Below are 72,089 nucleotides of genomic sequence, written 5' to 3' on the forward strand. Positions count from 1 at the left end.
TCTCTTATTTCATTCTGACACCTTGTTGTGCCTCTTGTGCACAGCCTTTGAGCTATAGCAAAGTCATTATAATAATGATTCCAAACAAGGCTTTTATCCACGGTTAAATTACAGTAAAAGTGCTGCAAGTAGGCTGTAAGTGTCCCTGTGTAAATGGAACTGGAGACAAGGGCTGCTTTCATTTAGTCAAAGCCCATTTCATTACCAAACTGTCAAAGTACAATTTTCACAGACAGATAATGGATCAAAACAAGCATAAATGTGTCATGGAGAAAAATGTTAAGGGGCACGAAAACAAGTTCTGACAAAACCAGGCAGTAAACAAGACACAATCAATGGCCTTGTATGTACTCAATAGCAAACCAACAACAAAGGCAACAGAATGAAAAGAGGGGGCAATGAGAAAGACAAATGCAGGAGCAGTAAGTGGGCAGCTGAGACAGCGTTGATCATGTTTTTCAGTAGGATGAGTGGGAGACAAATGGAGGCAGGTGGTCTATATTTAACAGCAGAGATAGATGTAGTTCCCCCTTGGAGGGGTCTTAACCCCCTGATTGGGAACCATTGCGCTAGAACACCAAATGTGTATCAATCTGCAGCTGAAGGTGGTCCATAACAAATGCATTGTTTGTTCCTTTTTGAGTGTGATAAAAAGCTACAGGGCCCTTGTTTATTAGGAAATCATTAAGCTTTTTTTTTAAAGATGAAGGGTGTTTTTCAAGATGTGAGTCTTCAGTAGGAACCAATGGGCTTGGGGTTTAGAGCCACAGACAGGACAGGGAGGTCAGAGATATCTTTCAAGTTGCACATTGTTATTTTCAGAAACCTCTTTACGAACATTGGGAAGACTTCAAACATGCTTAACTTTGAAAGAAAAATACTTACTTTGCTATTGAAAGTCTTGACCTTGACTGAACAATCTCACCACAGGGTTTAGCACTGAAGTTATTCTTATGATGTGCATATAACTATTTAACTCAATTGTCCTCAGGAAATGGAGTTTGCTTGGAAAAGGGCAGGAACTTTCAAAAAATATGTGGCAGGTGATTGGATTTGCATACTACAGATGAAAAATAGCCTCTTGGCTAACTCTGGCGCATTTACAGCAATGTTTTTATTAATGTGCACTGTCCCTTATCAAATAAACCAATAAAATAAAAATTGGAACCATCTGTCAATCAAACTCTTGCCAGAGCTAGTCAGGAGAAGAGCAAAAACATCTTGTTGATCGACAAAAGCCTTCAGTGCCGTTCTTTGCTCTTTTTTCAATGAAGAATTACTCTCCAGTTCTAATAAAACTGATGCCATTGCAACATATACTTCAATCTCTACAGGTAATGCTTGTCTCGCACTCACCTAAGCTACGACTGTAGCTGCCACTAGCTCCTCACAGGTTGCTCCATGTTCTGGCTTACCGGACACAAACCCATAACTTGAAGCCTTTCAGGATGGATTTTTTTTCTGCCGTACAACCAACTGTGTGTGAAAACAAAAGTAAACTTAAAGTACTACATTACGCAACAAACTAAAAGTAGACTTTTAGTTTGTTGCGTAATGTCGTTATGCTTGCCACGTAACGCTGTTGCGCTTCTTATGCAGTGCTGTGTAAGACAGTCCTCCAAGGCGCTACTTACGTTGTTTCAGTTGTCATGTTATTATTTTAACACAAACCACCTTTTTTCTAACCTTAACCGATTAGTTTTGTTGCCTATGTATATATACATATATATATATATATATATATATATATATATATATATATATATATATATATATATATGTGTATATATATATATATATATGTATATATGTATATATATATATATATATATATATACGTATATGTATGTATATATACATATATACATATATACGTATATATGTATATGTATGTGTGTATATATATATATATATATATATATATATATATATATATATATATATATATATATATATATATATGATTGGTCTTGATTTAAAAGATTTAGGCCTTAAATTAGAAGAAATGGGCAATTTTATTTTCGGAAACGTCATGTAGAAAATTGAGGAAATGCAAAGAAGACTTTAATCTATTATATAAGGTTACAATGCATAATTTGTTAATTTGTATGCTGCAACTGCATTCTAACATCTGCATTGATACTAGGCTTCATTGTTGGTACCAGTGTCAGCTTGGCAGTAAATTACTGAGTTAGATCATCTTCTTTACCACCTAAACATGATCTACTTAATTTAAAATGTTCTGCCACCTGTTCCTTGTACGTACAGTTCTGGTACACGCTGTGCAGGGATTTAAAGATTACAACCTTTCCCACACCCTTGAACTTTTGGGATTTTGTTCAGGATAGGAATAGCAAAGTGCCTGCATTGTAACCTTTTAATGGACCTTTTAAAACTCACTTTTATAGACTTCTTTTACAGCATGTAATTATTATTTAGTCACTGTCCTTTATCTCCCATTGATTTGAAATTACCTTTTTCTTATGGCCATTTGTGTTATAAATCAAAACTTAATAATAATCATAATATTGCAGATGATAAAGATCAAACAGAATCTTTAGTGGAAATGTAAAAAAAAGAGATTGTAGAAATGCTGTAAGCTCCCAAAAGCAGCAGCTTCTCTCTCTTTGGGAAAACATACAAGGTATCCTGTTTTTGTCAGTTGCCACAGTAGAGCGCAGCACACCTGATGATTTACATTTCAATTCCCACAGCTTGTTGGCGGAAAATAGGGAAGGATTTCCCAGTTTCACCACTTGACAGTTTTTGTCCTCCACGCTTTTACTGCAACCTGACAACGTTATTGTGAAGATGCATGGCCCTGATTCTCTCTGACTCCGTTGCAATCCATCAACGGTGAAGGTGATAGAGTTCAGTTTGTCATCCCGTTTCTATTGATCTGTCGTCTTCGGCGTGGAGTCGATTGGCTGTCGGGGTATCAGTGTCTGTGACCTGCTGACACACTGGCCTCTGTTGTGAAGATGTAACTGAATAAATTACTGAACAACACGCTTATAGAATGGACAAAGAAAAAAAAAATAATAAAAGACTAATTGTTTGGTCACCGTGGCTAATCTTGTTACTCCTACAATCTATCAGTTGACCTCTCACCAAGTGTGTGAAATGTCATGTCACGATTTAATGGCCATGAATGATGGGGAGATGATGTAATTATTATCTGTTTGCAATGATGTAGGAGGATTACAGTTTATAATTAATGCATTGGTTAGCTCAGGGGTCGGCAACCCACGGCTCCGGAGCCGCATGCAGCTCTTTAGCCCCTCTGTTGCGGCTCCCTGAGTCTACATCCACACTAATAAAAAAAAAGTCAGCATCGTTTTCGAGACGATCTCCGTCCAGACTACAACGCCTGAAAACGAATATCACGTGACTATTCACGTACACTGTGCATGCGGGTGGGGCCGGTGTAAACAGGAAGTAGATAGGTTAGCGGCTTTGAGCAACCAGACTTCAGACGTCCGCTGAACGTTGTTGGACACGCCGCTCACTAATCGCTCCATTAACAGCTGCTTCCTCCGCAGAAATGCATACTTTAACTGAACAAAAGCTGCTAGTAAAGACAACAAGGTCAGCAACGCCTATAATCAGTTGTCCATGTTAAATTAACCTGGTAGTCGATAGATAACCAAGGCTGTTGTTGAATTTCCGGGTACGGGTCACGTGATAGGGGTGTGACGAATCAGGGAAGGACACATTGTGACTGCTAAGAACCAATCAAGTAGCGAACGTGGGTGTCTCTACTGTGTCACTGAAAATAAAAAATGTTTTAATAGTTTGTCAACTAAAATGCAACATCCTATTACGTCGCTGTCAAGCGCCTTTCCCTGTAGGTGGCTAATCATGATTTGCAGACCCCCGCCCTCGGTAAACTATCAATGGATAAATCCAATAAAAGAAAAGTCATCGAGGAAAATAGAGAGTTTAATTCTGCGCGAACGTATTCATTTGCTTTCACTGCAAACGATGCCGGCTTACCTGTATGCTTGATATGTGCAAAAAATGTAATGTAGAAAGACACTTCCAGAACAAACACACCGCATTTGCTGAAAAGTATCATGCTGGAGATGAGCGAAAAAGAGCGATTTCTCAACTGCTGCAGCAAACTCTCCTCTTCATAAGAGTTTGATATTGTTATAACAGATAAAATAGCAATGACATGTCAATAATTGTCTTTTTTGTCTACTTTCATAAATACAACTAACTATAATTTTTGTATATATAATATACCTATATTTAAAACTTTATAAGTTGTAATATCAAATAGCTTTTGCAGCTCCAGGCAAAATTGATTTGGTGGAAAATAGGGCAAAATGGCTCTTTGGATAGTAAAGGTTGCTGACCCCTGGGTTAGCTTGTACTACACATTGACCTGCATATGGCTCATGTGGAGAACAAAGACATTTCCTTTGTTTGCTTTAATTTATTCACTAAACACTTTATTTTTTATTATGCTGTCCACCTGCATATACCTGTACACACCCTCTGTCTGAAATGCTACATTTCAGCGCCTGTCTCTTTAAGCTTCCCTCCCCAAAAAGCCCAGTTCAGTATTCATACAGCACCTAGACCTGAATTGTAATCATAAAGGACATAGAAATATCACTGAAGTGCTTTACTACAGTAAAAATAGAAGTCCTATATTCAAAGTTTTACTGAAGTAAATGCATACAAGTATTTGCAGCCAAATGCACTGAAAGCATCAAGAGTAAAAGCACTTATCGTGCAGAATTGCCCCATTCAGAGTGTTATGTTGGTAACACTCTGAATGTTACGTAGATATTATTGGAATATTTATTCTGATGCAGAAAGACGCATCTGTCCAATTTTTATTTTGACAAGGTGGAGTCATAGTAACAACTCTATACATGTTTCTATAATGCATTTTATTTTGCTGATAATAAAGTTAATATTGAGCATTATTGTCTGAAAGTAACTTTTTGCTCCCTCTGCAGTGTATAATGCAGTGTCTCAAAATTGTTAAACAGAGCAGCATGTTGCAATGTCATGAAAAAGTAATGATGAAGAGTCAGAGACTCGGCTACATGGATACACAACCTTCTGCAAGTAATACAAAAATATGTTGATAAATCATTACAGCTGTCAAAAAACTAACTCACTACATTCTTCAATTACATACCTGCTTCAAGGCATACACAACAGTTAGCAACTCTGTCACTTAAAAGATTACGTTCTCATACAAGTAAACTGCAACTGAAATACGATTCAATGGAAACATATTTTCAACATGATTCCGGTTGGAATTTTAAACATGAAATTGATGTTATAATTTAAAAAAAAAAAATGAAACAAAATGGCTTGGTCATGTTTAGGCAACACAACTACTTGGTTGGTAAAACATCACAGTTAAGTCATGGATGTAAATTAAATAAGTCAATATTGACTTTTGGTTTTCACAAAGGAACCAAACTGGTCTCCTGGGTTAAAGTCCTGTGCTTGTTTGTCCCCTACATCCAATGTGCTGATTGTTTTTTTAGGTCTTTTTACAATGCAACGCCCCTGACCTCCTCAATGACATTGCTAACATGCTGGTATTTGGCATTTATAATGTTAATAATTATCACCATTGCAATATCATTTTAACACAATAACAGTTGCTAATTTGCAAGAAACAAAAATACTGCTGAGGCTGATGGGAATGTCATTAGTTTTGATGGCATTTGATGATACACCAATGTATTGGGTAAGTTAAAACATGTAACTGTTGATGGTGCTGGATGAAGAGACAGACTATCACCAGTTCTTATAATTGTTTTCTAAAGGGAACATGAATCTCTGTGAAATAACAATCCATCGAACAGTTTTAGAAACATTTCATGTAAAAAACATAAATACATCTTCACTATTCCCTTTTACAGGTCAAGAGAAAGTCACCTTAACAGTTTTACTATCTTATGCCTATGATTAATCCCTCACACATGCTCTTTCATCCATACGAGTAATTACTGAAGCAAAGCGGCCAGTGTCATTGACACAAAATGATACATTTATAACGGACCAGATGACAGTCGATGGCTAAATCAGTCAATCAGTCAATATGCCACCCTGGGGAGACAGATAGGCATCAGTTTTCTCATGATGTACCGATCACTGACCACTTGATCCCCGGGGAAAATGTGTTCATTTGCTTTGTAGCAAGAGACAGAGACCCACTGTGGCATGCAAATGATAGATATTCTTCAGGGACCTCATTTGTCTCTTCACTATGTTTGTGTTGGTTATTCTGAAAGACTGTGAGAAGTGCATCCATTGGTATTATCCGTATCGCTCACTCTCTTTCACTCTAAATCCTCTCCTTTGTGATTGCTATAGATTTAATAAGGGAAATCAATACAGGATGGTAGCTTTTACCCAGAGTCACCTCTTCACTGAGCTTCATGAAAGGGAGAAAATGAAAAATACTCTCAGAACAAGGTCAGAAACATCATCCACTATGATAGAGTCCAGATTCAGTCAAGTTATTGGAGTTCTGGCAATAGGACCTGGACAATCACAGCAGAATGGGGACGTCACGAGAAATGATAGTGACCAAGTCAATGCCAGAATTCTGGATACCCGACGGTACTCTTTTTTTTGACAGCACTCGAGCACGGATTGAGATTAACAGCATGCTGTGATCCCCTGTGATCTTTTCCTAAATCTAACCAAGAAGTTTTGTTGCCGGAACTGGACAAAGTATTTCACAATCTTTTCCTAAACCTAACCCATTAGTTCTGTTGCCTTAACCTAACAAAGTTGTTTCCTGTGAGGTTTGTTTTCAAAAGACTGTATGCAAGTAACAAGCGAAAATTGACACGTGTTGCTGTCAATTATGGTGCACATCGTGTCACCTAGCTGTCATCAGACAAGTCCTCAATAGGAAACAACAAACTATATAATTTGTCATTGCCTTCAAAAATGACATATGAGCTCTGGCTTGGTGCCACTATATGAAGAGCAACATTATTTGTCAGTTCTTTTTAAAACTTTGTTATAACTGTGTTACAAAAATGATACTTTAGCAGTCACTAAAGGCGGGGAAGGTTAGTTTCTAAAAAGAACATTAACTGATGAGGAAAATGAGTAGTAACTTTTTTCGTAAAAAAAGTTTGTAAGTTGTGTGAGGATACGTTGCTCATGAAAAGAATCACAATGTGCATTTTCCCTCCAGAGCTGTTAAAACTAAACTAAATAAAACAAACTCTAAAGCCACACCAAAGAGATCAGCAAAGCATTGATCATAGAGCCTGACAAACTATTTTGCTATTCATTAAACATCCATAAACACACAGTAACAGTGTGAGCAGTCTAAACTTAAAAAAATGATGATTCTTTTCCGCAGATTCTGTCCACCACCTTATTAAAATCCAGGGCTCCGACCAGATCGCCATATGTTAATATCTACCGTTATCTGCACCCCCCTGAGCTAAACTATGGGCCAGCTAAGCTGTTTCCCACTCATTACTCTTGTAATTCATAGAGTTCAAAGCACAAATCGAACTCCTTATGTTGATTTCCTCATTAGCTCTCAGTCATCCTAGTTTGGTTTCTGTCCCCACATTTGCTTAGAAACAGGTATATGGGTATAGTTCATAAGCCTTAGGCTTTCGCTGACATTGTTACAGACCTACTTGTAAAATACTGTGCATTGGATCTTTAGAACCACTTTATAATTCCTACAAGTCCAGTTTCCAGTGTAATTATATTTTCTGCTGATTGCTCAATGTGCTATTTTAGGTGTGCACTTTTCCTGTGCTGTACTTGTCAGTGCAGCAGAAAAAAACTTGCCACAGTTTGAATTTAATTTCAACCATTCATAATTACTCTGAAAAAAAAATGTATATCATATTCCTGTATACATTTGAGGCAATTTCATTCCATACCAGTTTTTGTTTTGAAAGTGAGCATTGTATATAATGGTTTTGAATTGTGAGTTTTTTTCTCCAACCATACAGGCCAACTACAGAGTATGATGCATTGCTTGCGGATATTCAGTAAAACACCTTGAAAATCATTATGTGCTATAGTTGATCACTGAGAGTAAGAATACTGAGCAGAGCAACAGTTAACTGTACCCCTTAGGCCTAGCTTGGGGAGACTCTATGAAAGGAACATTTGGATAGTTTTCCTCTTTTTAATGCTGCCTCTATAAAAGCTACTTTTCAAACTGCTGTCAGATTATCACTCAGACATTTGTCCACGTAAACAGATTTGCCACAGCACTCCTAATTTGCATGGAAGTACAATGAAATGTTTTCAGCATCTTTTGGGCCAATTTCATTTGCCTTTTGCAGCTGGCAATTACCTCCCCAGGTCTGAGTGCTGACATGGCAGTGTGCGGTAGCTGCACTGTAAGTGGCAAACACTGTACATCCTTGCATATGAATTATGGTATTGATATGGAGAAAATGTAATAGCTGATGAACCGCTGTGGCGCAGGAACGGTACACCTCATTATTGAAACGCAGGTCTACTGTGGAAAACCAGCGAACCATTTCATCAACAGATAACACATGTGCTCCTCAGATAAGAAAGTAAAAGGTGCTGCATCATCATTTTTACATTTCAGCACCTCTGCAGGTGTAATTATTGTCTCTTTCCCTCCATACAGACACGTCATCATGAAAAAAACGACTGTTTTTATCAATTATGGTGCACATCGTGTCACCTAGCTGTCATCAGACAAGTCCTCAACAGGAAACAACAAACTATATAATTTGTCATTGCCTTCAAAAATGACATGAGCTCTGGCTTGGTGCCACTATATGAAGAGCAACATTATTTGTCAGTTCTTTTTAAAACTTTGTTATAACCGTGTTACAAAAATGATACTTTAGCAGTCACTAAAGGTGGGGAAGGTTAGTTTCTAAAAAGAACATTAACTGATTATGAAATAGTCTCAATTTCAGATGGATGCCTCTTTATGATCTACATAGGTAAATAAGACCATCAACTAGAATGTTGGCTATTTCTATTTACATTTTTATTGTATTTTACCTGGTGCCACCACATAGGATTCCGCCAAAATCACGCAGAGTTCACCAGAAATTCCTTCAGCTCAAACTCTAAAGAGGCCTCCGGAAAGCAACCATATCTGGCTTCGCTGGCGCCTTCGACCTGCAATCATAGCTTGCTCCGAGCCTGGCAGCAGCGGCTCCTCCTCTGGCCAGGAGCAGAGCTTTGTCTTGCTCCTCCGTGAGTCCTACAGTTGTTGTCCACACGGGCAGCCAAAATCAACACAAAAAGTAAGTTCCTTTACTTTAGTGTCAGGAAAAGATCATTGTTTGTGGGGAAAACTAACTGAATAGTGCTGCCTTTTAATGTTTTGGAATAAGCAGGAGTCCAGTTCTGAAAAGTGCAGCCAATGTGGATGTGCCTGGTTGTATAAAAGTCTATGAGAAAATGACCCTACTTCTGACTTGATTTATTACCTCAGTAAACATTGTAAACATGAGTTTATGGTCTCAATCTTTAGTTATAATTATTCTTCATTACAGCATGATATTCATTTATAACTTTTAGTAAATTATGGTTAATTTAGAGTAAAATAGACCAAGCAGGGTATGCTTTAGGGCATGGCTACATTGTGATCGAAAGGTCGCTACTACAGCGTTGTCCTGTCTGGGATTTGTCTGTTTTAATCTTAGAATTATAACCCTTTTACAGTGTGTTTCAGTGGTGGGCCGTCAGGGTCAGCAAAGCCTTCTCTGCTGACCTAGACAGAATCACAAAGTTATGGCTATTTTTAAACCCTGAGCCTATTTTTAGAAATCATGTAGATCCAAGCTTTCAAGCTCTCCCAGCTCAGCCCCCCTTTCTCCGATTTTCGCCATTGACCCTCCTTCGAACCGTAGAAGCCAATAGAATTGCAGGGAATTGAAAGTTAGATGATTGACAGCACTATTAGCCAATGAGAATAAAATGTCCCATCTGATGTCAGATCTGAAATCCAATTTGCTGAGACATACATCCCTCCCCAGAATGCGAGGAATGTCTGAGACTTTCGTAAACAATGGATTCTCACAGAGCGGATGCAGCTGGAACACAGAGACGTGGAAGTACGGAAATATTTCATTTTTTCGCTGAGATTCGACCAAAATTGAGTACAATATTCGATAAAGCTGTGTGATTTTTTTGTGTTTGATGCTGAACAGCTCTGCGATGGTTTACCGGGGAGAGAAATGGAATATATCGCCGTAATCTGTGTCAAGCGGACATGCTTTTTAATGCTGCTCTTTCATAGCTAGCACGTAGCTAACGATCAGTAGCAGCTGTTTTCTCTGGTCAGTTCCAGTCATATTGAGTTATGATTTATGATATTTTGTTATTTGGAAACCTGGCTTATGGGAGTTGTGTTTGTCTCATGTAGAAGTGGCTTGGTTCATGTTGTTCCCAGGTTTCTGAGGTTTTTCCAGAACTATAACATCATTGTAGTTGTTCTTCGTGGGTTCTTTGGCAGTCACTTTGTACACTAAACTGTGCAAAATTTTTGTACTTCTGCGTCCAAATGGGGGACCCTTGTGTTTAAAAGATTAAGGTGCGGCGTGATTGGTCAATGGGCTAGCGTGACTGTTGTGAAGCTAGCTAGAAGAACTTTGTAGTAGTAATATAAACAGATTTTGTGACGGAGTTACTGTCAACGCCTTTCTCGAGAAGGACATTTCAAGAGAAGATGGACATCATAAGAAAGGGTCGGCCAACCCCACAGCTAGCAGCCCTGACCCAGCCAGGAAAATGATTTGTGCGCCACTTTCAAACCAGCAACTACGAACGGTATTCCTGGCTAACGGCATCGGAGAAGCGTTGTAAATTTTATGGCTGGGAATGCATTTTTTTTGCGACTGAGCGTCTTGGTGTTTGGAGCTATGCTGGATTTGCTAAACTGAGTTGGCAAACCAAGGCAGCAACAAGACTTGCTTTTGAAAACTTTTGCTGAAACCCGAGTGGATCTACAACTCAACGAACACGTTCGCAGGAGGACCTCTGGCTGGAACTGAACCGCACCGATGTTCTGTACAACCGCGGTATTGATCTCTTTGTAATCAAAGAAAGGAGGATGGACTTTGTTTTGAAGTGAAAAGCAGCTTTGGTAAATGAACTGCTTTTGTGTTTTTACATCTGCAGTTCATCTGTCTATGGTGTCGTTCTTATGATATGGTTAATATTGTTAATACTGTTGTGTATCGCCCACCAGGGCCTCTTGGTGAGTTCCTGGAGGAGCTCGACACATTAGTCTCGCACCTCCATGACGATGGCTCGGCGCTCATCCTGCTCGGTGACTTCAACATCCAGACCGACAAGCTTGAACCTCTTCTTTCATTCCTCTCCTCCTTTGACCTTTACCACTCTTCTTCTCCTCCTACCCACAAGGCCGGCAACCAGCTGGATCTTATCTTCACTAGGCACTGTTCTACTGCTAACCTCTCTGTCACTCCCCTCCAGCTCTCTGACCACTATTTCATGTCCTACTCCCTCTCCCTATCCTCTGCTCCATCACTTCCTCCACCTACCCACATGGTTTCTACCCGGAGTCATCTCCGCTCCCTCTCCCCTGCTGATCTTTCCTCTTCTGTCACCTCTGCTCTCCCTGACCCTGACCCTATCCCCTGATACTGCTACTGATCTTCTCCTCTCCACCCTTACTTCTTCTTTGGACAAACTCTGTCCCTTCACCTCCAGGCCTGCACGCCCAACTCCACCTGCCCCGTGGCTGTTGGACTCAGTGCGTACTGATAGACGGAGCCTAAGAGAGGCTGAGCGTAAATGGAGAAAAGGCAAACTCCCGGAGGACCTTCTTAACTTCCAAGCTCTTCTTTCCACTTTTTCCTCCTCTCTATCTACTGCTAAAGCTGCGTTCTTCAGCTCTAAAATCCTAACCTCTTCTTCCAATCCTAAAAAACTCTTTGAAACTTTCACTTCCCACCCCCTCCTCCTACTTCCTCCCTTCTCCCTGATGATTTCGCCAACTTCTTTGACAAGAAGGTAAACGATATCAGATCCTCCTTCTCTCAGCCCCTCTCTCCCTGTCCAATCCTGCCCCCACAGCTCTCCCTCCCATCTCCACGCCCCATCTTACCCTTTCTGGCTCCTCTCTCCCCTAACGAGGTCCTCAACCTTGTTACGTCTAACCGCCCCACCACGTGCTCCCTTAACCCGATCCCTTCCCCTCTTCTTCAGTCTATTGCGACTGAACTCCTTCCTTTCCTCACTCACCTCATCAACACATCTCTTGTTTCAGGATGCTTTCCCACGGCCTTCAAGACCGCCAGAGTCACCCCCCTTCTGAAGAAACCATCACTTGACCCCTCTGATGTCAAGAACTTCAGACCGGTTTCTCTTCTACCCTTTCTATCCAAAACACTTGAACGTGCTGTCTTTAACCAACTGTCTTCCTATCTCCACCGAAACAGCCTTTTGGACCCCCACCAGTCCGGGTTCAAAGTGGGTCACTCAACAGAGACGGCCCTCCTTGCGGTGACAGAGTCGCTTCACGCCGCGAGAGCTAACTCTCTCTGCTCTGTCCTGATTCTCCTGGACTTGTCTGCGGCGTTTGACACTGTGAACCATCAAATCCTCCTCTCATCCCTCGAGGGGATGGGCGTCTCAGGCTCTGCACTCTCCCTGTTTGCATCCTACCTGACGGGTCGATCCTACCAGGTGACCTGGAGGGGGCCGTGTCGGAACCACGCATGCTGACTACGGAGGTTCCGCAAGGGTCAGTCCTGGTCCCCCTTCTCTTCTTGCTCTACACAACATCTCTGGGTTGTGTTATTCGCTCGCATGACTTCTCCTACCCTTGTTATGCCGATGACACCCACCTGGTCTTGTCATTTCCCCCCGGTGACACCCAAGTGGAGACGCACATCGCTGCGTGTTTGGCTGACATCTCGAAGTGGATGACGACACACCACCTCAAGCTCAACCTAGACAAAACTGAGCTACTGTTCCTCCCAGGGAAGGGTTGCCCGCACCGGGACCTGTCCATCACCATTGATGATACCGTGGTGACGCCAACTCGGACTGCGAGGAACCTGGGTGTGACCCTGGATGACCAACTGTCATTCTCAGCAAACAGGAGGATTCGTCCCTTCCTGACTGACGAGACGGCGCAGGTTCTCATCCAGGCTCTTGTCATCTCCCGCCTGGACTACTGCAACTCTCTACTTGCCGGAGCCCTGGCGTCGGCCATCAGACCTCTGGAGCTTGTCCAGAAAGCCGCAGCTCGCCTGGTGTTCAATCGCCCCAAGTTCTCCCACACAACTTCCTTTCTCCGTTCTCTACACTGGCTACCTGTAAGAGCTCGCATCCAGTTTAAGACTCTGGTGCTAGCCTACAGGGCAGTGAAAGGAACAGCTCCTTCCTATCTCCAGGCCATGGTCAAGCCTTACACCCCCGCCCGACCACTTCGCTCTGCTGCCTCGGGGCGATTGGTTGCCCCGTCGCTCAGAGGTCCTGGCGGCCGATCGACCCGGTCACGGCTGTTTTCTGTCCCTGCCCCACAGTGGTGGAATGAACTTCCCACTGACGTCAGGACAGCGGAGTCGCTGCCCACCTTTCGGCGCAGGCTGAAAACCCACCTCTTCAGGAAGTGCTACCCTGAGCCTTCCACTTAGCGCTTATTGTTTTCATACTAGCTTGTTGCACTTATTGTATTCGTATTACTTATAGCACTAACTGTTTTTCTTGTTTCTGTACTTTGGCTCTGAGTTATGCTCTGCTTCATGCTCTTAGATGCTTGTTTGGAAAAGGAAATGTACTTATGACTTCTGGTGACTAGTAGTTCTTTTGATTACCAATGTTGAATGCACTTATTGTAAGTCGCTTTGGATAAAAGCGTCTGCTAAATGACTGTAATGTAATGTAATGTTCCCTTTGATGTGAATATTTGAATGGCTCGTGCTCTTCTATGTGCGGCGGAATGCATGTTTCAGCACTGTAGTGTTGCTGGATTGATTTGTCATGCTTTGTATGTATTGTATTGTATCATATATGTGACTGGTTCTTGTGAGTTTGTTCTTGTCATTGTGTTAATTACATTGATTTTGACTATATGCATTGTCCGTTAATGATGAAGTATCCCGTCATGCGCATAGTCATGTATCTGCACTCTGCAGTTAATGTATTTGTAGGTGTTAAGCTTCATTTAACATTTTATTTCACTTGTTAAATGTTGCAGTGTTATGTGAATATGCGGCTTTTACACAAAAAAATTATATCCCGTAGCTGTGGCGTCATAATGAGGTTATTAGGAGGTGGTTCAACTGTAGTAAGACAGCACTGAAGGCCCAGGTATAAAAGACATCATAGCGCCCACTAGAGGTCCTTTATATAAGGAAGACAGTTTCCTGTTACTACATATTAATATACGGCATATACAGAAGTGAGGAGTCAGCAGTCAATGATAGTACAAAACAGTAGATAAAATAGGTTTTCCTAAAAAATAGTTTGTCATTGCAACGAGAGGAATTTGAGCATAGAGCCAAAAATTATGCCAAAAAACAACATTAGGCTGATGGGTCCAATAGTATGCGATATTAGCCATGTGCAGCCAGACAGACATTCAAACACATACACACAACCAAACACATGATCTCCCCCCCGGCTTACGCCAAACGGAGATAATTACTGTGAATTTAAAATCAATATATCATGAAAATACCCAAATATTAGCTCTTTGGGTGGCAATGTGTGAGACAGACTGACTCCATCAGTCCATTTTCCCTACCTGCTTATTCCTGTCCGGGGTCACTGAGAGGTCTAGAGTCCATCCCAGCATGCATTGGGGGAAAGGCAGAGAAAACTCCTTGGACAGAAAAACATCACGGACAGGTGGGCAGTCTTCCACTGTGTTAACAAACAGGCAAACAAATTCTGACCTGACCTGCATGTGTGAGGATCCGTTTGAGAAAAGTATGTAGAACCTCGGAATAACACAGTAGGATCGTCGTCCAGAATGAAACCAAAAACAACCCTGAAATAAAATGATGGCATTGTACCTTTCTACAAACCACAGACACACTTATACGCTGAACATGGATGTTTCTGAACCAAATATACTTTAATATCAGCCTCATAGCACGCTTGCTGAAACGCACAATGCCACGCTGTTAACACTGCGATATGATTCAGTTTCGGTTAGTTTTAGACAACAAAACTACTTGGTTAAGGTTTAAAAAAGATCACGGTCTGGTTTGAACTAATAACGTAAAGTAATGACCTCAAAAACTTAACCATCTTAAATAAATAATAATTGCTCTTAGCACTCTTACTCTTGCTTGATATACTAGTCATCACTTTCAATAATGTCCGCATGTTGAACTACATCACTTGCTCTGGCCGGATGCAATAAACATAGAAATATACAATCCCATCTATTGTTTCCTGGAGACCAAAAGGGATCAGAGGAAGAAAAAAAACACTAAAGATGATTAGAGCAATTACGATCATGCTGTCTCCTTCTCTGTTTTTATCTAACCTGTTTGCCTACAGCTCTCTCTCTCTCTCGCTCTGTGTGCGTTCCCTCGTGTTCTGCCTTTTCTCCTTCTCTTTTCCCCTCATAAACAGCGCGAGTGACTGACAGCTCCGGCCGATTAAACACCCAACCCTCGACAGCATTTAAGCTCAAGATCAATACATAATTACCAGCAATTTAATTACCCATTCACACTGCGGATAAGCTGTTCTTAAAAGAAAAAGAACAACAACCAATAAGCGAGTTTTATGTGTAGTGTAGAGGAGAGGAACATTCGGAGCCAATCGTGATTGCATTAGCCAAGTCATTTAGGTGGGGGCCATGATGACGGCTCAGTGGGTACTGCACTCAGTGCCAGCCTCTCGCTCTCTCGTACCGTTGCACTTTTACTTACAGCACACAATCGTTTGACTTCATTGAACAATTTCTTTCCTCACCTGAGTTCGCCAAAAATTTGTTGAACACGTGCCATTTTGCAGTACTCCCACAAATGGGATTCTAAGGCATAATCACACTGGTGTCTTTTATTTTGTTGCACCATTTCGTTATCATTTCTGATGTTTACAGGAATCCAGAATCCATTCAACTCCAACAGTCATGTAATATCAAAATAAAATACGTGTAACAAATCTAACCTGTCTGCCACGACGCCTATCCGTTTCCCTTCCTCCAACCTTCAGGTACTCTTGGGAATGAATTTGCTTGGGGCCCACAAATTGCTTTATGATGGTGTGATGATGAGAAGGGTCTGTGGGGATGGAGGATGTTGTGGCTTATAAGCTGAGTAGCAGTTTTACCTTGGTGCTACTTTTCTTTCCATTATTAACTTATTAACCCTTTAACTATATAGAAGAGAAAAAAATAATACTGCGAGCGCTCGAAAATTGTCTTCAGCAGAAGAACTGGTTCTAGGTCGAAGCAATCGTCCGCCCAGACTGTAGCTGTTGAATAATGAAACACTCACTGTCTGGCTTAAAAGATCAGCAGCTTGTAATCAAGCCGTTACAAAAGGATTCCAAAACAACTATTAAGAAAAGTCTTTCTTAATATTAAATTTTTTAAATTAAAGATAAAAGTCAAAATGAAAACAGGAAGGGCCAAAATCTCCTGTGGAATGGGTCATGGTCTGTAGACACTGAGGATCAGAATCAGCTAAATATGTCGCCAATACAGGGAATTTGACTCTTCCTTTTCACAACTCTTGAAAGGTACACAAATAGAAATAACTAACAAAAGAATATACAGGAACGTTATGTACACAGGTAATACAAAATAGGTGTAAATATGAAATTATTAGATATAAAAAGCACCAATGACCAACATTAATATATGAAATATATGTATATATATATATATATATATATATATATATATATATATATATATATATATATATATACATATATAGATGTATATAGATATATACAGCTAGCATGTATGATTTATATTGACAGTGACATATGATTAATATGTAATATGTACATATTAAAAAGAAATTGTGCATTCAAAACTGTTCCCTGTGTCTGGTTGTTTTAGTGTTCTGTAGAGCCTCCCAGAGTGGACAAGCTTAAACAGGTTGTGTCCACGGTGTGAATGGTCCCTAGTGATGTTTCCTGACTCTGGCGGTGTATAAGAGACCTGGGAGGAGGACAGACTGGCACCGACGATTTTTCTCTACAGTCCTGACTGTCTGTCTGTTCCTGGCCTGTTTGGTGGCTGATCCAAACCATACAGTGATGGATGCGCAGAGAATAGACTGGACTTTCGCGGTGTGGAATTGAAAAAACACCCGATCCAATACCTCCCATAAAACTGGATAGCATCCCTCCTTATATACCCTCACCTGCCTGGTATCTGGCCACACCTATGAAACGCTCAGACGTTTTGCTATACATTTGTATGCCACGTTTCAATTCCATTCTACACACTAAAGTACAAGATGTCAACATACTCACAGGACAACACATTCTCACTCCAAACTCCGTATGACGCTCTAGGTGCCTGTCGGACATGTCAGGCGTGTCAGTCTCCGCCAGTTAAATGCATAGTGTCTTTTCAAGACAAACTTTCAACGTAGGTTTCCTTTAGTTTTTAGGGTTACTTGGTTAGGTTTAGGCAACAAAACTACTGGAATAGAATCATTAAAGGTCGTGGTTTTGGTTAAGATAAGTAGCCTATGTTTGTTACATAATATAGGTCTGTTTGTTTCAAGTTAGTGAGGTCCGGAAGTTACGTAACAAAACAATGCTAAAATATGCCATTGTTGACCAAGAGTCAGTATTTGACGTGTTAGGAGTGAGAACTGGGTTCTCCGTCAACAGAAAATGACACAATAAGGAATTAGTGAAACTGCAACTTTGCTATGACACTGCTGATTAAACTTAAATTGGACAGCAACATGTTTATGTAGAGATTATAGAGATCATGCTGGAGATGTCGCAACACCAACATTATTTTATTTTCTATACAGCTTTAAGTAACACCTCCATTAATCTTTTTGTGCAGCGCTACCGTACCTACAACGTACTTTTCCTAGTAAACCTAATCAGGGTGACTTTCATTACATGAAAACTGTGAAAATCTATTTTTTTTATCTTATTTTCAGAATCACTAGTTCTCCCCAGGACAACTAAATTGAATTTGAAATGCAAAATTGCTGAAGTTCTCCTTTAACATTTTGACCCAAATATGGTTTAAATGTGCTACTTCTGTCTCATCCTTCATGCACTACCTTGTCTGGGCTCGTAAACAGGAGTCTGCATTTGTTTTCCTTGAAGCATCCACCGCCTTCTCTGCCACCGGTCACAACTGCTACGAAAGAGCCCAAGCGTAAAAAGCACCAGACGAACATCAGACAGACGCCCGAGGAAGGTGGCTCAAATGCACCCGGTGTGCAGAATGGAGAGAGTAAAACAGAAAACATGCAAAGAAAGGTTTTGTTGTGTCAAGGGCAGACTCAGACTTTGAATTGGTGTTGGCTGGGAACACTTAAAAGGCAACTTCCACTGCTGTTGCATTTGTTACAAATTGCCCTGGATCAAAAAGAGCCATTTTTGCCCCCCCCCCCCCCAAAATACATATTTGAGCCTCAAAAGGAGGGCATGGACTGTATATAACAAATGGACGCAGTTGTCGTGACGTCACCCACTGGTTTGTGGACTGCGGTTTTGAATCCTTGAGATCATCTTGTAACAATACTACCCTGATAGCTGCAGAGACCTGTCAATCACAAGGTAGCCCCGCCCTAAATCATACTCCACTTTATGGTCTATTTGAGCAGAGTCATTTTCTCAGACTTCTATACTATTCAATTTAGTTTTGCAACCAGAGGAGTCGCCCCTTGATGGCCATTAGATAGAATGGATGTTTTAGGCACCTCCGCATTGGCTTCACTTTTCAGAACCAGAGGTATAAAATTTAAATGTTTCTGTCAGACTGCAGTGAGGACACAAGTGCAGATGAGAGGCACGACACTGAAGACACAGGTCTCAAGATATTTGGCTGGAAGCTCCAGAGCAATCTGGACAGTTCCCTCACTGCAGCGGGATCAGCACCTTGGAGAGCGCCACTGTTCACATCCCACAGCTGTACAGTAATCACATGACAATGATACCATGTTTTGTTGCATTTATGAAAATATACAACTACAGTAAAAACAGTTGGCGCTTTTAATTTTGTAGTGTGCCATGCTGTTACAAACAACACTCAAAACTAAACAAACTTTTTCAAGAAACGCCCCCTTTTGCTGTGATCTGCGCTCAGCAAGGCCTGGACTTGAATATTATTTAAATTAGCTTTCACAATAATTGCAGTCATGGTTTTTTTTTTCACAAAGAAAAACATAACAGCTGTCATGTTTCAATTACTTGTAGTCACAGTTGTACTATAATGGCAATTACTGCTTGTGTTTAATGAGAAACCGTAAAAGAATGAAGAAAAAGAAGCCATTGCACAATGTACACATTGCCTTTTCATTAGCTGCACACATCATTGCATTGTCACCTGGGTATTTATAGCGTATCGGCTAAGTCAATTGAATAAGGTAGTTTCTTTCTTTAGCAGTACAATTAATCACATAATTAAGTCATTCCAGGAATCGATTTCTCACAGCCGTTGTCTTTGATGCTTTGAGATTTGTGCCTCGTCAAAACACTCCCGACAGAACAGCAGTGAATTAATGAGGAATCAAGGCCGATGGCTGCGCGGCTGAATCTTTTAATCACTGGAACCGGGAGAATAACCTATCAATAACATCATGCAACAAAGCCACTGCCGTGTGATCTTCACAGGCACGCGTTGGCTTTGGTCCCCCCCCGGGCAGGTTGCTGCCTTCCAAACTAAATAACACGGCTTCAAAAGAGAGAGGATGCACAATACATATTTACATCGTCCTGGTGAACATTATGTTAAAGGTGATGACATTTTATGAAGCATCGATAGAGCATGGGAACCATTACCAGTCGCTGCTTTATGAAGAAAAATAAATTGTTAAACTGGTGTAAGTGAACATCACAGTGTTAAAGAGCAAACCAATTCCATTCCATTTGGAATGAGCCTCAGCTGCACATGAGGAAGAAAAGCAATACAGACAGCAGTGACAATCAAACCTGGTTCATCCTGTTCTGCCCTCAAAGTCCTGCTTGTTCCGCTGAAGTGCAATGTTCTTTCTTTTCGGTTCAAAAACCCCTTTAAACTCTGTTGTTCAGATATTAGTGGAAAGACTTCCACATAGCTAATTTGAATAAATGTCATCCAGTCATTACAATCGCACCCCGTGACCATGGAAGCGACGCAGCCCACTGATTCTGTAGTGCCATTAAAATCAAACAAATCTGTGACTTCTTTTCCGACACGTACGGCTCTGACATGAGACATGTTTTTGCGCCTCAAAAATGTTGCTTTAAACTTCGTCTGCCTGTCACAATTCTCTCAAATGTCTCTATCCAATCTGCATCTTTTTCCTCTTTGTTTTGTTTAGTGTACCAACGTGTCCAACTCAAAAAAAAAGAAAAAACAATAATAATTCCATTGCAAAACTGTAAAAATAAAACAGGTTTTCTATCATGATTAAAGAGTGGTTGAGAGTACGTTGAGTGCAGAGCTTCTTAAACCTTTTGGACCCTAGACCGATTTTTAGGCCCTCAGCTCGAAAATAGTATACCCATACGATAATGAGTGTAGCGTTGCAACTGTAAGGGGTATTTTAATACTTTTGGTATTAAAATAACCCTAACACTTGTGAGATGTGTTAATATGTGTAAATATCAGTATATATGTTACTGGTTTAGAGTAAATTAAGATGGCACACAGCACAAATTGAAAATTCAAATTTTCGACTGGAAAAAAAAGCAATTTCAGGATATTTCTTTATTAGAAATCATGTAGCTACAAGCTTTCAAGCTTGAGGGTCTCTAAACAAATTTTTACTTTGATAAAGTGAAGCTTTATCTAGTACATCTTGATCTAGTACGGAGAGGTCAAACAAGGTCAACCAAAATGTAATCTTGTTCCAGCTGTTTCATTGTAATTTTATATACTATATAATTATATATTTCACTTCTTTTATCTCTAATAGTGTTCAATCTATCCATATGCAGCAGTTTGGCATCATTTTGAGAGCCTGGATCCTCTCAGACTGTTAATGTTTGTCATCCATGGGATTTTATCGTCTGAATTCCAGTTTTTTTTTTTTTTCCAGGGCCTTTCAGCCTGTGTGAAGGGCCGATTTGACCCAATGAGTGTCAAATTTCTCAAATCCGATTTGCTGAGACGTATAACCCTGCCCCTTCCTCTAGCAGGCACACGAGGCACACGACGGCAGCGCCAGCTTTGAATCCACACAGAGCGGCGTCCGATGAACAGATAGATAGTAAACATGAACAGATTCATTTTTTTTTTGCTGCAGAACATCTCAAAGTAAGGAGCTGGTTTATGATGTGATCGATTATGCGGATTATGATGATGACTTTGTTTTGTAAGTAAAACTGCGAGGCTGTGTCGTAGCGGAATGTGAAAAATGTCTGCGACCGTCTGGTCGCTAGCGATCTCCTGAGCTAACGGGTGTTAGCATTGAAATAATTTTTCAAAACGTTATTGGCATAAATGTGGCGAGTGGGACTGCCTAGGGGGCGCTATATGATTGTGTTACTTGGTATTATACGTAGCTTTGTCATATGTTGTGTTTGGAGTGTGTACAAACAGCTGAGATGACTTTGAAGCGCAGGAGCTGCAGTTTGAGCAGGTATACGGCATCATTATATTCATTACTGATGAGTGCACGTTATGAGTGGATTCATTTTTGGATGCATGCGTTACCCCCGCCGGTGGGGGCGCTTGGGTCAGATTGGTGTCCCCTGTTAGTTTTGCTAAAAAAATATATATATATTTAACATTCTTTAGCTGATCATTTGCTGCTTGAGAAGGACAAAAACGGCTGCATCAGCACTATTAAGGCTGTAGATAGACACACTAGTGGCCCGCCCCTCCACATCAAGCAGCTTTTTGGTCAAGATATCGGATGGATGAGGGCATGGATTGTGCTTCGACGTATCCTTTGAACGGTTGCAAACAGTAGACACATTATGGAAGAAATTTTTTTTTTTCCTTTTAATACTACATTGTTTCAGTTTTTATTTTCTTGTTTTCCTTGAAACTGTAAAGGTTTTACAACATGGTTTTGAACCTAGAATTCCGCAGAGGTTGACTAACATTCACTGACTTTAAGTTTTCAGTATTGTTGGTTATTGTTGTATTTCTGAATGTTGTGGTGTTGTGTTCTGGCTTGTAATATTTTGTTGTACAAGCCAGTGGCCTTGCCTTCTGTGTGAAGCAGTACACTATGATCCTTGCAGTACATTTTATTTTTTTGTTTATTATAATCTTATTTTCTATTTATTGATTCATTGATTCATTCGTCATGTCCCTTTTAGCGACTTTTGGAGCTAGTGCTGCTGGCTACTTTCATTGGAAAATAGTTGACAAATCTGGGCTTGGTTTTTCATTTGGTTTTTCAGTTGGATCATTAAAAAATGCAGCATAGATTTTCAAGATTACCAACCATGGCTTTAATGTACAATAAACAACTTTGTACCAAGCACTGATCCTTGTGCAACCCCACATGTGACCCACTGCAAGTCATTGTTCTTTTGCACAGGCTGATCTTTATTATCAAGGTAGTTACTAAGCCATGAGTATGGCACCCTTCTAACCAACATCTGTCAAGTGTCCTCATTATTAATCTAGGATCAATAGTGTCAGATGCTTTTTTGAAAAAATCTATTATTACCCCTACAGGGTATTCCTTATTTTTCTATGCTGTGGATATTTCTTCAGTTTCATCACCACCATTGTGACTGATTTGATTCTTTTTTAAATTGGATACCATGTCAATTAGTTTCCCTATAATTCTCATTAGAAAGATGGTATTGGAATTTATATCAATAATTTCATCATCTATATGCTCCTTCATTATAGGGTCCACAATATAATTTAAATTTAAATTATAGCCAACACTCACAAAGTAATCATTAAATGCATTGGCAATCTCTTTTGTTGTGGTTATGGCTGGTTGGTCATTTTAAATAAAGCAGTTATTCATTAATCTGATTCTTCTGTATCCTTTTAAATTACGCTGTTAAACACTTTCCATTTACCTTGTGTGTTGTATCTCTTTCACCATCCTATATTCATAATGAGTATGATACAAAAGACAGTTTGCAAAGTTTATTTTTTATAATTGTTTATTTCACATCTAAATTAACCTTTTCTTTGATGTAGTGACAGACTAAGGGTTCAATCAGGTTAGTCAGTACATGTTGAAATACTTCATATCCATATCACAATGTGCTATGCCACCTGCCTATCAGAACTAACTAACATCCATACACCGTATAGGGCACAGCTACGGCAGCAATTTTGGGGTTAAGTGTCTTTCACAAGGACACTTAAATGCACACAGTCTGTTATATCCAAAGGTTAGTTATTACATTTTAAATAGTTTATCTCGACCATAAAAAAGCCTAGGTATAGATGTGAGCTGCAAATTAGCCTCAGCTACAGGCCACATACACATTATGTCTGCTGCATTGCTTCTCCCTATGTAACCATGTTTATCAGTATTGTCCATGTTTAATAAACTAATGGATAAATACATGCATGATCCCCTGGATGATCCTAATGTTTTTGATGCACCCCTGACCTTTTCTCTAGTGTCTAGCCAAAAAATGTCCACTTGCTCTTGAGAAAATATTAAAATCTCAGGGATGAGGGAGCTGTCCAGGGTGCTAATCATTGTATGTATGCTGACAAGAGGGATTTTTGATTATACCAACCATAATAATGATTAATATTATTATTATTTACATACAACAATTTGATGTTAAGGATTTTAGACTTTTTATGTTTCACAGTTTGATCATGATTACCGCTTCTGAGGGGCTCTAGGTTTAAGTGAATACATTGTACGTGCCTTATAATGTGCATATTGTTAGTGAATACAATTAATTCTGTCACTAAAAGCTACACATACTAAATACATAGTATAAGAATGCAACATTAATTTATAAGTATGAATAACTGATTTAATTGTAATTTAAAACAAAACATGTTTTAAAAGTCTTGATGGTAACCTACAATTTGTAAAACACTCGTGAGATAGTTAATGACCTACAATGGTTAAGGTTAGTCACTGACCTCAAATGGTTAGGGTTAGTCACTGACCTCAAATGGTTAAGGTTAGTCACTGATCTCTAATGGTTAAGGTTCATTCTGTACATGCTCCCTCTTGGGCGTGTCATCAGCCGACATGGAATATCATTCCATTGTTACGCTGATGACACGCAACTCTATTTAAAAAATTATCAAATCCACTCTGCAGCATCGCCATCACCACCATCACTATCATCATCATCCACACTAACCACCTGCCTCGAGGAGATAAAGGCGTGGATGACACAACTTCCTGCAACTTAACAACTCCAAAACTGAAGCCATTTTAGTTGGCACCCCACACCGAGTCAAATCATCCCCCATAACCAGCATCACCTTTTCTGGCCAGGACATCCCCCTCTCTTCTTCAGTCACCAACCTGGGTATGAAAATCGACTCTCAACTCTCATTTGACACCCACATTAAACACCTGTGCAAGAACTCCTTCTACCACCTCAGGAAAATCGCCACACTCATTCTGCCAGATGCTGAAAAACTTGTCCATGCTTTTGTCTCCTCGAGGCTGGACTACTGTAATGCACTTCTCATTGGGATCCCTAGCAAGAGCCTCCAGAAACTGCAATACATCCAGAATAGTGCTGCTAGGATGAGAGTGCGAAAATATGAACACATCACACCCATCCTTCACATACTACACTGGCTTCCTGTTTCCTCCAGGATTGTGTACAAAATCTCCATTCTGACTCACCAGTGTATCCACGGCAACGCCCCCTCATACCTCAAAGAGCTGCTCACCCCTCAAACCTCCACACACAATCTACGCTCTGGAAAAGGTTACCTTCTCCTCTCACCCAGAACCAAGCTTCGCACCATGGGGGATCGGGCGTTCTGCTCAGCTGCTCCTTGTCTGTGGAATATTCTACCTGACCGCCTGAGGGCACCGCAGTCTGTGGACGCTTTTATAAAACACCTAAAGACCTTCCTCTTTAAGAAGGCCTTTTTTGTTTAGCAATGTGATTATTTTTTTCTGTGATTTTATTCTGCTCTGTTTTAGCCTATAGCATTTTGAGATTTAAAAAAAAAAAAAATGTAAAGTGCGATACAGATAAAATGTATTATTATTATTATTATTAAGGTTAGTCACTTATCTCTAATGGTTAAGGTTAGGCTGTGACCTCTAATGGTTAAGGTTAGTCACTGATCTCTAATGGTTAAGGTTAGTCACTGATCTCTAATGGTTAAAACCTTCTGGACCCGAGAGCCCCCACCGGCGGGGGCACACGCATTCATCCAAAAATTCACCCACTCATAATGCCAAACAAGTGCACTCATCAGTAATGAATATAATGTCACATACTGTACCTGCTCAAACTGCAGCTCCTGTGCTACAAAGTCATCTCAGCTGTTTGTACAAACTCCAAACACAACTCAGACAAAGCTACATATAATACCAAATATCAAAATCCATATAGCGCCCCCTAGGCAGACCCAATCGTCAATGTATGCCAATAACTTTTTTTAAATTCATTCAATGCTAACACCCGTTAGCTCAAGAGAACGCTAGCAACCTGACGGTTGCCGCCATATATACGACACAGCATCGCAGAGTTACTTACAAAACAAAGCCATCATAACAATCTGCATTATCGATCACATCATAAACCAGCTCCTTACTTTGAGATGTTCTGCAGCAAAACAAATATTAATCCGTTTAGTTTTACTGTCCATGTCCTCAGCGGACGCCCCTCTGTTTGGATGAGAGGTCCCGGGTCATTGTGTGTGTGCTAGCTGAAGGGGGAGGGTTATACGTCTCGGATTTTAGAAATATGACGCTCTGGTAGTTTTTTTATTCTGATTGGCTAACGATTGTGTCAATCAAAGTCACGTTGGGTTGTCTCAACAGAGGAGGCTCTGACGCGTCTATGGAAGGTTCATTGGGTCAAATCGACCCACCATACGCCCTGTAAGGCCCTAGAAGAGATACAAACTGGAATTCAGACGAGCAAATCCCACAAACAAGCTCAGAGAGGATCCAAGCTCTCAAAATGATGCCAAACTGCTGTATTTGGATAGATTGAACACAATTAGTGATAAAAGAAGCGAAGTATATAATTATATAGTATATAAAATTACAATGGAACAGCTGGAACAAAATTACATTTTGGCTGACCTCACTTGACCTCTCTGTACTAGATCCTCTCTAACTCTTGAATGCTTCACTTTATCAAAGTACTATTTTGCAGAGAGACTCTAAATATTGTGATATCTGGGAGAGGTGTAAAGCTTGCAGCTACATCATTGAAAAAAATATTTATTAAAATTGCATTTTTTATAGGCGAAAATTTTAATTTTAAATGTATGCTGTGTGCCATCTTAATTTACTCTTAACCAGTAACATATATACTGATAAATACACATCTGAACAAATCTCACAAGTGTTGCCTTTATTATAACACCAAAACTATTAAAATACACGTTGTAGTTAGAGAAATACACTCTTTTTAGTATGGGTAAGCAATTTTCGAGCAGAGGCCTAAAAATAGGGCTAGGGTGCAGAAGGTTGGTTAGTCACTGATCGCTAATGGTTAAGGTTAGTCAATGATCTCTAATGGTTAAGGTTAGTCACTGATCTCTAATGGTTAAGGTTAGGCATTAGCCTCCAATAATTGAGGTTAAGTATTGACAACCAATGGTAAAGGTAAGACATTGACCTTTAATGGTTTGATGGAAAATTCGCCAATTTTCAAACTTAACGCTACATTTACGGTGTTCTGGGTGGCTTAAATATTCAGCCATATTCAGCCGGAGAGAGGCCCCTCGAGGCTGCAGCAGGGAGGAAATGGCCGGCGGGGATCCTCCATAATCTGAGCTGCTGAGAGCAAACACCAAATGGTGGGGCCTTTTCTCAAATTGCCAACCGATAGCAACAGAAACAAAATCATTCTGCTGTAATGAATGTCAGCGTGGGCAGTGTTTGCTGGATGGCACCGACAACAACCCAGAGACAGTGAGCTGTGTGTGCATTACTATGCATGAGATTTTTACTCCTCGGACAGAGGTGTGCAGAAGACCTTCCTCTTCACAAAGACGGACTGGAAAAGACAGCCAAGACCAGCAGGGCGATATTGGAGTGATATTTGTCTTTGTACTTTTAGAATATAAAAGGTGTTCCTCTGAAGAACGAGCCGCTGCAGCGGGACAGCTGCCCATGGAAAGCCGACACATACTTTGTGAATTAAGGATTTATTTAAACCAAACCAGAGTTGCTGATTGTTGGCAGCGTGGAAAGACTAACCAAGAAGTGTTTGAGTTTCACTTTGTTTCCGTCCAGTTTGAATACAGTGTGTTTGATGATGATTTAACAAGGCAATTAAGAATTCTTGGTTCGGTGTGAAATAGAAACATGAATTCAGAAGGTCCAAGGTTGTATTTTGGGGTTCTGGTGTAATTATATATCCTTATATCCAGTTTATTATTTATTATTAATCGGCATAGCAAAATTGCAGCGAGCACAATGCATCTTGGTACATGCTGACAAAGCTTGTGAGAGGTCAGCTTTCTCTGACAATGTAGCACGCAGGTCGGCAGGCAGCAGGTCATCGGGCAGTGAGTCTCGCCAGAGTCTTTTGCAAGTTTTCACAAACTGTGGGTTACCATCTGGACTCGACTGAAGAACACAGCACAGAAAAACTTGACTGAGTTGTTTTGGGGGTTAACACAAAGTTAATCTGACACAAAGTCAGTCTGACACAATGTCAGACTGACACAAAGTCAGACTGTGACACATTTCTTGTGTGTATGGAAATTAATAATGATGACGTTCAAAGACAAAACAATGGGAAACTTGGGAATTAAAAAAGGATTAATATAAACCTAATTTCAACAATATGCACAATACACAGATTTATTTAAATTGTTATGACTTGTGGTAAGATGTTTAGTTGAAATGAAAAAACCAAGGACATCAAATCCTTATGAAAGCCTCCGTGATGAAACTCAGTATTGATAACAAGCTTTTTCTCAGGATGTGGAGTGCTGATGCTACAGTAAATGGGTTGAACCGAGGCAAACAGAGGAACTTGGGAGCTATTTTTTGATGAAAGAAATATAAACAAGGTCATTGAATCATTCCGAAAAACCTTCACAGCAACATTTTGTTTGTCTCCACAAAGTTTCAAGGATCCTCAATATCAGATTTTTTTTTTCTTTCAGAGTTAATTGAACACCAATGTTACAACTTTGTACTATGTGAATTGTTCAGTTTTGTTCCATTCTTTTTTAATAGCTGCGTTTGCAAAGATAACTCACTTTGATTGTTTTTTTCTCTAGGCTCTTTCAAGCTTTAAAAATGCTCTTCTTCTCAGGGGTAATAATCGCTGGAGCACCACCGAGAGCATAAGACTACAACAACTAATAAACAGTAAAATTGCTTAAAAGTCCCACTTTCTCAGTGAAATACAGTAAGATATGGCCTAGAGCTAAAAAAGACTACTATTGTGGCTAGTTGCATCAAACTACGTAATTCTAAATCCATGCATACACATGGTTCTCAATCATCGTGAAACAAGTCTGATTTCAGTCCCACTGAAGGATAAATTGAAAATCACACAAACAAATAAAATTAAATAATCCCTCTAATGTAAATAAAAATATTGAGCTGTATACTTTTATCTGTACAAGTGTAGTAGTAGTGTGTATGTTGTTGAGCTAAATTCTGTACAGCAGGGTAAGTTAACAAGTCTGATCTCATAGAAACATGAAGCGACCACAACTCTTAAAGGCGCAGTATGTTGGGGCAGACGAGTCAAACACAGGACTTTCACCTAGGAGACTGGAGTTTGTGTCTTCTGTGAAACCAAACCTAAATCTAATTAAGTAATTTAGCCTAATCTTGACGTTTTATTGTTGGCTAAACCTAATGTCATATTGTTTCTGTGGTGGTAGCACATCATTTTACACAATACATGCCACAACCTGGCAATGCACTGTTCAGATATCACGTTTATGTTAAAACTGTTGTTGCTATATTCCTTATTTTATCTTTGTTTCTTTTATTTGGTTTTATGGACCTAGATATTTGACATGAGACGCACCAAGAAATTGACTTAGAATAAAGAGCGAGAAAGTCCACTTCGGGAGGAGGTCCTGGTGGACGGTTGGGTCAAACTGTCACCCAGGAGACCATTGTGTGTGTGAGCCTAAGAGTACATCCACATTACTCCGTTTTCGTTTGGAAACGCATATGTTTTGCTACGTTTACACTGAGCGTCCACACTACGCCGGCGTTTTCGAGTACCGTAAACGGAGGAGTTTAGAAACGATCCCGAAGCCGGATAACTTTGAAAACTCCGGGTAGCGTATTCGTGTGGACGGACGGAAACGCATAAGTTTGGAAACAATGATGTAACACTCGCGATCGACTACCAGGTTAATTTAACGCGTACAACTGATTACAGGCATTGCTGACCTTGTTGTCTTTACTAGCAGCTGTTGTCCAGTTAAAGTCTGCATGTCTGCGGAGGAAACAGCTGTTATTGTAGCGATCAGTGAGCAGCGTGAGAGAGAGAGAGAGATCAGTGAGCGGAGAGAGAGAGAGAGAGAGAGAGAGAGAGAGAGAGAGAGAGAGACCCGCAGCGCTGTAACTAACGTTAAGTCTGAAAAATGTAACTTATTAAACTTTCCACGAACTGTATCTGTTTGAGTTTATAGAGGAAGATTTGAGAGAAGATCTTAAGTATCAAACACATACTTACGATCATTAAAGACTACTTTATTACTCTGGTTGCTTAGTTACAAAATACAACAATCTACTTCCTGTTTACATCGGCGCATGCCCAGTGTACATGAAGAGTCACGTGATATTCGTTTCCAGGCGTGTGGTGTGGACGGAAATTATTTCGGAAACGATGGCTGAAACGCTGTGTGGACGGAGATCGTTTTCGTTTGAAAACTCTGTTTCCAAACGAAAACGTAGTATGGATGTAGCCTAAGTCAACGTTCACTTTTTTTTTACCTTACTTTTGTTATGGTTCACTGCATACTGAGCATAACAGACTACTTTTGTTGCCTAAACCTAACTAAGTAAACCTAAAATTCAAATAAACACTATGCATTTAACAAGTATACAATGTACTTTTCCTGTGAACATGGAAGTTTATTTTGAAAGACATTATGCATGTAATGAGCAGACCAAAAGCTTACACTAGAAGGGATTGAATCATAGTTTGAAATTTAGGGTCAGCATCCAAGAGGCGGGAATGTGTTGGCAGAGGGGTACCATAGAAAGCTTTGATTCATTCCCTTTTAATGAATGTGTCACTATGCAAGCAGTACAACAGGTAATTTCTCACTATCACATTTGTGAGTATTCATATGTTGTGGCTATGATTCAAAAAAACAAATACATTTAAATGAAACACTTGGTAAACCAACTTGACCCCCACTTTGTCATATCAAAGATTTATTACCTGAGTCGTGATGTGTACTTAAAAGCTTTGGCTCTTCTCCACGATCTAAACCCGCCATTGTATTTGACCGCCGATCCTGAGTGCTTCATGATTAATGTTAACAATGTGGATGAATGCAAAGTAATTATAGTTTATCACAGAGGGGCTGTTGTTTTTCGCTGAACTGAGGAGGACCGTGACAGCAACCCAAGAAAATAATTGCACAAGCCCAACAGGAATTTCTCTGCCAACCGCTGTTAATGCTCCGGCTCACTTTGTTCCATTCCGTGTCCCAGAGGCCTTCACTTTCACTCAAGGTTGAGAGTGTTTATATCCACAGTAAACTACGGATTGCTCGTTATACAAACATATGCTGCATAAATGTTTTGAGAGCCCTTCCTTCCAATAGCAGAAAACAAGTCATTCTGTTATGTGGCTGCTCTTTGTGTGACCTTAGAAAAACAAGGAGATATGCCATGAGTGCACACACACTTTTTTTGTGTTTCTTGTTTTTATTTTTTTAAATAAGGTCTGCGGATTTTATAGAAGTGTCCAGTGTCATTTTTACTTTGATTGTAGGTTTCTGAGACTGGGATAAAATTTTACTGGCTTCTATTCGATAAGTCACCTCAGAGCACCAAAAACAAAATCAGGTCTGTGTCTCTGTTGGAAAGCCCGGTCTGTTGTGTATGCTCGTCAGTCGATGCCTGTCTTTCATTTAACTCTTTTAATTTTGAACGGTTTATTTTCTCATTCAATAATTGATGAAATTATAACACCATCACCCCAAAACACCTCCCAATGCGGTGAGTATTCACCAAGGGAATCAGTTTACTGTGGCTATCCGTCTCCTGCAGGTCTTCAGTTGATAACTGTGTAAATTGTACAGTCCGTCCATCCGTTTCCTGCCACTTCTATGGGTTGGAGCTGTGTTGGCAGCAGGTTAGCAAGAAAAAAGTCCTTCCCAACACTTAAATCCAAGGTTCACAGCACATTTTTTTTGTGTTATGCAACGTCTGCCTCATTATTAAATAGAATGGTTCAGTCTTGTAATTGCCTCATTGTTTGCATTTCGCACGAAAATGTATTGTTTATGAAGTATTTGAGGAACATAAATTCTACTCTTCCAATCTTTGCATACACAAATCTGACATTATCCAAAAACCTGCAGGTTTTACTTAAGTTTGAATCAAGAAATGAGGCTGTTACCCAAACTGACAATCTGCATTCAAATTTACTGTATAAGTAGTCCCACATTGTGCCGTACTAGCAGAACTCATTAATATGACCGCAAATTAAATAAAGGCTGCAGTGGGAGGAATGAAATGGTCAATTTGTATGCAAATCTCAACCTTTTACAGACAAGAGGCAAACTTAAAGCCCCTTTTTCTCACAAATATTTTCTGCATGGCATGTGATGATGTGCACGGCATAATTTGCTTGCCTGTTTGGTTTTTGTGTGTTCTCATTAGACCATCTCGAAAGCATCAACCTTTCCCATTTTCAACTTTGTGCTGATGTGAAAATCACTAAATAACCTTTCAACAATATTTAGGAGCTAACCAAAACATGCAAAGGCTCTCTCTCTCTCGCCCTCTTTCTCTCTCTGGGTGGATGATTTTTTTTGTATCGTAGTACAGAGTTACATAATAATAGTGCAGTGCAACAAAACCAAACCTGTATGTGCAAAGGGGTATGAAATGCGAGGTCAGTTTCACTGGATGCTAACAGCTAACTAGCTCTCCACGTGGACAGACAGACAGATACACTGACACAAGCTCACACAAAACCGAACGCATAAACTCCTCAGGCAGCGCCCGGCGGAGAAGAAAAACATCCAAACCTTGTCATCGCCATTCTGTTGCTAGGGCAACAGCTTTGGTCCAAGTTTACTAGCTGCCAGCTACTGAAGGATATACAGTATATGTATAAATACTGTACATATACAATGGAATACCGTGACACCATGATGAGTAGGCAAATTGAAAAGTCAAGCTGACCAGATACAGATCCCTGCCTATGATTCTCTCCAAGTTATCTCGAGAGCCAATCCAGGCCCCACCCACCACAGCTCCACCACCTCCTGCTGAGACAAGTAGTGGCAATTACTAGAAACAGTTAATGTTTCCAATATCAAAGAAATAGGCCAATTCTAGAGCGGATATGAATAAGTAAGTCTTCTTACAAAAATAACAACAGTACAGCTGGTTCAATTGAGTCAACATATTCTCACTCCCAACTCAATCTCAAATAAGGCAGCTTGCTCAATGTTGCAAAATGTGACTGTGGTTTCCCTCTAGCGTCAACTCTGGACATGTCAGGGATGGCGTGACAGTATTTTTTATTCTTTACATGCATCGTATCTTTTCAAAATGTCTGTGTTCACAAGACACACACAGTTTCTGCTCTCTCCATGCCTACAATCTCTTCAAAATAAACTTCCAACGAGGACTTAGTTGGTTTTACTAGGCTTACTCACAACAAAACTACTTTTTAAGCCCAGGAACAGATGGTGGTTTGGTAGTATGTTTTTTTAATGTTAAATAACTACACTTGTTAAGTAAAGTTACTTAAGAAAGCTACAGTGAAATTAATAAACATTAACTTTGTTTCACGCGGGACATGAACCGCGGACTCCTGAGAGAAAGTCCTGTGTTCGTTTGACAGGTCAAAAAGCTGCCCTGCATGGATTAACCCGCTCTCTATAATACGTCAATTGCTCGGGCCGTCTAATAACAACACCGAGGGGCACTGGCTGCACTTTTGACTAAGTTATGGTTGAGACCAGGTTCATCTCATTCATGCTTGTTGCCATTTGCTTGTCACTGTTTTTTGTAATGTTTTTTTTTTTATGGACGTATTTGAACATTTCGGGCACACAACCCCAAATACATGTTTAATCCCTCCGGATGCTTACCTGGAGATTTGAGTTAAGCCCTGGTCCCTGATAATCCTGTTTCCTTCTCCCACTTTTACACCCTCACCAAACGCCTTTCAAACCGATTTGTATTTTATTATGCTCCTGTCACGCTTAACATGCTTGACGGTCTGTAATGCAGTCATGGGCTGTAAAAGGTTTGTGTGTGTTTTTTTATTTTTACCTATTACCTTTATCGTACTTTTTAGTTTTTGTTATTGCGCTTTTTAGTAATGTTTGTTCTTTGGAATAAAAAATTGTCCTTAGTAGTTCTTTGTCATCCTTTGCCGGGTTTGGATAGCAGGTTTGTAGCGGATTGTGTAGAATATGATGTAATGAATCTCTCCTAACCAGAAAGAGTAAGGGAGTAAAGCAGATGTTTACAGTGATCACGCTGCATGAGAGAGTTTTCCTCACTCTCTAAAGACGGCAGTCACACACCCACGAGTTTTGGTGTGTACGGTGTTTACATTTGAAAAGATTGTAGAGGAATGGATCCAGTGTTATGTGAAAATAATTTAGAGATATAGAAAAAACTGGATGGGGTGAAACCTCAAGTGGTCAGAACAAAAAACAAATCAAAGATGACACACAGGGCTTTCGTATTCGCAGCAGAAAGGATGGTGTGAAATGCGTTTTGTCCATTATGCTTGTCTCCTTCCCTCTGAGCACAGCTGCCCCCTGTGACAAGCCCTCAAAGACGAAGCAGGGGACAGAGCCGCTCCTCCCTGAGCAGATATTTTTTGCTGGCGCGGACTTTGAATTCAGATCCAAAGCGTCGCTGCAGGTCTGCACACCCTAATGGATATCCCACAGTGTTTAACAAGCTCAGAAAGAAGCATGGAGGCAAAGTACGCTGGAGCGGAGAACCGTTCCTCCTTGAACAGCCACGGAAAGAGAAATCACAGGGACTCATTCAGATGCGTCGGGTGGTAGCCTCCATTGTTCTCGTCATTTGTACGGACCCCTTTTTCGGCAACTTTAAAAGCGCATCCGATACTTCCCCCAAAGAAAGACTTGCTTCGACTTTGACTGTCTTCAAATCAATTTTGAAAGTTTTCTATTCCCTACTTTTGCATGGAGGCCCCGAGTCTGAGCTGAAGGAGTTTCTGGTGAACCTGCATGACTTCATCTGATTTCATGCAGAATCTGACCCGGTGGCACCGATGACAAGCATTAAGAATAACTATATAGAAATAGACTCACTGATCTTCTCTGATCTTCTCACTGATGATCTTATTTACTGATGTTGGCCATATAGAGGATCAATATTAAACATTGGCTGAATGGGGCAGATACGCACAAACGGTCCAACAAGCTTTTATAATGTAGTATACAAAAATGAGGGCCATTTTCTACTACACTACTAGTACTTTTACTTGTTTCTTTCAGTACATTTTGCTTATAATTAGTGATTGGCAACTTAATACCTTATTATCGTGTTAATGCATTAATTAATTAACGCAGACAATTATTTTATCGCGCATTAACGCAGGTTTTTTTTTAATGCAATACACACCATTGATGCCAGCAAATCACCCAAACAAACGGTGGAGGGAGGCTTCAGCAGACTACGGTGGATGCAGCGTGTGGGAGAAGTATAGATAAACAAAAGCAAGACAAGCTAACAAATGCCACAGCGAAGTGGATATCAACAACAATTTTTTTGAAATGTGCGCACATTGTATTCATGTTGCACAGCAGTAGAACGTTTCAAATAAAGTCAGCACACTTAGCACAGATAGTGCAAGAAATATAACTGCTACTGTGTAAAGGGAATACTGCTGTTAAAAAGCACCTTATTTGTTTAAAGTGTTTGCAAACCAAATGTTATTGCACTTTTGTTCAAATAGTAGTAATATAAGTGCGCAATACACTACTTTTGAATTAATTATTGATCTTTGCGCATAACAATGCGATTAATTGCAGAAAATCATGCGATTAATCTCGATTAGAAATTGTAATTGTTGCCCAGCACTAGTTTCAATCCATGATGTGAAGAATGGATGGGCTATACCATTAATTCATATACCGATACTTTTTGAGCCAATTTTAACAATACCGACACTGATCATTTCTTAAATTGGTATGCGATATTAAAAAAAGTGGTAATTTTTTGAAGTGAAAAAAAGATAATTTCATCTAAACGTGTCATCTCATGACACGTACCAGCCAAAATGTAAGCCAAGTGTAAAATATATTTTTTCTTTTTGTTATAGTTTTCCAAATCAACTTAATTGCAATCATGATTATATGGCAATTATGTGTTCAGTGTTCACAGATTATTACACTACCTCCGAAGTGGCCAACAGATATCATTTAATAGAGCTTTAAATAAATATTTTATTATCTTTAGAAAAAGACAAAAACAGCCTACTGTCAGTCTATTTTAAGATCTTGGCTTATTTTTTTGTGGAATGTTATATCACTGTTAAGGTAATGAAATAAAGTGTTCATGGTCACGCTCTGATGTAATACAGGCACAATGTCCTGTTTGCATAGGCATTTATACACGCAGGGGTCATTTGCTGCAGCCTGGTGTCTCTTCCAGCTGACGCCATCGAAGTACTCCGAAAAAATAAAAAAGTTATGTATCCCCACAGCCACTTTTCCCCAATGCACCACAACACCGGCAGATCAATGAGACGTAATGGAGACGTGAACGGTGGCCACAAACCAGCTCACGGACAAGACCGGGAGCCTTCATCCGTCAATGTTCATGTGGTAAGAAATTCGAAACACAGATACAGTGGGACATGTGTGTGATTTAGACAGCTGTCTTTGCAGATTACGCCGCACTAAATGATTCATTTAATGTAATGGAAGCTTATCCGTTCTGAGAGATGCTGAGTGATGGACGTTAAAAATGCATTGTCACATATAATTGTTGTCAAGTGTTTTGTAATGTCATGACATGCACTTAGCAGGATCTAAAAAGCTACTAACTACATGGAAAACACTCATGTCTGTGATGCTGGAGCTCTGGTGCGGCATCTAGTGGGTTCCGGGTGTCATATATGGGATCCTTTAACCAGAAAGAGGGCAGACTAAAGTAGATGATTACAAAGACCACACTCTATGACAGTGGAGATAATTTTAGAAACTGTTCTCCTTTTTTTTCCTCCAACGCCCCAACAACACAGATGCCACACCTGCGTTCTTGTACTTCTGCAACACAGATGAAATGCAATCAGATCTAGTGAGTTTGTGTTTAGCGTCTTTACATGTGACAAGAATCTGACAAAAACATATGGTAGATGACGCACAAAGCCTGACAGGTCATGAAGCAAAATTAACAGTTAAATATCTGCCTGCCTCTTGCTACTAACCCTTCTTTTTTACTCTTTCCATGGCATCTTATGATAACCACCAGTCGGGAGACCTGACAGAAACCACACAGCCTTGACAACAACAGCGAAGGTGGGGTCCACCTCATTAGTGTGCATCTGGTGACACTCGGTAAGCTCAGTGCGGAGCACGGGATGACCCATATTCCCGGCCTGTTATCTCTGATTGCCGCACCGTGGCAGGGGCTTGATTAAGTGTTTCCAGCCGCCGTGACGCGCTTGAAGTGTGGTGGAAAAAGTGAAAGCGCACATTTGACTTTCAAATGAGCCTGGCAGAGTTAAACTTGGAAGCCACATATGGTATGGGGGGGGGGGGGGGATTGGGGGACTATTCTTGAACGCTGGAGACAGGAAACATGGGAGAGATTGAAAGGAGGCAACGGAGATGTGAAACAAAGAGCGAGCGAGAGCCATGCGCCATCTCCAGAAACTTTCACGTTGTGAGTAAACACACAAGGGGAAGTTTCGCTCTGTAAAATAAAGTCAGTGGAAAGGAGGTAGGGTGCAGGCGCTGGGTGCGTTTTTAAATCTAATGTGTGTCATTCAGCCTGCCAAGAAGTTGTGCTATTTGTGTTCACCTTTGGAGGGAGGGTGGGGAGTTAATTATTGTGCGCAAAAGTGTGTCAGCATTCAGCATGTCGCAGTCAAATTAGACAGTGCTTCTGCCGAAACACGTTTGGAGTCACTTTGACAAAAGTCAGACCGAATCTTCGTCAAGTGCTTTCCCAGTTTAGTTTAAGTAAGTGGCGAATTACCGTGAGTTTTAGAGCACCCCGAGAACCTGTAATGAGTGAGAGCTCAACAACAGGCAATCATCGCATCAAATTTTTAAACATTCAGGGAACATGCATATTCATACAGTGCGGTTGATTAATGTGTCATACTGTTGAATGAAAAGGTAGGTAGCTTTTGCAAAGGGTGTGTAAGTGCTGTGTGAATGAGGATATCATGCAGCTTAAAGCGGAGAGTAGCAAAATTGGTGTACAGGCAACAGTGACAACCAGATCAATGTATGCTGTATAGTTTATATCACCCCATCCATGTAACTACAATTAACGAGGTTGTATGCCTCCCCCAATTTTGCAAGTTTATGCCCCTGCCACGTCCAAATCTGACCACTAGAGGGGTACCTAGAGTGTTTCAAGCGTAGGGCCACTGACCAAGTGTAGGTATTTGACGGGTTGGAAGTGAGAACGTGTTGGTACATGCCGCCGTACGGTCAACTATCCATCCGTACATATATCCGTCCATCGTCTTCCTCTGCGGGGGCAGCAGATTCAGGAGGGTATTCCAGACGTCCCTCTCCCGGACGTGCCCGGAAAACTTCTAAGAGAACGGCATCTAGGAGGCATCCTGATCAGACGCCCGAACCACCTCAGTTGGCCCCTTTAGACGCAAAAGGAGCAGCTGCTCTATTCCGACCTCCCAACAGATATCTGAGCTCCTCACCCCTATCTGAGGCTGAGCCCAGGCACCCTACGAAGGAAGCTCATTTTGTGCGCTTTCATCCAAGATGTCATTCTTTCGGTCGCTATCCAAAACTCATGAGGGTCGGAATGTAAATGGACTGGTAGGACAGCTTTGCCTTCTTGCTCAGATGGCAGACTTGACCGGGAACTGGCAAAAGACAGCCAGGTAACAGGGAATCTGAGGCCTGGGAGCAATGACCAGAAACCACATGGCAACTTTGATGAATTGGCAGCATTAAAAGGATCTGGGCTGGTGTGCAGAGAGTGGTTGATGAGAGAATGAGATGCAGGTGAGGAGCTGGGTGGGGAAGGCCAGAGGGACCATATGATGTCGCATCTGGTCGCTCCTTGTGGGTTCTGATGTCCGCCATTACCTCGCTTCGCTGAACTTCTGAAGTGAAAACCGTCTGCTCTTCAAGGGAACTCATTTAAACAAGGTAATAATGGATAGTTGCATATTTATCGTTAGTGGGAGAATGTACAACTAATTTACACTCTGTAAACTGTAAGTCTGTTGAGTGCCTTTATATTTCACACATGTTAGCGAACGCTAGCTAACGTTAGCGAATGCTAGCTGCTTTTGTTTCCTCCTTCTGAAAGTTAATATTGTTGCTAATGTTATTTAGCTGTCGCTCGCTTTTCTTTAGCGGTAGAGTAAACTGAGAGAAAGCCGGTCCTGCTCTGGGTCTGGACTAGGGACATGTTTTAATGACGGTGAAGGCGGGCTTCCCGCACCACACACACACGCATAATACGGACATAATATGGCAGAGTGGCGAAAAGGGTGAGACGAAATGCACGTTACTGCCATATATCTTTGGAGTAAAAACGAAAAAAAGATTAAGTAAAACTGTTTGAAACAAAAAAAAAAAAAATCGGAGTTGACGTGCTGTTTGCCTGCTGCTTGGCATCCACAGCCCACATGGTTACAGAGCCACAGCGGTCTGTTTACTGTATGAACCACACTGCCGCCTCATAGGAACAACATATGACTTTGATTTCACCAACCAGCTAGTCATTTCATATTCTACACATTATAGAACAGCGATCGCTATGTTCTCCCGTTCTTCCGCCATGTCAGCCCAGGTCGGACACCGTCATTCTGCATAATAATTAGCCATGTGCTTTTCTGTTAAGTAGGTAACTTGTGTATTTTCTCAGCCTGGTGTGGCAACTTCATTTCTTTCAAATACCACAAATTACACATCAAAATGAAGCTTAGAACATGTAGTTTTTAGCTGTATGTGTGATTTCCTCAATTTAAAATAAAGCATTCTAATTAATAAAATATCAATGTTTTACCTTGTATTTAAGCCAGTATCCCTGTCTCTATCCATGGGGTGGTCAGATATATCAAGAAACTTAGTAAAACATAAAGTGAGAGAAAGATGAACAGTACACTATCTGGATATGAAAATATGTTCCATAAATTATTGTATGCCTATGTTAAATTAATTGGATACTTAAAAGCCACATATTCCACTGCCAATGAATATTGGGTAACAAAATACAACATTTGCCTGATTTAAGGCAATTACGGATATAAACCTTGCCCACTTCTGGTCTTCTATTCAAATACAGAGACAGAATTTTGTTTGATTAAACAGCTGCAGATAATGTCGCAGTACACCTCTATTAAGTACTAGATAATGAGGAACAGAATTAATATTCCATTATTTCAGCTGTCAGTATTTTGCAGTATAGTACAACACCTCCAGTATGTCTAAAGCCTAATTAATAAATGTGTCTGTTGTGACAATTATGGATAGTGCCAACTGTCACAAAAAAGTTATTTCTCTCTTTTTCCTTTGTGTTTACAGGTTTGCTGGTGTTTCCCGTAAAGGTCCGAAATTGTAGCTATATTGCTGAATTTGGTAAGTCCCAATATGAAAACTGAACATTATTTTTATGTATGTTTAAATGACAAACCCAAAATATAATTGCAGCACAAATAATTTGTGTTGAATTTGTATTGTAGTGGACATAACATGACAGTATACAATTTTAATGGCGGATTCACTTAGCTTAATTTCTAAAAAATATTATATTATTATTATTATTACATTAGCCGATTTAAATGAAGCCATAACAACATTTCCATTTAAGTGGACTGATGAGATAAATCGTCCTCATCTTGTGCCAATCACCTATGCTACAAAAAGAACAATTGGAGGAAATGCACACGAGAATTGGAGCCTATTGAGATTTCTTCCTCTCTTGATCGGAACAAGAGTTCCATCAAACGAACCAGCGTGGCAGGTCCTTTGTGAATTGAAGGACATTGTGGAACTTGTTGTTGCACGTTTTCACACTGAGAACTCTAGTTCTTATCTTGACTTCAAGATATCTGAACACAGGACAGTATTCAAAGAAGTTTTCCCCCATGAAAAAATTCGGCACAAACATCATTACTTGGAGCATTATCCACAGTTGATACGTCAGTTTGGCCCCCTTGTTGCACTATGGACTATGAGATTTGAATCAAAACATAGCTTCTTCAAAAGAGTAATTCGTCATACAAACTGTTACTAAAATGTACTGTACTCGTTAGCGCAAAGGCACCAATTTCAGACTGCATATAATCTGTACATGTGTAGATTTTCTAAGCCATCTTTGGAGGTTACTGATGTTTCAACACTTCCCCTTGATGTTATTAATGAAGATATTGCACTTGCAGTGAAACAGAAACAACCACATATGGACAATGTGAACCTGGCAAAAAATGTATCCTACAGCGGCTTTAACTATAGGATTGGAATGGTGGTAGCCCATAGGTTGCTGGCTGGACTTCCAGAGTTTTGGGAAATAGTTCATATGATCGTTCTACAAGAGAAACTCATTTTCATTGTCAAAAAAGTGGATACCTGGTATCTGGAACATTATCGAGCTTATGACTTGGTCATATCTACTCCTAAAGAACTACGGCTTGTTGGGGTGCATGAACTGACAGATCCCTATCCTTTGGCTCACTACATAGTTGGTGGACAGCACTTCATCTCTCTGAAGAGATACATTCATGCATAAGGTTGTATATCAATACATTTGTTAATATGAATTGGATGTTATGGCCAATGTTATGACACTAATATTACTGTTTTTATTTATGTTTTTAATAGATCTTTTTGGATGGGCTGACATGGCAGAGAAAAGGCCAGCCAAGTTGCGAGTTATTCTGATGACACCAGGAAGTTAATTCTGCCTGATGGAATTCCAGAGACAATAGAGCAGCTATTAGCATAGGTCAAACATGACAAGATTGTCAATGAGTTCAAAATTAAAGTCAGATATCCTGGATAAGGTAGCTGAAGAGATATTTAAGTACAAACCCTACCCAACAGATGCTGACTTCAGTGACGTGGCTGAAGCACTACTCAAGAAGCACCCATGCCTCTCTGAGCCTGGTTCGTACAACGGTTGCTATGGGTGGAAGCAGCGCCTGAAGACAAAAATGGGCAACTACCGTACTCAGCTGAAGGGCATCGGGTGTTCTGAACTGCTTGTAAATTCACTCAAGTCCAAAGCTCCAGAAGATGCATTGCCAGCAAAAAAAGTAAACAAACCTAAGAGAGGAGAGGCCAACCACATTCATGACATTCCTACTGGAGAGACCTCAGACAAATTGGAAAATGAGAGACTGTCACTTTTAAGTGAGGTGAAGAAGCGAAACAATCGTTCAGTGATAAAGTCCAAAATGGACAAGACGTTTTCAGTGTGAAGACGGGAAATTGTGGAAAAGGAATTGGGAGTGGAAGAGTTGAAAGAGAGATGGCCTGTATTGTTCTCAGTGGATGAGGTATGTGACTTTTTAAAGTCAATGGCAATAAGTCAGTGGTGGCTTGTAAAGTAAATTATATTTTCTCCTATCATAAGAAACCTACTAAAAAGCACATCTGCAATGTAACATGTATTGTTTTATTACATTTGCATGTGCTATTATGTTTTTCAAAGATCAATGCTGAATTTACAAGAATTACGACTGTGCCACTTCAACCACGGTTCCTCGCTTCCTTGGACAAGCACTACGACAGGCTGATGGAGATCATCAAAAAGAAGGGAGGAGTTATCGGAGAGAAAACCCGGAATATACTGAAAGTTCTTGATCACGTATGTACTTGCTTTGCTTACGACTTTGGAGTCAGAGATTACCTGTTGACAGATGTACTACATTAATCTTTTGAGTTTCAAAGGTCTTTAAAATGGTTTGCTCAAAGCGTGTGTACATTAGGGCCTTGCAAAAAGTGCTATTATTGCTATTGACCATCCAACCGAATTTCAAGTGAGTGCGGCACATTTTACTTTGTCATTAGCAAAAGTTGAAAAAATTAAAGTCTGCATCTCATTTCCCTTCTGTGTTCTGCATTTAATAATAATTAAGTATTTACTTAGTATTAGGAGTCATTTTTGTCATTTAAAAGGCAACAATATACCTAATTCTAGCCTTACAAAATAGCTTATTTACATAGCACTTGAAACAGGACAACCTGAGTAATTTGAAACAAAAAATTTCAGGGAAAATTTCTTAACCGCGACAGCCCTAGATCACTATTACTGTAACTCCAAGGGCCCATTTGTTCATTGTGTAGTGTTTGCATCTTCAGTCAATTGGCAAAATTGGACAGCATCATTTTGCATTTTATAATAATTTTGTGTGTTTGTGCTCTCACCTAGAGCCCTGAGGTGAATCTAAAAAGAGTGTCTGCTTAAGTGCCTGGTTGTGTACCTTGGGAAAGATGGGGACAACCTTCTCAAGGAGTATCTGGTAAGTAGTTTTGCATTAATCACATAAGCTTTAGACAAGATAAAACATTACATATTTAAACTTTCAAGGTCATACATGTTCTTTAGTCCTATACAAATACTCAGGCTTATTGTACATGCATGTTAGTATGCCTATGCATATAATTATTGTGGAGTTCTCTGTCCCCCAGTGGTTCTTAACAAACAGTTGTTTTTTACTAAGGTATCTGTTCTGGTTTATATTTGTAAAACCCTGTATAGTGTTGCTGGACCATATTAAAATATTTTAATTAAAGTGCAAAAATATTTAGCCCGGACATAAAATGTATATGATATCCAAATATTTCATTGAGGTAAAGTGTCACAGTGAAATTAATGAAAAACAGAAAACACTAAGCAGTTGTTTCAATCTTTTAACATTGTAGGAAATCTTAATTTAAGTATTAATACTACTGTATTGTCCTATTTGATATTTTTTTTGTCACAGCAGATGTTATAACTTTTTGGAGGAAATCTTTTATTTATAACTTCTGTGAATGCTGTACTTGTGATAATGTCAAATATTTGCTATGATAAAAATATTTGGCTGCCATTATCTGCTGGACTTTGCAAGTTGTTACATTTTTGCATTACTAGAGCTCCAATTGATTTGTTTGAGATTTGATTTAGAGAACGGTGTAGTTTTTTAAATTGGTACATCAGAAACTGGTTTCATCAGAATAACTTTTTTAATAAGTGTATTGTCTTTTATCAGGTTGTTCAGAAGGATGAAGATGGAACAGAGCTTGAGAGGTGCGAAATGGTGTTTTTTGTCATCAGGGAGGAGGATTGCCTCCAGCCACCACACGACATTGGAATTGTTATCAATGGTGTGGAAGTCCTTAATGATTTGCCATCAGTAGCACATGCATGTGCTATGTTATTTGGGCTCATTCATGCTCTAAACTTGAGCTATCCAAGTCAGCTAAAACACTTTTGATGCGCTGCAAAAACTAATCATGGAAATCGAACCACAGAAGATGACACGCAGAGTGTTCAGTCTGAGTGTCAAACTCTAAATATTGAATCAATGAAAAGACATTTGGATACAGCATGTGTTTTGTTGTTATGTAACTTGTATTCAAATTCAAATATTCTTCATGGGTATTACATTGTCTCACATTTTAAAGGAGAGATGTCCAAACCAGTTTTACAATGTTAGAAACAGTAATGGCTTTTACATTGTCTCATGTTTTTATGGAGAGATGTAACCATGTTGTTCATGTTAACATTTATGTGAATCTTTTGAAGTGAACTAAATTAGACACTGACTGTAACAAAATGTTTTATATTCTAGCAAATTTAGCTATTGTTTATAGTAAAAGCTTAGGTTGTAAAAAAGCAACAAAAAAATATATATTCATCTACATTAAGTAACCTTTTTACTTTGGACTAAATTAAATATATGATTATTGTGTAATTAAAATTATAGTTTGTACTAAAACATAAATATAACTTGAGAAAAATTAATAAAATTACCTGTAACAAATTAGAGTGTTTTGATTAGTTTAGTCTGAAGTAAAAACTTTGCTTGTATGTAATAGAAAATATAAGGTTTTTCCAATTTGAAAAATAAAGTTGTATCAATGTAAAAAAAAATGGTTTTTGGTCTTTATAATTAATTATTTTACTTTGTGTGAATGTAATTTTTTGTCTTGTTCAAAAGTAATATGTTGATTTGTATTGAAACAAAATTTCAGGTTTCAACCAAATCAAAAATATGATTTGAGAAAAACTAATACATTTACGTGTAACAAATTAAGAGTATTTTAATTACTTTAGTCTAAAGTAAAAATTTAGCTTTTATGTAATAGAAAATAAGGTTTTCCCAAAATAAAAAATTAAGTTGTATCAAAGTAAAAAAATGGTCTATGGTCTTTATAACAAATAATATTTTTTCTTTGTGTGAATGTATTTTTTTTTTACTTTTTCCAAAGTAATATTTTGATTTGTATTTAATAAAATTTTAGGTTACAACCAAATCATAAATATAATTTGAGAAAAACTAATACATTTACATGTAACAAGTGAGAGTATTTTGTTTAGGTTAGTCCAAAGTATTAAATTATTAGGTTAGTCCAAACTAATAAATTTACCTGTAACAAATTAGAGTATTTTTTTTTTAGGTTAGTCCAAAGTATCATTTTTTTCAGTGTGGTAGATGGATGGCGAATAGCAATAAAGGGACAGCCACAATCACATCAGGTGATGGATGACCTTACTGTATATCAGATTAGTCATGTGTTATTTAGATAAGTGAAATGGGAAAATGTGCTCCCATTCCATTTTACAGTGATTTTAGTTTTGTGAAATATATTACTATAGGATATAAATCATATTTCCTTCACATAACACATTCCAATATGTAAATGGTATTTCATAACATAAACACCAGTCATTTGACGAACACAGAGGATTCCACACTTTCGTACATCTACTAAAATTATCTTCCTCAAACTCCTGATTTCAACGTGTTTTTCCAAAGCCAGCAATTATGTTCACAAATCTGCAGAACGCAATTTCAGTACAATGCAAACTTTTTTTTTTAAATGGCTGCATTGGGCAACACCTTCAGAAAAGTGTGGTCAGTAAAGGGCCACAGAAACATGACACGGCCAACACAAAGGCACAATTTGACTCACAATAGTGGATCGGTTGAGCATACATAAAGAGCATGTATGCAAAATAACACAATCCATTATTATCATCATAATTTTAAAAGGAAAAGGATTATGTCTTTTATATATATCACATAAAGTGACATGTTCGGGATTCGATCTGCCGCTCTGGTAAACGTGTCTTACTCCTGAAATGCACAACAAATGGTTTATTTTTCTTTAACATAAATATTACAGTGGATAGAGACTTCAGAATTTCGCAGGAGTTAAAATATGCTCCATTTTCTTCTCTTTCTCTCTCCTTTTTCCCCTTTTCATTTTTTTTATTGTCTCCCAGCTTCAGCCCTAGAGCCATGCCGCTGGCATGACTAAAGATCCTACAGCATATGGAAAGCATATGTTAGCCCTCAGATTTCTGCCACGTATTGTAGGTGTGTCTATAGGAGTATTCTTTTCTTCTTGTTTGCCCAATTAAAATTTGATTAATGTTATCAATGTTACATTGGCATCAACAGGGAATACTTCTCAGAGGTCTTAGTTAAAATCAGGGCCATGGCTGCATCTGAAGGTTGAATGACGATATGCTGTACCAAGGGACCTGATTCAATGCTTTAACATCCCAAATGAAATGAGGCGCATAGCGAAAGCTCAGTTATGAAGACAGTCTTCACTGTATCTATTTGATTTTTTTGATTCAGTCAGATTTGCCGCAACATCGTTTGTGATCGTGATGTCAGATTGATACAACCCACGTCCAACTCCAGTTTCCTTAGAAGCAGCTGTCTAAAGGGTTGGGGCCCACTGTACTACTTCTGATGTGACTACCCCCCTAAAATGTAGATTGAGTTGAATTGCCCCAGACCTTTAATATCCCTTCAACTGTATCATGTATAATGAATTCCGTCCTACACCAAGCCCTCGCAAATAGGATTTCCAAAGACACTTATGGCTGTGTTTTGGGGATCATCCATAAATAACCATATGGACCATAATGACATTCATTTGCTATATATATGTATAAATAAATAACAGAAATTATGACTTTGATGAATGCCACTTAAAAGAATAGATGAAAACAAAGCGTATATATTGAGATAATATGAGGCAGCTATATTACAAACAACCCACGCTCTGTTGACGTACACTCTTTGCTGCTCGGCAGATTTAAAGGTTACCTGTGACTGGCTGATGTGCTAAAAATAACTATTTTCTACTGCCTGTGTAGTCTGCCATACCTGTCATCCATATATAAGAGGCATGGAGGCTGATAATGAACCTGAAAGTAAGAACAGTGGAATTCCATAGACAATTTGCAGTCAGAATCAATGATGCAAAGTGATTGCAGCTCAAAGCAGATACATGTACAGGCACCACCTGCTTGTCCCTGGATATGTTGCATATTATCAAACTATTAGGTGCGCTTGTAATTTGCCATTAGAAGTGATGTAGAAGTGTAGTTCAGACCAGGGTTCCTGCAGATGCTTAAAAAGTCTTAAAAGGCGTTCAATTAATTAATCTAAAATTAAAACCTTTTTTGGTATTAAAATGTCTCACTAGACTCTTTCAAAAGTCTTAAAAATGCTAAGACATGGGAAGTTGGAAAATAATTGGTAGCATCTATCTTTTAAATGATTTACTGAATGCTTCTCCCATTAACGTCATGCAGATCTGGATAAAAATAACGCACCGTAATTAGCTGTCCCATAATTTTTTTTGATAATGTTATTTGGATTATCATGAACGAGGAAGTATAAAGACCGCAAAGGAACAGCCAGAGGTGACGGTAGGGTATGTATGGATGGGTCCAACAAATCTTCAGCCAGGAGATTACTGTTCATTCCTCGTGTGAAACGAGAAGTCAATGTTCAGTTTTTTGTCACATAACTTGCTACACAGCCCCTCCGTAGTTATTTTAACCCAAATTACGATTTTTTTTTTTCCCAAAACAAACTAAGTGGTTTTGTTGCCTAAACCTAACAGAGTTCTTTCCTGTGACTGTGGAGTGTTTACTATGAAAAGACCGTATGCGTGTAACAAGCGCAAATTCACACTTGTTGCTGGACTTCTGCAGGAAAACGCACAAAAAATGAAGAGTAACTTTAGATGTCATACGAACCGTTGTGTGAGGATACATTGATACGAGACACACTGTATTTTGTGTAGGTAGTCTTTCAAACGATGGGAATCAAAGCAGTGGAATCATGCAAAGGGTGCGCCAGGTGTTACCCAGTTCTGTTCTACCCTCGTCTCCATCACGCCTCCACACCTATCTCCAATTCCAGCATCATGGGCAAGTAGCAACATCACCAGACAACATTCAGGTGTAGCCTAGAGATACTTACTGTGGTGTCCAACCAACCACAGAGACAAAACACCGGTCATAAAAGTCAATTCACAGAGATCATTTCAGCATATTGTTCTCTGACTCCAGAAATGTCCACAAGTTTGTATGTATGCAAGTTTGGATTAGCCCTGTACATCTCAGATCGGCTCATTGTGGATGCTAACAAGGGCCGTTGGTGTGACTTTTGTCATCCGTTCATGCCAGGACGCATTAACTGTCAAGTCTGTACGCGCTGTACAAGATCGGAAAAGCATGCAGGCACAGTTTGGATAATTTATCAATTGAGGTCCCCATCATCTTCCTCCCACACGGGAGTTCATGTCCCTTGTGGAGCAAAAGGGAGGAGAGGAGGTAAACTGGGGCTGGAGCTCAGCTGAGACCTGCTGTCTTGAGTCCCGTTAAGTTACTGCTGATTAACGCCTAAAATTTCCTGATTTTGGTGCTTAAAAATGAAATAATTTAGACTACCGTTGCTGTGCCCCCAAAATAATGTCTTCATGGATGTTAGACTCATGCATTGCAGACTGAAACGGTTCTGAAGTCCTTGAACAATAATACCATCACGGTCTTCCCATAATTTTGTTTTTGTGTGGAATATTGTCTTAAGTATTCCCTCCTCTTTATCATGCATTTATTGACAGATAAAGATTCATTCAACAAGCAGCATTTTGCCACCTATGCCTGACGAATGTTAATTATTCAGTCATTTGTGCCAGATGAGTTATTGCAGAACCCTGCAGAGATACTACTCACATCCTAAACACTTGTACAACTGTAGCACTAGTATATTTAATACCGTAACACCCAGCCCTATCAACCCGTTTGGCCTCATAAAAACCTTATCCCCCTTTTTTAAATTGCACCTGAGATATGAAACACTCTAAGATAAACATGTTCCACCACTCTTCAACAGAAAGAGAATATCAAACGCTGTATTCCAGACATACTTGAGTAAATGGGTCCCTCAAACGTGATATCTGAAGCACTGACCCTCATCCCTTCATCTTTTGGACGAGCTCTTAAACTTGAGTCATTACACCAGTTCAACGTGTCAGATGAACTCCACCGAAATGGCAATGTGGAGGTGATTTGGTGCTTGCATACAGGCCTAGACGTGAAATATCCGAGGCACTAGAGATGGAGAGCGAACTCAAATCACCAACCAGCATCCCAGTCGGAAAAAAGGGGCCAATTTTCTCAGAGAGTGCTTGGCTCTTGTGCCAAGTGTCATGCATGGAGATGAGACAATTCCAGGACTGCCTAAGATCTCTGATGAGCCAGGAAGTGAAAATGAGGAAACCAGCAAACAATGCTGGGGGGGGGGGGTTACAATTCCTTGGCACAGTAAGTGGTTGTCAAGGCAACCCCCAATGAAAATTCAAGAGGAAGCATGAGCAGCTCTGACACGGTCCGTTTTGCTTCAGCCCAGACTGATGTGTACAGCTAGCGTTCATGTGGTTTTTGTGTTTCTGAGAAACCATGAAAACAAATCGACTACATATGCGCATTCAATTAAAGAGCTATATCAACTTTAAATAGCAAGGTCATGGCAATAATGTGTACACAATATGATTGGTCATATATGTGAGAGATAGAGAAAAATAATAGGTGCATTAATAACCTGCTGTTTTACTGAATATTAAAAAAAAAAAAAAAGTGCTCAAACCCAGAAAATTTTAAAAATATCTTGCGCTAACAGGTTTTTATGCTTGGCTGAGTTGTAAAAGTATCGCTAGAAGCAAAATGTAAAAAAAGTGCATTGGGAACAGATTCAGTGTATATATCCGTGGTATTCAATTAAAATTCAACGAGGTCCATTTAGAGAGAATTTCCTTATGCAAAGGTCCGGAACATCACAATAATGTTTAACTTGCACTGTTATTTAGTCCCATATATATATTGAAGGAGCCTTACAGTTATATTAAAGACTGTATGTAGTAAAACACTGACTGTCAAATAAAATAAAGAAAGTTCAATTGAATAATATTTAATCAATATTCATTGTCAGATTTCAAATTGAACTGGATGAATTATAAATAATTCATGATCTAATAGTAAATAAATCTTCTGCTCTCATTTCAAGTAAAAGAAGGACTGGATTAAACAAATAAAATACATAATAGAAAGTTTAAAATAAAGTTAGTTAATTTAATTAATTCATTTTAGAAAAATGAACTGAACTGAATTGTCCTGCAGCTTTAAATTCAGTTCATTCAGGGTGAAAGGACATCACCCAAAAAAAGCCACGATATTATATTCTTCTCTCATCTTCTAAAAAGACAAAATTATGTGCAGGGACTTTATCTGTGGTTATTGAAACCACTTGTTTCAACCGCTTTTAATAATCGTCACGGTCTTTGAACATGAGACATACTGGTTTTGAATTTAAGAGTCTGTCCATTCTTGGTTAAAGTCTCTGGTCTCGTTGTCCACTTTTCTCTTTTTGGAACAAGTGATGTGAAATAACTTCTCTGACTCACGTTCTCTCCGACTGTTGGGTCTCTCTCCCCGTCTCTGCCATGTGTGTGTTTATCTCACTCGAGTCAAGGGCAATAATTATCGGAATACACCTACAGTTGTGGTCAAAAGTTTACATACACTTGTAAAGAACATAATGTCATGGCTCTCTTGAGTTTCCAGTTATTTCTACAACTCTGATTTTTCTCTGATAGAGTGATTGGAACAGATACTTCTTTGTCACAAAAAACATTCATGAAGTTTGGTTCTTTCATGACTTTATTATGGGTTAACAGAAAAAGTGACAAAATCTGCTGGGTCAAAAATATACATACAGCAACATGAATTAGCAATTTTGGTGACTTAGAAAGTTGTGTCAATGAAATGAGCTTCATAGCATGGCCTCTTAACTTCTTGTGAGTGATTATGAGTGACTACAACTGGTGACTTCTCTGAGGCCATTTAAATAGGGCTCATTGGATACAAACGCCCACAAACGCTACAATGGGAAAGTCAAAGGAGCTCAGCATGGATCTGAAAAAGCGAATCATTGACTTGAACAAGTCAGGAAAGTCACTTGGAGCCATTTCAAAGCAGCTGCAGGTCCCAAGAGGAACAGTGCAAACAATTGTTTGTAAGTATAAAGTGCATGGCACTGTTTTGTCACTGCCACGATCAGGAAGAAAACGCAAGCTATCACCTGCTGCTGAGAGAAAATTGGTCAGGAGGGTGAAGAGTCAACCGAGAACCACCAAAAAGCAGATCTGCCAAGAATTAGAAGCTGCTGGAACACAGGTGTCAGTGTCCACAGTCAAGCGTGTTTTGCATCTCCATGGACTGAGAGGCTGCCGTGCAAGAAGGAAGCCCTTGCTCCAAAAGCGGCACCTTAAGGCTCGACTGAAGTTTGCTGCTGATCACATGGACAAAGATAAGACCTTCTGGAGGAAAGTTCTGTGGTCAGACAAAACAAAAATCGAGCTGTTTGGCCACAATGCCCAGCAATATGTTTGGAGGAGAAAAGGTGAGGCCTTTAACCCCAAGAACACCATGCCTACCGTCAAGCACGGTGGTGGTAGTATTATGCTGTGGGGCTGTTTTGCTGCCAATGGAACTGGTGCTTTACAGAGAGTAAATGGGATAATGAAGAAGGAGGATTACCTTCAAATTCTTCAAGATAACCTAAAATCATCAGCCCGAAGGTTGGGTCTTGGGCGCAGTTGGGTGTTCCAACAGGACAATGACCCCAAACACACATCAAAAGTGGTAATGGAATGGCTAAATCAGGCTAGAATTAGGGTTTTAGAATGGCCTTCCCAAAGTCCTGACTTAAATCCCATTGAGAACATGTGGACAATGCTGAAGAAACAAGTCCATGTCAGAAAGCCATCAAATTTAACTGAACTGCACCAATTCTGTCAAGAGGAGTGGTCAAAGATTCAACGAGAAGCTTGCCAGAAGCTTGTGGATGGCTACCAAAAGCGCCTAATTGAAGTGAAAATGGCCAAGGGACATGTAACCAAATATTAGCACTGCTGTATGTATATTTTTGACCCAGCAGATTTGATCACTTTTTCTGTTAACCCATAATAAAGTCATGAAAGAACCAAACTTCATGAATGTTTTTTGTGACAAAGAAGTATCTGTTCCAATCACTCTATCAGAGAAAAATCAGAGTTGTAGAAATAACGGGGAAACTCAAGAGAGCCATGACATTATGTTCTTTACAAGTGTATGTAAACTTTTGACCACAACTGTATTTGATTGGCTGAGTAGCAATACATGAGATGATTTTAAACACATGTAATTGGTCGGTGTGTTTCCTGGACCGCTGAACGAGCCGTAAAGGCTAATAAAAGCTGTGATTGTTAAAATAGAGGCGCTACATCAAAATGTAATAATTCTCAAATATCTATCGGTTTTAGGTCTAGGGTTTAGATACAACAGTGCCTGTATATGATGACTCACATGACGCATGTGACTTCAATGTCCACTTGAGCTTCTGCTCCACTGAAGAGACAAAAAACTTGCGGCAGATCAACATTTTCTTCAAATCGCTCCACACAGATCTGATGTGACCTTCTTCACATACATATAAATACATGAAGCAAACAGAAATATATATCTGTCCAGCTTTCTACATTGTTTTTAATCTGACTGGTGCACTTTTAAACATCTTGTTGCGCCCTCTTCTTCTGCAACTGGGACTATCTTGATGACCCAACTCCTAATAATCACAAAATGTTAGTGGATGGAAACAAGCGTTCATTCGCATTTTCTTTTGCAGATTTTTTTTTTTTAATTCATTAAAATTGTGCTACATTTGGATGGAAACAAACCTAATGAGTCCTATGTCTGGATTTGAATGTCACAGTAGGGCCAGCATTATAAATCACAGAGCAGGTTTTATTCCACAGATAAGAAGCACTGCACGAACATGCTTTGCTGCTTTCTAATTGCTTCTTGAATCTTGAAAGAGTTAGATAAAAGCTTCACTGAGAGGGTAGGGAATGCTTCAGTCTACTAAACCTAGTTAATATTCTAGAACAAGCACTGCTTACAGTTCATGAGAAAAAAAAGAAGGATTTAATTTATGAAGGAATAAATGGACATAAGTTTTGTATTTAATATAACAATACATGTTTCATGCTTCATGTTGGGTTAGGGAAGAGGATAGGTCACTTCCTTTTAGTAATGATGCAAATACATTCACAGGGGTTTTGGCAAAATTATATTTTTACATGAAAAAGAAAAATGCAGTGTGTCCTGTGCATAGTCTGCATGTAAGAAGTTTTTGGACTGCCGTTTTGAAGTTTCGAGTTCGATGATTTTGCCGTCGCCATCTTGGAATACGACCATCGCCATCTAGTTTTTTTTGCAACCGATAAATGCAGGGGTCAGCAACCTTTACTATCCAAAGAGCCATTTTGCCCTATTTTCCACCAAATACATCTCGTCTGGAGCCACAAAAGCTATTTGATATTACAGCTTATAAAGTTTTAAATATAGTTATATTATATATACAAATATTATAGTTAGTTGTATTTATGAAAATAGACAATTCTTGACATTTTATTTACATTTTACCTGTTAAAACAATATCAAACTCATGAAGAGGAGAGTTTTTTCGCTCATCTCCAGCATGATAATTTTCAGCTGTGTGCTTGTTCTGGAAGTGTCTTTCTACATTACATTTTTTGCACATATCAAGCATACAGGTAAGCCAGCATTGTTTGCAGTGACAGCAAATGAATACGTCCACGCAGAATTAAGCTCTATTTTCCTCGATGACTTTTCTGTTTTTGGATTTATCCATTGATAGTTTACCGAGGGCGGGTGTCTGCAAATCATGATTAGCCACCTGCAGGGAAAGGCGCTTGACAGCGACGTAATAGGATGTGACGCACATTTTAGTTGACAAAATATTAAAACATTTTTTATTTTCAGCGACACAGTAGACGTAGACATCCGCGTTCACTACTTGATTGGTTCTTAGCAGTCACGACGTGTCCTTCCCTGATTCGTCACACCCCTATCACGTGACCCGTACCCGGAAATTCACCAACAACAGCCTTGATTACAGATCGACTACCAGGTTAATTTAACATGGACAACTGATTACAGGCGTTGCTGACCTTGTTGTCTTTACTAGCAGCTTTTGTTCAGTTAAAGTATGAATGTCTGCGAAGGAAGCAGCTGTTATTGTAACGATTAGCGAGCGGTGTGTCCAGCAGTCATTATCAGACCTACTGAGCGGCCGTCGGTTAGCGGCTTTGAGTAACCAATCTACTTCCTGTTTACACCGGCCCCACCCGCGTGCCCAGTGTACGTGAATAGTTACATGATATTTGTTTTCAGGCGTTATAGTCTGGACGGAGATCGTCTCGAAAACGATGCTGAAACGCCATGTGGACGGAGATCGGTTTTTTTTTGTTAATTTTTTTTTTTTTGTATTATTAGTGTGGATGTAGACTCAGGGAGCCGCAACAGAGGGGCTGAAGAGCCGCATGCGGCTCCGGAGCCGCAGGTTGCCGACTGTGAAGAATTTAAAGTTAAAAAGCAATGTTAGTGTTTAATAAGCACACCTAGTGGTGGATATAATGTTATAACATGTTTATTTGAAGAAGTGTTAAATCATAAAAGTATAATCATTCTATGTATCAAACTATAAAACACAGTTACTGAATGTTTTGAGGGAAAGAGAGAGACCTGGAGTGATGTAGAGATGCTGTATACGGCTCTGGTAGCAGCAGCAACCTGTTAATCACAGTAAGCCCGCCCTAAAGCATTTCCTTTCTTTATGGTCTATTTTACTCTAAATTGACCATAATTTACTAAATGAGCATCATGCTGTAAGAAGACTTGAAACCAGAGATTGAGACCATAAACTCATGTTTACAATGTTTACTGAGTTAATAAATCAAGAAAGAAGTAGAGTAATTTACTCATAGACTTCTATACAATTTAACTTATTTTTGCAACAAGAGGAGTCACCCCCTGATGGCCATTATAGAGAATACAGGTTTTAAGACACTTCTACTCAGGAGAATCGGAGGTTACCGCCTGATCCTGTGCAGTGTTCCCAACTCTTTTCCATTATTAGGAGCAAGCAGCACCAGCTCCAATAGTCAGTTTTAGAGGTGGCGAAATTACATTCAAAGTTAACAGAAAGACACAAGTAGACACAATTTCCCCTGGGTCAATGCACATCAAAACCAGGATATGTATACATTTTTCAACCAAGAAGCTATTTCATGCAGAGACAAAATTAGCTGGAAGATCCTGAGTTTCTGGTTGGTTTTGAGTTCAGTCAGAGACTGAGCTTAACACAGAGACAGAGAAACACACTCCCACACATGTGGCTGGTTCACCTATTGTTAGTTTACAGCTAACATCTGACCATACAGTTGGTACATTGGCTGTATGGGGCAGATACGCACAAACGGTCCAACAAGCTTTTATAATGTAGTATCCAAAAATGAGGGCCATTTTCCTACTACTAGTACTTTTACTTGTTTATTTCAGTACATTTTGCTTAGAATTAGTGATTGGTAACGTAATGCCTTATTATCGCGTTAATGCATTAATTAATTAACGCAGACAATTATTTTATCGTGCATTAACGCAGGTTTTTTTTTAATGCAATACACACCGTTGATGCCAGCAAATCACCCAAACAAACGGTGGAGGGAGGCTTCAGCAGACTACGGTGGATGCAGCGTGTGGGAGAAGCATATATAAACAAAAGCAAGACAAGCTATCAAATGCCACAGCGAAGTGGATAGCTACAAACTGCAGGCTGATTAGTATTGTGAAAAATGTCGGTCTGAGGAACGTTCTCAAGGTGCGTTCGTGTCGTGTTTGGCGTGAACGCACCTTTAGGATCGCAATGAATGACGGCACGTATGAGCCTCCCTCAAGATGTACCATCACAAGAAGAATACACGAGTTGTATGAAAAGGAGAGGACTACAAAAGTGACGGCGTTACAATGTGCACCAGCTGTTGCTCTCACTGGAGACTACTGGACATCGCTGGGTAACCATAATCACCTCGGAGTTACAGTGCATTATATTGATGAACAGTGGGAGCTGCATTCACATGCTCTGACTGAAATGAAAACAGAAGACAGATATTTTGCTGAAACGTGCGTGGAACATTTTATTCATGTTGCACAGCAGTATAACGTTTAAAATAAAGTCAGCACACAGATAGTGCAAGAAATATAACTGCTACTGTGTAAAGTAATACTGCTGTTAAAAAGCACCTTATTTGTTTTAAAATGTTTGCAAACCAAATGTTATTGCACTTTTGTTCATATAGTAGTACTAGTAAAATTGCACACTACACTACTTTTTAATTCATTATTGAACTTTGCACATAACAATGTGATTAATCGCAGAAAATCATGCGATTAAAATTTGTAATCGTTGCCCAGCACTACTTATAACACTTCTGTACTTTTACTTTAAGCTACTAGAAGGAATTTTGGAGTTCCCTATGGACAAGCTTTTATAAGTTTGTGTTTTCAAAGCAACAGAATCCCCTCAGAAAACCTCTCACTTTACTGCAGCAGAGTCTGCAAATTTTTCCCCGCTAAGTTCTGGTTCTGGTTCTCCCGTCCCTCCCTTCCCCGAGCTGAAAGAATTTCAGGTGAACCTGCATGATTTCATCAGATTTCGTGCAGTATCCGATCCGGTGGCACTGATGACAAGCGCTAAGAATAACTACATAGAAATAGCCAATCTTCTCTCTGATGGACTTGTTAACTTATGTAGGTCATATAGAGGCACCCGTATGAAATAACCAGTTCAAAGTTCCCCACAGTAACTTTAAGGAGCAGTTTAAATGCTTTTCTTTATACCGTGTAGTTGTGTGATTTCTTAAACGAGAACACACTTTATAATGTTGTATACAATTACAAGGGTCCTTTTTTCTGCAGAAGGAGCACTTTTACTTGTGTCACTTCAAGTACATTTTGCCGATAATACGTTGGTGCTTTTAATTAAGGAGTTTAAATGCAGGACTTTTACTTTTTTTATACTGTCCAGTATAGTTGCTTTAATTAAAAAATGACTGTCTTTTCCACAAATTTATTGTTGAAGAAACACATCACAATGAAGCAATAAAGTCACAATAATGCAAAAGTAATTAGAAAAATAAATAAAAAATTGTAGCATCTTACAGACTTTTACATGCAATAGGCCTTTTAGCCAGCAGACATTATGACTTATGGTAGAAAAAGCGCAGGTGTAATTAATGACATTAACGAGGGCTCAGCTCTATTCAATTGTTTCAGTAAGCCATGGCGGTGAGCCAGTATTCACAATAACAGCGACTTGGAAATGAAGCAGCTAAATGGAATTCATTATCATTAATTTTAACCTCCGCACCTGTGTACTGTAACTGTGACATGTCAAAATATCGTATGTGAAAAAAATCAAGTGTTAAAGGTCCTTAGGGCAGCATTTCCAAATCCTTTGGAATCCACACTACTGTTGGTTTTCTCTCCTACCAGCAACGTAATTGCTTTCACCTGGCTTCCCAGGTGTAAATCACACCCTGATTAGAAGCCTGGAATGAAAACCTGCCTTTCCAAACCCTGTGCATCCCACCTCCACCCCACCACACCATAACGTCCCCTACACACTTCCGCTTGACTGACATTTAATTAAACGTGTTGCGAGGAACCAGAACGGAATGCTCACAGATGAGGAATTACTTGAAGTATGAACTTCAACAGTTGTGCACACTTCACTCTGACATCACTTTGTGCCAACAACTACTATACGTCATATCATTAGACCAGTATATCAGATAAGGTTGTGCAGATTTTGCTCATACTTCTAATGTATATTGCATGCGTATTATATTATGTCTTATTCATCCATTACAGAGCAGATGTCAGCTGACAAAGGGCGAGAGGCTGGCAAAACCCCTGATGGGTCGTCAGTCAATCCCGAGGCTGACACATAGAGATGGACAACCCTTCATTCACGCTCACATTCACAACTCTGTGCAATTTTAGAGCCCCCCCATTTAACCTAACCTGTCTGTGGACTATGGGAAGAGACCAGAGCACCTGGAAAAAACTCCACACAGGAACAGGATGATTCGCAAACATCCAGAGCTGGCCGGTGTCTGCCTTTGGATGTTCGTATAAATTATATTGAATGGTTATGCTGAGGAATTTAATTTGACTTCTGCTGCGAGAGCAGGGTCGAGAGTAGCGTCCGCACCAACAGAATTGCTGCTGATGCAAACTTCTGCTGCCGGCCCTTCTCGCTAAGTATAGTTTGCCTTTCATAATGGCCATCATTTTTAATTTAATTTTAGTCTGAATAAAGGTTAAGAAGCGTGTGCTGTAAGTAAAAGTAACAATTATTTTTTTTAAAAGCAGTTGCTCATATTAGGCATGAGTTTATGGAGCGGTCAGTTTTCCGCAACACTGTCCTGCAGATGTTTCAGAATGAAAGCGTGCTGACAAATGAAGGAATTCTGTCCACAGAAAGACACTAGAGGGCTTTTATTTTGAAAATGAAACAAGAAGTGTTGAGTTAAAAGTAAATTTTCACTTTTCCACTTGTCTGTGACATGTTCTGCGGATATAGACATTGAAACCGGAGCAATGTTGCTGGTATGATGTTAATGTGAGTACAAAAGATCATTTTCACTGTCTATTTTTGCTGTGACCTGCCTGTGGCACGCTCATGCGGCTAGCTAGCTAACTGTTGTTGTTGGGCAGGCAAACAGGGGACTGTCCGTTGGTCCGACAGCTCATTATTACGACAGCCCAATAGTCCAAATAATGTCCCATTATACCAAAAGCTTATATGTTCGACAGCCTGTTAAGACAAACACAGATTGTTTCTAAGGGCCATTGCTTTGAAAACACACAGTCTAATGGCTAATCATACATGCCTAATTATTATGCTTTTTATTTTTTCCTATTAGAGAAGGCATGACCCACCATCCTACCTCTTATTACTACTTGTTCCTACTTGGGTTGGTTAGATTCAGGCATGGGTAGTAAAATTGATTAGGATTAGTCTAAGAGTATCAGGGTAAGCCAACCAGATGCCGGCTAGCCATGGCTGGAAAATGGACGTTCACCACAATGGCCGTTTGTTGTTGAGACAACAGGCGGTAGGACAAATGGGCTTTCAATCGTCATTTTTTTATTCGTTAGGTTTCGGAATTACGAGCCCTCGGAACACTCTCGTGGCATTGGCAAATGTTAGCAAACTAGCTAAACATTGTAATCTACAGCTGTTACCTGTACATAAAAAATAAGCAATATCTAAATCTGTTCACACACACAGAATGCTAATTCATTAGTGAGTGGAAGGCTCGACCGCACACTGGCTGATAGAAGCGAGTAAACACAGCCTGCACAAATGGTCCAGCAGTCAAATTCAGAATTAAGTATTTCTTCTATTAAGATTCATCACAAAAGGTGTAATTGTTAACAGTTGCTCCATATTTGGCAGCAAGAAAGAGAAAAAAACACTTCAGTTTATTTAAAATTATATACACATGCACACATTTTTCTTTCATTTTAACATGAAAGAAAGTGTTGGAACGTCACCATCTCTTTGAGAGAATTGTCTGGACACTTTACATTTTATATAAGGGATCTCAGTAATTAGAGCAGAATATGTTATTTCAATAATCCCAAGATCTTTTGAGCTACTCTGCAGATCACTGGTAAGGATGAAAGGCGTAAAAGCTAAGCCGTGTCAAATTCTTCAAAGGAGCAACTTGTTTTTGAAAGAAGCCATAACATGTCCGTCCATGACAGGGAGTTGTGAGAGAAGGATAATATGACGGAAGGGAGAGAGATGCAGCAGCATGAACTGAGCCTGAATGACCAGGTGAAGTCCTGATGAATGTTCCATTATGTGTCTGACATCTGGGTGAAAAACAAGGACATTGTGAAGCCCTTCATATCACAAGTTTATTTCTTTAGAGACATAACACATGTTTTACTATCCTTCAGAGGTGGATGGGAATGTTCACAAAAAAAGTGTCAAGTAGGAAGTGTGTGAATTAGTTTCTTCCCTTATCATGGAGCTATAGCTCTTCCTACTTAGCAGTATTTATCACATAATGCCAAAAGGCTTCTGCCAATGATTGGCAGAAGCCTTTTGGCATTATGTGATAAATACTGCATTATATGGTAAAATAACTGATTAATACGTGAACAACTGCATAATCTGTGTACTTCTCAGTTTTTTTTAATCCATTGCTGTTTAAGTTAAAATCAGTCTGTAGTGGCTGATATATATTATATATGTGTAAAACAGGAAAATACTGTTGACTAACACATTATTATGTCAATAAATGTTGAGTTCTTAATCAACTCTGCTCTCATGTCATGGAATGGAGTGTTAAAAATCCTATAAAGTGTGTGGATTTCTTGATCAATATCAATTAGAGTGGAGTTTATTTTTCCAATAACACAACGGATAGCTGACATTATTTGCATGTAATCAGATTTTCATGATCTCCACTGACAGAATAGATGACTTATATTAGTGTGATATGGGTATTTTGTCGGCATGGCCCTGTTTGTTCACTGTCAGATAAGATCACATTTTATTTGAAACAATAGCGTGAAGTACAGAGCAATATCAAATTATGTTCAACATTGTGCTGCAGAGATAAATATCCTGCAGTCAGCAGCTCTTTGCATGACATTAATTCTTTGGCAAAGATTAGCGTTATGTGGACAGGGAAGTAAAGTCTAGTCGTTTGTCTTCCAATTGGGCCTTTCACTAGGAATTAATTGTTCTCCATATGTGGAAGAATAGCAAAGAATCTGACACTGCCCGGACTTCATTTGTAATAATTACCATGTTAAAAAAAACAGAAGAGAACATATTCTGATGTGTGGGATAATTTCAACCATTTATCAGCTGCTGCTGCCGTCAAAATACTAGGGCTCAAATTCAGTTGTGGAAATGGTAGGAACTTTGTAAGTTTATTATTATCAGTTGTCGTGGTAGTAAATGAATGAATGGATGAATTTATTTTATTTTCCCCAATAGAATTATTTAGACGCATGAACTACAAACTAACATTCCAGCATATTAAGCCACCATCATCTAACAGTATGATGGAAAAATATTAACCTAACATAAAAATAAATAAAAAATAAAACCAGATAGAAAAAACTCAATTGTTTTGGACACAAAAACTTTCCGTTATGAAAGCAGTGACAGACCAAAAGCAGAAGGCTGAGAGGGCCCCAGGAGTATGCCGGTCCATTATAGCTGGCCTCGAAAGAGTGAGGTCAAAAAGAGGCAGCAAGAATTGGGACTACCAGAGCGTAGTCTCATAAAGGCAGACAATACTGAATCCAAAGTAAACACCTGTCCCTTGCTTAGGTTAATAAGGCCACACCTCTAATTATTAGTTAGTAGTTATAGCTTACATGATTGTTTTAGGAAATTAATTTCTTCATGTCTGTTATTCTTATAACATATGTTATCTTTTATTCTTCAAAATATTCTGCTTCAATCCACATTTATTGGCTTTTCAGCCTTTTAAAAACAACAAAAGCCTGCTTGGTGCACATAAAGGGAGGTTCCAGTGTTAATGGGGTAGTCTAGCAGCAACCTAACGGCGCCATAAATTCCAATTATATGACCATAATAATTAAATAATCCACCTTTTTTCTTCTTTTTATTTTGGGTGACGACGTCATAAAATATGACGACAGACTTCTTTCAAAAACCAGGAGAGAAGCTTTGAATGTAAAAAAGAAATGACATTCTGTACAGCCCTACGTAGCAGCACCTTCTTTAAATGCATGCAAATATATCCTTCGTGTTATGCTTTCACAGATTTGAAAATCTATTCAAGCAGTTGAGTCTTATTCCTTTGTGCTGTCACTTGATTTGCTGCAGGTTTTGTCCAACCGACAGATCAAGACTTTTACCTTCCTGGGACATTTCCTGCTTTTGTAGTATAATCCCCTCAGTGAAAGGAAGATGAAACATTAGCCGAAACAGCAGTGTAAGACCATGAGAACACGAGTTAGCTGTCATGAACACTTGAATGGATGTATCACTTTCGGTGTGTATTGAAATAGCATGGGCATTACATTCATCCTCAGGGTTGCAATTCAAAATTGTAGACTTCTTCCTCAATATTGCAATATTATTGCACCCGCAAGTCTATCGCAATCTACATATTGCAACTTCCCAATCATTTTTTTCTCTCTGACCCAAATTGTCGTAATCAGTCCTCCCCCAAAGCTGGTGGAATCTATTTATACCATTCTCTCTCTCTGTATGATGGAACATTTCCCAGGTCAGAGACTTGGGGGGAGGCCAGCATATCTATCCCATGCTCTCTTCCTCTGACACTAAGAGAAGCCGGTGACCCAACGCACGCCCGTACTTTGCCCGTGACAATGACAGAGCACTTCAGGCTCCAGACCACCTGAAATCAATGACCCTGTGTTTAAATTATGACCAGCGGCAGACTGCTAATCTATTCCTAAAGCATAGTTGGAAATCAATACAGAGATGACTCCTGTGGGACTGAAATGAGAAAAAAAAAATCCTGGTTATATTGGAGGGATTTAAATTGCATGCCTGAAATAGCAGATACCCTTCCCTTTCTGATGAACCTCAGGCAAAATCCACAAGGCTGAAGACACAGCCTGTGGGTGTTCGCATTCTCTTGATCATAACAAAACTACATGCAGGATGTGGTGTTGGCTTTTTCCAGAGGCACTGCAGAGTAAATCCTGTTACACGCGTGAAAGGTGGCAAGAGATTCACAGAAATAAAAATTAGAAGCCACTATCCTCAAGTTCGTCATATCCGGGTTATCAAAAAGGTTTACACACAGATCAGATGGGATATTCACTGCGGATATGATGCAGTTGTTCACTTCCCAATGGAATATTCTGTGCTGAAATGATTTCATCTCCGTTAGGATGTAGCACCTTTACCTGACTACTAGCAGTTTAATATCATTCACGTCATTGTAAATATGGTTTTATTTCCAACTCACTTCCCTTCACTTACCCCCCCTGATCTCTGAACACATATAAAAGGAAATAAAAGCACCACTGTCCATGTATGCTAGCAGGAGAAAATACATTTTCCTGTCTGGTATCACCAGACAAGAAGGTAAGCACACAGAGAATAAAAGAGACATTTTCTACCAGTTAATTGTCTTTTTTGGGGGGGGGGTTTCTCAAAAAGTTATCTGATCTATATGAATCACACAAATGACCTACTTTGGATAGTTGTTTGTGTGATCAGATTCAGCTCTTTAATGTATTTCAACAGATTCAAAATAAGAATCCCTTTCAAAAGCCTTGCTCTCATTGGAGTACGATTATGTGGATATTGGACAGTGGGAAGTCAGTCTTTCTTAGTTTTCTTGTTTTCAGTAGATTTGTGCGTGGATGGATTATTGAACAAGCCTTGTGGCTGCTCACGTTTTTTTTGTTGGAAAGTCAATTAAATGACTAGACACAAAACATCTACAGAGAGATGAAAAAGCAACCAGACAGAGATGGAAAACTACTCCAGAGAGAGACAAGCCACAAAGACAACCAAAACAACCACGATGAAATACAAAACAATACAGTGTGTTCCAAAATGGCCAGAAATAGATGCAAAACAACCACAGAGAGATATAAAACAGCCAAACGGAGATCCAAAACAATAACAGTGAGAAGCAAAGCTGCCAGAAATAGATCCAAAACAACTACAAAGAGATGCAACAAAATACAAATAGAGGAAAAACAACTACAAAAAAAGATGCAAAACAACAACACAGGGACACAAAACAACTACAGAGAAATGCAAATGAACTACAGACAGATGCTAAATGTCCACAAAAAGATACAAACTAAACGTCTACAAATGTCTGGGTCTTGTTCTGAGTCTATGTAGGAGGGGGAGAGGCCTTTTAAATATCTTTGTTAAGGGGCTCAAATATCACATAATCTGTCCATGCGAATGTGTATGTATGCGTGCATGGATTCAGGTATGTATGTACATGCAAGCTGTGTGTTTCTCATTAATTCACAATATTTCATACATACGTCCTTGGTTTATTTTTAATACCTACTAATCCTATCCGAGCATGCTCTAGGTCAGACATGTCAAACTCAAGGACAGTGTCTGTCCTCCTCAAAGCCGCTAATAGTGACTTCAGACATCTGCTCCGTAGGTCTGCTAATGCCGCTGGACACGTCGTTGGACACACCGCCAAAATAAAAAATGTTTTAATAGTTTGTCAACTGAAATGTGAGCCATATCCTATTACGTCGCTGTCAAGCGCCTTTCCCTGCAGGTGGCTAATTATGATTTGCAGACCTCCGCCGTCGGTAAACTATTGTAAGCTATTATGTTGAGCACGTTAAGAGCTATCTAGGAAGCAGTGTTCCTGTCTATGTGTTTGGTGCTTTTATTGTGGAGGATGAAACAGAAGGAGAAAAAGAGGTTCTGGTGAAGTGTGGGAGAAGTGAATAAAGTTGCTGCCGTCTTGGCGCAGGTTACGGAGCCCCGTGTTTAGTATTTTGTTATTATCATAAAGTATTGACGCAACATAAACCCTCGGCTACACTATCAATGGATAAATCCCCAAAAAAAAAAGTCATGGAGGAAAATAGAGTTTAATTCTGCGTGAACGTATTCATTTGCTTTCACTGCCAACGATACTGGCTTACCTGTATGCTTGATATGTGGTGAGAAATCAGCAACAACAAAAAATGTAATGTAGAAAGACACTTCCAGAACAATCACTCATTTGCTGAAAAGTATCACACTGGAGATAAACGAAAAAGAGCAATTTCTCAACTGCTGCAGCAAACTCTCCTCTTCATAAGAGTTTGATATTGTTATAACAGGTATTTGTTATTCTTGTTCTATAATTCCATAAATACAACAAACTATAGTTTTTGTATATATAATATAACTATATACAAAACTTTATAAGCTGTGATATCAAATAGCTTTTGCGGCTCCAGACATATGGCTGTTTGGATAGGATTTTCAGATTCAAATCTTTTTTTTCGGTTTCAAATCTTTTTTTCACTCAGATTTTTTTCAGTTCAGACTTTTGACCCTGATCTAGCGTTGGGGGCGTGGCATCACCTGAGAGGGGCGTGGCATCATGAGTGACAGCATAACAAAGAAGGCTGAGGACCGTCCTCAACCACAAAAAAAAAAAATTCAATCTGAAAATATAAAATCTGAAACTGAAAAATATAAGACCTTAAATATCAAAATATATATGAAAGTGAAAAATTTAAAAAAGAAATGTATTCAAAAAAATTCCAGAACTGAATCAAAATTATATTCAACCCAAAAAAACTTTTCATTCACTTATTTTTTATTTTGAATACATTGCTGTAGTTTTCAATGTTCAAGACCACAACTTGAACTTTCAGGTTAAAAATTTTTTTTCGAATGATGAAAACTTTTGACCTGGATTTTGCTCCATACCCACACTATTGGCTCATACCAGCCATACTTTTATACTACTACAGAAATTATTGTAGTCTCCTGAAATCTCTATCTCAATCAAATTTGCTAAGATAAATTTATTTATATAGCACATTTTACACAACTCACTGTTGTTGGGATCTGACCATGTGCCTCGCCATACGCTTTGAAACAAGGGGATCTGGGCCTGTCTATTCTATTGCAGTTAGATAGCACCAAACCCCCACCATAAATTTCACACCTAACCGCGAAACGCTGAGGTAGTTTGGTGGAGCGCTGCTCATTGGATGAGCCCAGGGATGCCGAGGCGGGACTTACGTTTTTTTAATGGTTGGAAGCGACTAGCTTACAAATCTACTGAGCGTGCCTGAACGCATCGCTTATCCCGCTGTCGTTGTGTCGGTGAAAGAAAGCAACGTTGCTGTGTTTAAAAGAAAATCCTAGGTTTTAAATAGTTTTATATTCGCTGGACGAATTTACTGGACTGTTTGCTTGTTTTGTTTTGTTTCCTGGAAGAGGAAGTGGACAATTTTCCACTAGTCCAAAAGTGAAGAAATGGATTCTTCAGAGAGAGAGAAGCATGTTTCTCCTTTCCACCCAAGCCGCCTTTGTTCCAGCCGTGAGGAAAGAATGATTCCCTAACGAGCCAAAGAAATTTTCCAACTCATAGAGTGCGTCAGAGAATTTTGCTGTGCGAATCAAAGAGTCACCGGCTTTGTTTCTGTAGATGACAGAACAATCTTCCGTACTCCACCGCGGCGGGGAGAATCTTAATCTGTTTTTGGAGGACCTTTTTGTTTTGATTGTTTTCTCTCTTCCTTTACCAACCCACACACGCATATAGCTTTAAGCTAATGTAGCTTAAAGCTACTCAACACCTTCACTTTCACTTTGAATGTGAAATAGTACTTTGACTATTGACATTGTGAGTGAATACTAATTATGAGACTTCAAAATGAAAAAAATAGGCAAATATCATACATGACAAATACATGTGAGATCGTCACGATCTTGGTTTTGGTTAAGTTTGTTTCCTGTTTTATTTGAATGTTCCCTGCCTCTTGTGTCCTGTGTACTTCACGGCCTGCCTTTGTATGTTTTCCCGCCATTGTAATTGTCTGCCCCGGATTGAATTTTCCTGTGTCTCATCACCCCACCTCCCCATTGTAATGTATCAAGCATGACCTTTCATTATTAAAGACTACTTTATTACTCTGTCGTATTTTTAACTAAGCAACCAATCCTGTTTACACCGGCACCCACCCGCATGCCCAGTGTACGTGAATAGTCACGTGATATTCATTTTCAGGCGTCATCATTTCAAAAACAATGCTGAAATTCGTTTTCAAACGTATTAGTATGGATGTAGCCTCAGGGAGCCGCAATAGAGGGGCTGAAGAGATGCATGCGGCTCCGGAGCCGCGGGTTGCCGACCCCTGGTTTAGTCACTATTTTTTCAGTGTTCACGCAGAAAACCTTTAAATTTAACTGGACAAACTATACATTATTGTATTAACATGGATTTCCTTGCATTGCAATGTAATTCGAAGCATCTTTGTGTTATAGAATATTATGCATTTCTGATGATCAAGTTATGCACAACAGAGAGCAAAACACTGAATTCTCTGGGGATCATAGAATAATGCTGAGGTATAAATGCCTTTCTTATCGGGCTTTATTAATTTAAGTGGTTAGCAGCCCAAAATATGCACACTAATGCCTCCTTACAATCCCATTTCTTCCATTGCTAATGCTAACCCAACGCTCATTTTAATACCACACAATATGTCAGTTAGATTGCTGTGGTCTGTCTGTTTTTATAGGCTCTTTGCACTTAACATTCACTAAATGATAACTCTGAAAGAGGCTAAATCAGCATATACTGGATGTTTAACAGTCCAATAATGTGGGAAAAAGAATTCTTGCTGAGAGCTCAACTGGGGTGAGCATGCAGTACAAAGAAGAGAAAGTAGCAAAGGTAAGTGTCTATATGGGCTTTTCACATTTGGATTTGTTGGGCTGACCTTGACCCAAGGTGATAGCAAGCCTATAGCTTCTCTTGTTAACTGCAAGCAAGCACATGACTTGTTGGGGTGTCATTGAACAACCCAGCTCTGAAGTGGAGATTACGTAGCCCCAGGTTTTGGGTGGGAATATCCCACATTCCACGTTGCAAAGTGTTAAACTGTTAGCCCTGGGCTAGGGGAACTCTAAGGGTACAACCAAACTGAGTGTGGCAAGTTTAGCAGAGACACCGGCTCTCCTTCATTTCTACAAGAAGTGGTGAAACCCCCACGAGTAGTACAGAGGTCTTGAGGTGTTAGACCTAACTTAATGAAACTATACGGCAGTGTGTTTGTACTCAAGATCGGTCGAGTATTTGGAAGTTCTTGTCTCAGAATCGACCACATGTTTCTATGATATTGTCTTGCTACAAGACAAATTGCACTCTTGATTTCATTTCACGACAGGTCAAGACTCTTGGTTGCGCTTGTTTGTAATAGCTCTGGATCAGGGGCTGACTGGCCATCGGGAAGTTCGCTAAGACTTGGCTTAGCTTGTTGTGTCAGTAGTTAATGTTCGGTCCTCAGCCACTCTGGCCAAAGACAGCACAGAGCTGAAAGCTGCCAGCTACCCCTCCCAATTTGGATTAATCCTTCCTTGTGTTGAAATCTAACCTGCTCAGTTATTACATCGTGAACGTGACTAGTAAACGAAGGAAGGTGTCAGCAAGACATCCTAAAGAGCTCTCCAGCATCATCAGTTTCTCTTTATACCCCAGAAACTAGGAGACCCCGGGGAAGACCCAGAACACGCTGGAGGGATTACATCTCCCAGCTGGCCTGGGAACGCCTCGGGATCCCCCAGAATGAGCTAGAAAATGTTGCGGGGGAAAGGAAAGTCTGGGTCAGCCTGCTTGGCCTGCTGCCACCGCGACCCGACCCCGGATAAACGGAGGAAAATGGATGGACCTCGGAAACTGTGTTGTTTTAGTATTAAAATTACTGCCAAAAAAGGTTCAGCTCTTGCCCTCTCGCTGATCGCATGAAAGGCCTCTCCATATAAATTTCAGTAGTATGTCCCTGCACTGGATGTTCATCCACCATACACGTTCCTGGAAGCAGTCATTGAAGAGTGGGATGGTGGGGTACCTTGGGAACCAAATGGTTACAGCACATGCTGTATAACTTCAAAATCCAGGGTTCAAATCAAATCTTTCTTGCATGTCAGTCCCCAACCTCCTCACGCCCTGATATTCCAGACTGTCCTCTATTCTGTCGTCATCATCGTGCGATGATTTTCACATGGAACAGCCATGGAACTTGTTCCAAATGAGAAAGAAATTTGATATTTATATTCAGCAGCCATTTCACCCAGTATTATAAACAATGTCAACCCGGTAAACTAGATTTAAAAACAGGACGCGGCAGCTTAGTTATTGGTATTTTATGGAGCTCAGCAACAGGTGTGTGTTGTCCAAATTAATTATGAATTGCAGTGAAACTATGTTTGTCACCTACACATTTCACTGTTATAGCACAGGCTGGGGGCAGATGTGTGACATTAAACAGCTTGAAGGCGTCATTAAGTGAACACATCGCTCTCCCTCTGCTTTAGTTACACAGAGTGGAATACAGACCTTGTTTTGTCATTCATGGGACTACTTGTGTTGAATGATTTGCTGCATTAGAGGCATAAGCAGATCTCCTTCCTTGGGCCTGGTTATGCACCAACAGTGTTCAGCGCAAACAAGCTTTCTAGGTGTTTACATGTCTTTGGCCCCTGATGTGAATGGCATCCGTGACCTATCTCTGGCAGTCCACTGACTCCTGGTTGATAACTTTGACTTCTTCCTAGTCAAACCAACTGAGGGGCTAGGTCATGGCTCGTGCCCTTGCACACATTGTGCATGATAATTAGCCATATGATTCTGTTTGTTGCAGGGCTGGTTTGTATTCTCAGAACAAGGGCCCTTTGTCGGATAGGACTTTTTCCAAACTATCAGGATTTCAGGATAACAGGCCGTCGGAACAAAGGCACAGCACCTCGACTGAAACACAAAACTGAAATATTAATTGACTAATCTGGAGGGATGCAACAGGAAGCAAAATGTGGATTATATGGTCTACACCTATATACATAGCACATTTATATTTGAATGGATAAAGTGCTTGGTAGCAAATTAAATACTAAGAGGGGCACACAAACATGGGTAACTGGAATACTGTGGCCTCCACTCCAGATATCATCTATCAATGTATAAAAAACAGTGATGTTATGGATGAGCGCTATAAGAAAGAACTTATCGTCTGTATCTGTATTTGCTTTTTAAGTAAGAAAAGTCACTGAGGGTGGTTATTATTTACTTACGGTATACATTGTTATGCCCATTAAGTTAGGCTATTTTATTATTTTACTTTATTATTTTAACAGAAACCACAGTCTTTTTTTCAAACCTTAACCAAGCAGTTCTGTTGACATAACCCAACCAATTGTTTCATGTTTACCATGTGTTTCTGCAGGCGTGACACAATGCTGATATGACATCAACATTCAATGTATTCATTGTGTGATTTGCAGAAACATATAATGCCAACTGGTGTCTGGGTTGATGCAACAAAACCTGGGGTCTGTCAGCAAGAGTTTTTGTATACTTTCTATCCATGTAATGATTGAACACTGTATTATTGTTGCGCTAAAACCATGGTTCATAACCCCATCCTGTTTTGAAACAAACAAATCCAGGAACTGGGATGGGAAGAAGAGCAGGCCAATCCTGGACAACGGTTTTCTTGGTGTGTGTTCACTTGGTCTCACACGGCTGTGAAGCCTCTCATGCCTCCAAAGGTATGGCAAGAGAACACAAATATAATTGCGAGATCTAAGCTCTCCATGCATTTAAATTATTTATTTCCAGAGAAAGGACAAGGACACTGACTTGTGAACAGAAACTTTGAAGATGAACAACAGCCTTACTGGGGCTTTTCGCCTCATTTCCATTACAAAGCTCAGTCACTTTGTTATCAGTTGGAAAATTACACGACTTTTAGTCGACAAATAGAAGTCTATTTCTCTTGTGTTAACAAAATGTCCAAAGTTTGTGAGAGAATGAAGTGCTGGTTGTATCAAGACAGAGTGCCCCTTACCCTAAATTGAGTAGATACTATAAAGGACACCTTTTAATAACAAAATATGATAGACCACACTTCCTTGACCTTGATAGATATTGTCTTATTGCATCTGAATACATGATTTGCAGCTACAATAACTCTATTCACTTTTGTGGGACTTTGTTTTTGGCACTCACTTTGAACTGTTGCAAAAAAAAAAAAAAAGAAGAAAAATCTATTTGCATTTTCTCTAAAGCTGTACCTGTTCTGAACGAGGAGATTCTCAGCCACTGAGAGACTGACACCCGGAACCTTTCGAATGCTTTATGCTTTCATTGTCGAGCACAAACCCCCAAAATGCCCTTTGGGAAATACATAGAGGTGTTAGACGGGGAGGGCCATGTTGATTTGACGAAATATGAAGACATTCTGAACAGGTTTTTGAAGAAACCTGCTGCAACAGTTGGAGTGTTGGGAACATTTTGTGTCCCAGGTGTCATTGAAATTCTCAAGTATCTAGAGACTGTTCAGAGTTCAAGAGGAGGGCGGTATCAGGATTACTTTTTACAATCATTAAACAAGCTGGAGCTACTGTGCAATCTTTGTATTTTCTTTGAAATTCATCCCGATCTAAAATGAGCACTGGATCATCACTACATATTGAGCACCACTTTAAAAAAGGGGTCGACATAATGGGAAATACGCTTCTTTGCTTTCTTGATGAAGGTAAGATGGCAATATGGATATATTCTCATTCTGAATTTCACATAGTTACCTAGCTGCTGATGGTCAGTGGCACTTCTACTTCTAGTCCTTTGGGGCCCAAGGCAAAAATCCCCAGGGGGCCGCTCCAACCAGTGTTCATCACTATTGCTATAAATAATCTGACACTAAAGAAAAAGCACAAAATGAAATCTTATTTTGTTCAACTGAGTACAAATTAGTAAGAAGGATGATTAAAAAATGGATAAATAAAGAAATAAAACGACTAAAATAACTTCAACCTTGTCACATTGTAAATAAGCCACAGTATTAAGCCCGAGCGTCCCCCATTTGGGGGACGTAGTACATAAAAACTTAGAGAGTTTTGTGTTAAAAGTAACTGGCAGAGAACCCACGAAGAACGAATATAATGATGTTATAGTTCTGCAGAAACCTCAGCGTCCTGGGAACAACATGAACTAGGTCACTTCTACATGAGATAAACACATCTCCCATCAGCCAAGCAAACAAATAACAAAATATCATAAATCATAACTCGATATGACTGGAAAAGACCGGAGAAAACAGCTGCTACTGTCCGTTAGCAACGTGCTACCTACGAACATGCATGAAAAAGCATGTCCGCTTGACGGAGATTACGGACATATCTTCCATTTCTCTCTCCGGTAAACCATCACAGAGATATTCAGCTTCTAACACAAAAAGTCACACAGCTTTCATCGAATATTGTACTCACTTTTGGTCGAATCT

At 39.6% G+C, this 72,089-nt stretch overlaps 1 long non-coding RNA gene across 1 annotated transcript; it reads left to right on the forward strand.

The window, feature by feature from the left end:
• Positions 1-42,292: 42,292 nt before the first annotated feature.
• On the forward strand, positions 42,293-43,992 carry LOC137877860 (uncharacterized). The gene is made up of 3 exons (XR_011103577.1): positions 42,293-42,440; positions 43,005-43,095; positions 43,828-43,992. It is a non-coding gene; the product is annotated as an uncharacterized lncRNA (long non-coding RNA).
• Positions 43,993-72,089: the final 28,097 nt, after the last annotated feature.

Source organism: Cebidichthys violaceus, unplaced genomic scaffold, assembly GCF_023349555.1.
Source record: "Cebidichthys violaceus isolate CVI_PGR_0920_01 unplaced genomic scaffold, fCebVio1.0.p SCAF_22, whole genome shotgun sequence".
NCBI classification, from domain to species: domain Eukaryota; kingdom Metazoa; phylum Chordata; class Actinopteri; order Perciformes; family Stichaeidae; genus Cebidichthys; species Cebidichthys violaceus.